General features: G+C 46.3%; 1 protein-coding gene across 2 annotated transcripts; it reads right to left on the minus strand.

The window, feature by feature from the left end:
• Positions 1-20573: 20573 nt before the first annotated feature.
• On the minus strand, positions 20574-44600 carry LOC135909743 (keratin-associated protein 19-1-like). 2 transcript variants are annotated; one of them, XM_065441805.2, is made up of 5 exons: positions 43921-44600; positions 36628-36768; positions 33107-33292; positions 23389-23725; positions 20574-20755 (listed from the first exon to the last, which is right to left on the minus strand). In XM_065441805.2, the coding sequence occupies exons 2-4, from the start codon at positions 36662-36664 to the stop codon at positions 23454-23456; spliced, it is 495 nt and encodes a 164-aa protein (XP_065297877.1). In that variant the 5' UTR covers positions 36665-36768; positions 43921-44600; the 3' UTR covers positions 20574-20755; positions 23389-23453. The 2 variants fall into 2 exon arrangements, with proteins under 2 accessions (XP_065297877.1, XP_065297878.1); XM_065441806.2 differs by lacking the exon at positions 43921-44600 and adding an exon at positions 42987-43099.
• Positions 44601-72089: the final 27489 nt, after the last annotated feature.

Here is a 72089-nt window from a genome sequence, read left to right on the forward strand (position 1 = left end):
GTGTTGGTCAGTTGGTCAGGTCAGGTCAGTTGTGTTGCTTTTCCTACAGCATATTGTAGTGCGATTAGCACTCTTGACGTACTTCACAGAGTTTCCGAGGGCTATCTATCTATCTATCTATCTATCTATCTATCTATCTATCTATCTATCTATCTATCTATCTATCTATATATATATATATATATATATATATATATATATATATATATATATATATATATATATATATATATATATATATATATATATATATATATATATATATACCTGGGTCACTGTGTAGTGCATCGTTCATGGTCGAATATTTAGAGAGAGCATAAGGCTGCTGTGCTGAGGGAACCTGGTTCGAAATCAACTGCCTTCCTGAACAGCTTGGATCACATGGCATGTGACACTGGGTATGTGTCACTCATCAGTTAACTCCTTTCATGCCAATTTGTGTTACTGGTTAAGTGCCACAGCTTAAGTGCCACTCCGCAGTAAACATACTTGACGCCAACTTGGGTAACTGGGCATGTACCAGAGGGTGTACAGCTCTCTTCAATGACGCCCTTCTGTGCAAACTTGCGTGACTGGGTACTATGTGACGCTGGGTACAAGCAACTCATGAATGGCAAAAAATATCAGTGAACATTTATCGGGTGTTTTGGTACCATCAAAGCCGCGTCGCATATATTCGGACAAGCTTTCCTGTATGTATATTCCCACAAGCGCCACGTGTGGACTTCGTGGCGGCGCCGCTGAATTACCCAACATGTCCAGAGAAAAGTGCGAGGAGCCCTGCTGCACACACGCTTAACATACGAAGCATCCTGTGGTGGCAATTCGTTGCGTCACGATTCACTGCATTGATAATAACATTAACGTTTGCATTCCTCGTGAGATAGATTCTGTCACCATTCCTTCCTTCTTTTGTCATCCTTACTGTTTTTAAAACAACAGCGGGATTGGCTTGGAGGACATGGCGTTCTTTTTTTCTCGTATTGGAATCGTCTTGCGTTTTTGATTAGCATTGGAGTATTTTGTTCAAATACAATATTTTATTCGCATGTTTACAGTCCCCCCCTCCCCCCTCTCCGGTTTAGAATATCTTTTTATTTATTCTCGCTGCATAGAATTACCTCGCATTTTTTATTCTTCAGCAGAGCAAATTGTCCTGGTCGGCGAAATTCCCTCATTTGCCACGGACACAATGCACAGTTTTATCACACCTCTGTGCGAGGTGCAGATGTGCCATATTTGTTCGTGCTCACTATTACATACTCACATGTAATGTTGTTGGCTGCACTGACGATGCATTATATTTTTTTTATCAACAGATGTGTACATATTAAGATGGATCTTTTATACAGAATGAGGCCACATACGTGTAGTCAAGGACTGCATGGGGACTTTGTTTCAAGTTAAATGTAGCAGAGAGAATAAATTACAAAGCCGGCAAAACAAGGTGGCAAGCAAAGCGGGCTGCTTTTGTTTCTATGATCACGACGGTGGGAAGTTGACACTACGTGGCATGGACTGGTCCTCGTTTACAAATATAATGCAATAAAATTTATTAAATGGTTGATTAACGAGGCGATGTGAAAGGTAGAAGTAATTTTCTAAAAGAAAAGCCTATTTAATGATGTTACACTGTTGTGGCGAAAGTATTCTGACAAAATTAAATGGACGACACCACTATGGAAACATAAAAGCCTCCTAATAACCATTGCTTGCATCGGGCTAAATATGGCTGACGCTTGTCCAATTTTGTACGGACATAGTGTAGGATAGGCGTTCAGTTGACTTTGTCTAAAGTTTAAAGTTTATTCATGTTGATTCATATTGTACGTGGGGTTATTTTCTTTTTCTGACCAGGCGTTGCTAATCCGTATGGGATACTCGTCGCAAAACATTTCGAATAGGATGGTTAACAATGATAATCATCACCTTTTGAGATTAACAACTTAATCTTAATGTCTGTGGCTCCACAAATTGGAGATTCTCATGTTTGACTTTTATAAAGTCTGAGCAGTGCCCTTTTATACACGATGTGAAATCCTTGCAGATATTAAAAGGGCCCCCATCGCGCGAAACCAGGAAAATTCAATATTGCGAAATACTTTATTTACTTTCTCATGAAGCTTAGTTTTTCAGAGGCTATGAAAATTATGCGGGCATAAATATAAATAATGAAAGCTTTCGAGAAAAATCCTTTATTGGATTCCTATCATTGGTGTCTTTTATCGTGCTGTAATACGGAGCTTTTGTGAGTAGGCTTGCAGGTTACCTGTAAGAAACAGCGAGAGAGTAATGAGGACGGGTGCTTATTATCACCACTATGCACTACATGGCAATATATATGCTAAAAAAGTAGATGTTGAAAATAAGTGTGTTCTTCGAGCGCACATTTTCTGTCGACAAATTATTATTTTGACAAGGTTCACTGAAGATGCTCAAAAACGGGTGTATTGTGGATTCTTTCTCATTATAAATAGTGGAGCTTCTGAACGAACCTCCCTTGGAATTCGACATTAGCGTAGAAGTATTCGAACATGCGAAACCTCAAGACCATCTTCAACAGAAATTGCTCCTCCATTTCTTTAGACGCTGTATCGCGCACACTTATACACTCAGTTATTCCTCTCGTAGGTGCCGAAGTATCCGAGCTACAAGTGGAGGCATTCTGCGGCCTAATTATTTTCACATTCGCAAGAACCAAAACGTGGAAACGTTTTCTTCATATCATTATGGCCTCACACACTCGGCACCACTTCGAAAATACGGCTTACATTAACATTTTCAAGGTAGCAGCAGTAAACTGTCCACCAGCATTCAATCAATCGTTCGCAAGCGTGTCACCTTTTGAAATCCCGTGCAATGTTGAGAGTTTTTGACGCTATGCGTTCATGCAGATAGCGAAACAGCATTTTTGCAGCGCAGCGCAGTCTCTTCTTCGGCAAACGCCCTTTGTGGTAATTGCAATTCGCAACTTGATCGACTCTCTGTCAGAGACGCAGTTGCGGCCAATTTTGCGCGCAATTACATGTCAGCCAGTAACTGCATGGCGACGGTGTTACAGATTTGCATTATCCGTGTGTTTTATTCATAGCACTGTCTCATGGTATCTGCCGTCAGAGCGCACAGGCATTCAGATGAAAACGAGCAATTAGATGCCTTTTGCAGCGTGGTGGCCCGAGCTAGCCGTATTTTCTTTCTTATTTAAGTAAATGGTCCCAGCTCACATCGCTCGTTCATAATTGCCGTGGTAATGCTTACATGGACCGAGAAGGGCTAGTTGTTAGCGCACAGAAAGGAACCAGCAGCTGCCTGAATCGGTTCGTATTTCGCATGAACCTCTTCTCATATGGTGTGCGATCCACATAATCGCGTTTTCAGTCTAAACTCGAGCTTTACGCTATGCGTACTTTATTAGGAAAGGTTGATTTATTGGCTCCGTTCTTTGGCTAAACTTGTTTCAGCTAGAATATCAGCTAGATTACTGTGCAGAGTTCTATCAATTGCCCCGAGCATCAAGAACAAAAACGCAATACATTTAGTAACAGTTCTCTCCATTCTTTTTCTACTACCTTGTTATGAGCTGGAAATAAAAAAAATTGCACTGCAATGTTTTAATTGTTCGAGTGGTAGAAACGAGAAAATCACCTATAAATATGGGCAGAAGTGGCAGGAGCCGCAGCAGCTGACGCCGTGGCGCCGTCCGGTTGTAATTACTGGTGGCGATTATTCGAGCGGTGGTTGGAGCCATAGAACCCATGACCGTATCCGCCGTTGTAACCGTTGCCGTATCCGTAGTAGCCATAGGGACTGTAGTTGTAGCCGTAAGGATTGTAGCCGTAAGAATTGTAGCCGTAAGGATTGTAGCCGTACGGATTGTAGCCGTAATGACCGTAACCTTGTGGGTAGTATCCGTAGCTGGAGAGGAATCCATAACCTGGATTGAAGCCATGAGTTGGCTGGAAGTTGGAACTCGAGACTGAAGGAGATCCTCCTCCTGCACCAGCAAAAACATATGCGTTAAATATAAGAAACATGTTGCATTGTAAAACAAAGGAGTTTGTGAAGATTAGCAGCGGCAGCAGATAAACGAGCTACAGCAATGCGTTTTCTAATGTAAGTTCGAGCTAAAGTCCCTAAAGATTACCGCACTCGTCATAGAGTCTGCTACGCACGCATATCGACGTTATAGTGACGTTGTATTGGTATTAATATTGTCCTTCTATTTCTGTTCGGCAATTTCGTCTGAAATGAATAATTCTGTGCCGCGCACAGCCCCTTTGGTAGAGCGTCAACCTTAAAACTATGGAATAAATGACGTCGCCAGAAGCTTCCCGGATTCTTGAAGGCATGTACTGTAACGTGGCTCTATACCGAAATCAAGCATGACAAAGTAAATGCCTGGTAATAAATTTTATTCAAATACGTTTTCATGGTCTTCGTTTTCTATTTCTCATACATTCAGCAGCATAATGAAATCTATCAGAAGTGGTTACTACAAGTATTTTCCACACAGAAGCATGATTCTGAATAATGCTGAGTGTATATTCGCACTTTCTCTAGGTCTATGATATGTGCCAGCTAAAGTAGCACAAAGGGTGCGCCAGGACATAGATGACCGATGTACTTGAACGTGAATTGTTTAAAATGATTTACGCGTATTGAGGTTTCAGTAGCTTATGTTTAAAAGAGTGTGAGGGAGTTTAAATATAGCGCAGATTTACAAGAAGTTATAAAAATAATGAAAGTGCCTGCTCTCATAATTACACGCAGATATGTTCAGACCTGCTCGAACGGCGAATGCGTGGAAGCGTGCGGACGATTTGTCACATCTTCGCGTGAGTGTGTAATCAGCATGTGAAAACTATAGCATAAATAGTTCAGCATGTTCTTCGCGATTCGGTGAAACGCGGATCTTTCCCTATGGTGGAAATACAAGCGCGGATTTGCAAAATACGCGTGTCATCACTTCAACGTTATTTATTGCTCATACTAGGCGTCCGAGTTTTCTAATATAATTCCAACAAAGCAACCTTGAGCTACATCTGCGGTTAACCTCACAGAGTTGACATGAAATAGTCTTGTCCTACCTCACCAATACGAAACAATATTGAAGGCAATGGTCGTGATTGCGTGTTTTTAGCTTAGGTTCGAAGCTGTCTTAAGCTTGGATAAAACAATAGTACATTTAACGTAATGTGACAAAAAATGGCAGCTTCTTCTTTGGCTGCTCCTCCTGCTATTGCTGCTAATTATGATGATTGTATGCTATTTTTATGTACACTGCAGAACGAAACTCTTGCAGTTTACCCAGCGATCCAACTAGCGGTCTCCAAACCAGCGGTCGCCATTTTCCCCTCTATTGAGGTCGTTGATTCCAAATTGCGCCTGCAAACTTTCCTGATGTCATCAACCCACCTAATTTTCTGCCGTCGTCGATTGCGCTTCCCTTCACCGGTTACCTGCCCTACACATTACGTGGCCTACACAGCTCCATTTCCTTCTCTGATTGTCAACTAGAATATCAGCCATCCCCGTTTTATCTCTGGTCCACACTGCTCTGCATCTCAACGTTAGGCCTAACATTCTTCGTCTCGCTTGCTGTGTGTTGTGTTTTTTCGGCGCTACAACCCTGTTCTGGATTCTTCGTTCCATCGCTCTTTGTGCGGTCCTTAACTTGTTCTCGAGCTTCTTTGTCAGTCTCCAAGTTTCTGCCCCATATGTGAGCACCGGTAAAATGCAGTGATTGTGCATTCTTCTTTTGAACGACTGAGGTAAGCTCCCAGTCGGGATTTGGCAATGCCTGCCGTACACGCTCCAACTCATTTTTCTTCTTCTCTACATTTCTTTCTCATTGTCAGGGTCTGCTGTGAGTAATTGATCTAGATGAACGTACTCCTGCACATACTCCAGCGACTGAATGGCGCTGATGAATTCTTGTTCCCTTGCCAAGCTATTGAACATTACGTTTTGTCTTCTGCATAATAATCTCCAACTCTACTCTTAGGCTTTCTGGGTTAAGGTCCTCAAACATTTGTTACAGTTCATCCCGAGTGTTGCTGACTTATCGACAATACATGTCTATAAAACTCATGAATGGGAAGTAACCGAATGCCCCAGGCAAATTCAAGTTATAGTAGTCTAGTGAAACTCCCGACAAACTTCGAACTATGAAAGTGACCTCTCTTAGGCTGCTTTCATAGCTAGCATAAAATACATCGAGTACGCAGCCGCGAAAAGACACAGAAGAAAAAAATAGAAGACCAAGATGTAAGTCGTATGTCCGTGTTGGTATTTAAATAAAGCTTTTTTAACGTTGAGAGTGCACGTGAAGTATTAAGTGTACTCGGCGCTTTGCTCTACAAGAGCTCCAAGCTGAAGTCTCTAACCACTTCTTTACATTTATAAGTTCTCTACAAAAGCTGTCAAGCGCAGTCATGGCCCTCTGGTTTTATCGGCATATACCTGGGAGCTTACTTCGAATATTACGACAGCAGATATCCCAAGTGTAAAATGTTCCATCTGTTAATAAAACCCACAATCACGTTTCTTGGGACATTATTTTGTTTTTCCTTCCAGCATCCGTGCCGCATTGCATGAGCTATACCTGACTCCTGAAAGTCATTTCGCATGTGTCTCTTTCGGACTGCCCTCGGCTCTAAGTATACACACCACAACCAGTTGTCGTTACAAACAGCAACACTTGGGCACTTACCCTGGCCTCCAAGACCACCGCCGACATTGCCTCCAAGAGTGATGGTGACACCCGGAGCTCCACTGGGACCAACGGATTCAACTCCACCACGCAGAACCCCTGTCAGCTCACCTCTTGTTGCTGCACCACTTGAGGCAGCTCCACTGGCTGTGTTTACTGCCCGATTTTGGGCATTTCCAAGGGCAACTGGAACATATACATTAATGTTGTGTGGAGTAGCGTTACAAGTAGCGTAACGTCTCGTTACGGCGACCACAGAAAATGATGAGAGATCTCTCTGTGAAAAATATCTTTTTCTACTACATTTCATGAAAAACAACGAAGCTAAAACACCGATGGATTGTATCAATCATTCCATTTCCCTATACACCGTCGAACAATGGAACAACTGATATGCGCAATATCGGAACTGCCTATTGAACAGTGTACCATGGAAATGTCGCACCATGTCTTTTACATTTATATTTGCTTTCTGTTAACTAAACTTCATATTTTGTGCAATATGTAAACCGTTGCCCAAGTATATACGACGTACCCACCCTACAATGTCTTCGGATATCCGGACAGCACTATGCTTAAATTTATTGATAACAAATAATAAACTAGTAAATAAATAAACAAGCATATTAGAATAATTGTGGCTCAAGAAATAAAAACATCGATGCAGCAACACAGTTCATCATCTAGAATATTAATAGAAAGTCATAGGCAGCAGTGCGCTCCTCTAACTAAGCTAGCAGTTGAGCATAGCGTCTAAACATAAAATTTGAGAGTACGTGCCCTCAACCTGTTTACAAACTAGCGGTATCGCCTAGGATAGCCTGTAACAGCGTGCAGATATTCGTACATTTACCTCCAAGGTTTCTCACTGGGATTAAATGGTAACTTATTTGCAAAGTTCTTTTTTGCGCGCGTTACGTAGGTCCATGTGTGCTCAAGCCTTCACCACAACCGTACAAGACCGACGTTCTTTAAAATGGTTTGGTTGGTTACACTGATCTCCACTAGGGGGTATCAGTGGTTGGTTACGTCGGCCGTCCATTTCGAAGCAGCTTAAAGGAAACAAAGCATCGGCTCGGATGCATGCGAGAACGATTACTAGTAAGAAATCGGCGTATGTTCTGGCCGTCACGAGAACGAAAAAAAAAAGAACGTTTACTTGGTACACTTTTCCTTAGAGATAGGCTTAGTGGCATTCCGTTTTCAACTTTTAGGCTTCAGATAAATCTTTCTCAATTGACAATGCACAACACCACCTTTGCACAACGCCTCGAATGCGAGGGCTGATTGTGTCATTCCATATCGTTTACAAGAAAGACGAGTTCAGCGCTCACACCTTCGTTTCGCACCTCGACAGTTGTTACCACACCTAGGGACGGCGAAAGCTACAAATGAGACGTTCAGCTTCCTTTAGCAGCTAGTGCGCTCGTTTGGAGCGGGTCGAAGAAACGTTAATGTGTGTCGTTATGTGTGTGTCTATATCTGCTTTCGTTTTACCTCGTACCCTTCTCAAAACAGGGTCATTGTGTCTTAATTATATCTGATAATGAAAATCAAGGAAAAATTACGCTATAACCGCAACTGACGTTCGTAGCGGAAAAGAATCGCGTTAAAATGTGCCAATTTCAAAAAAAAGAAAAAATATATATAATCGACGCCTTTTAGGCATATCGCTAGAAGAAATAATGTAACATCGAAAACCACCATAAACGTTATTATTTGCGGGTGCGATTGTGTAAAGCGAGCGGACAGAGTAACTGAAGAGCCTTAGCAATGTGGCCAACCGGGTAGAAAAGCATGTATAAGCACAGTGCGTACAAACGAGGCCGAACAGAAAGGCTGACATCAAATAGGTGCTGTATCGGAAGTGCTGTCAATAGGATCGACGATCAATGCAACAAAGCAATATATATATATATATATATATATATATATATATATATATATATATATATATATATATATATATATATATATATATATATATATATATATATATATATATATATATATATATATATATATATATATATATATATATATATATATATATATATGCACTTCATCCATTGATTTAGCAATCGACCGTGCAATCTCCTCTGGCCAGGTAGTTCATTATGCAGAGAGTGTTTCTTTTTTTCTGTGAAGGGCGTTTTCACTCTTGCTGGTTTGCATATGCCTGTGTGTTTCTATTCATATGTGACACGCTAGCGATAAACTTTCAGTTATGAGCACCGCTCACATAGTATCGTTCCTACTTTGCGCTCAGCATGATTCGTTCGCGCTGTCGGCAAACATGAAAGTGCAACTACCAGCTCAAGTGCAATGAAATTAGCCGCATACATCTTCCAAAAGAGGGAGGATAATCTTACCTGCGGAGAGAAGGCAAGCGATGACGAACGCTCTCATGATCGCGGTGGTGTTCGGGATGATGCGTCCGCAAACAGTCGGCTAATCCCCCTGACGAGAGTGAGGAAAACCGAAGGGCTCATTTCCTTATATAACGGAAACCAGCATATCCCTAAATCATATTTAATTCTTATTTTTTCACTTGTTCATAGCACGCCTAATGATTGAGCACTTTTTTTCTTTGCGCACAAGCAGTTTTACATCGATCTTGTGTAAGCCGATGGCGTCAGTGCAGATATTTTGCACATTAGCACGGGCAGCCTTTGTCTTGTCGCATTGTGGGTTTATCATAAAGCAAAATGTTACGGCGTATCGCGCCACGTATGCTACCTTCAAGACCATTTCGCTTAGGCTATACGACTGTTAATAATGATCACTTTGTGGCGACAGCCATCGGTGTCGACGCAGCCAGTGCTGATGACGTTTCTCCTGGGTGTGTGGACATTGTTCAGAGCTTCTGTTACGCTGAAATAATTTCACATTTGCTTTTTATTTATAAAATACTCTCCTTTGTTGTGCCTTCTGTAGGTCACGTATTTGTGCTTAAGGACACTGGCAACAGCGAAGAGACACGTGTTTCTTTTTCGTAACAAAGGAAAGCTCGCAATTTTCCCTCGCCTTGCGCAATAGACTGTACCGGATTGCCTGGTAGCTATGTAGTATACTTGCGTTTGTTCCTGTAAACTTATTTTAGTTCATTACCTTGGCCTCGATGGCACTTCTGATACATGTCGCGCTAATGCTCTGATAACTTTACAACGACGTTTACCTAGATTTATTAAACGCGATCAGCTGCAATTTTACCTCACCTTATTCACTCTGTTGTTTAACTGGTTCAAAGATGTGCAAATTATTCTCATGGTCAGCATAACAGAGCGAGAAATCGATTGGAAAATTGGTTTTCATGGCTGAATGAGAGTTCTATCCAGAGATTCCAAGGATGTAAAAGGGTCGCAAAGAGGGATAAATAACTCGTAGTATAGAATCGTAACATATATATGTACCAAAACTGAACAACAACAAGCGAGCTGAGCTGTAGATATAAAATATATTTTACGAAGTGATCAAGAGATGGAGAACTGCGAAGATCGAGTACACATCTTGGACTCTATGTGAAACAAAGCTTTTGTGAAGTTGTTAATAAAGTACTGTAATTTCACTTACTTTATTCCTGCATCTTTGGTACACAGGAAATTAGCGTGCGCATGTAGCCTCGCGTTTTCTTACTGCATAAATGTGACAAATCTTAGATACTCTTGCGTTACCTTAATTCGTCTTATTTAGTTCCAAGTCGACAACCGACCCATTTCCCTCACTGCCGACACAAGAACGAAATTCGAGATACGAGGAAACCATCTCCTCCCTCAGAAGGCAAAACGCCGACCTGATGAAGCGGAATGAAGTGCTCATGAAGCGTCTAGAAGAGCAAGAGGTACGTCAGGAGGAACGGGACAGAAGAGCTCAGGCCAGGGAACAAGCCCTGGAAAGGAAGCTCCAACATGTCACTGACCAATTGCAAGAACAGCAGATACCGGCCACAATACCAACGCCGCCGAGGGAACATACTCCCCCGATAGAGGACCTAGAATAGGGAATAGAGTACAAGATGAACAAGGCCCGAACCGAAGAAATGAGTTCCGAGCCGAACTGGCTCAGGCCGTCGACACCATAAGCAAATCTGTGGCAGCTACCGTCCAAGCAGCCGTACAAACGCTCCGCCAGGAGATCACCCAGATGGGCAACGAGCTCAGCCAACGCATCTCCATCCTAGAAAGAGAAAAAGAGCAGGCAAGGAAACAGCCAAAATACCCCATCAGAGAAGTCCAGATGAACGAGACTCTGGGAAGCCAAGATGGCGAATAAGATAGCAAAGAAGAAAGAAGCGACCGAAACCCTCAAAATTTGGCAGTGGAATTGCAGAGGAATAAATCGGAAAAGGCAAAATTTACTTCACCTATGCACCCTACACCAACCTGACGTCATCGCGTTACAGGAAACAGAAACAAATAATATTACGATGCGCAGCTACAAAACGCACATTGCCCAAGGAAGGACCCGGACCGCCGTCCTCATCAAGAAGCACTACACGACGCAGCAGCACCAAATCAACCATAGAATCGAACACACTCTGACTGAACTGGTTCCTCCCAAGAAAACCCTGCAGAGCCTCTACATCCTGAATGTATACAGTCCTCCACGCGATACACTAAAGGAATTGGACAAGTTCCTGAGAGAAGTCAAGAAAGTCACTAACGGTCAAAAACTTCTCGTGGTGGGTGACTTTAACGCTCCACACGTGGCTTGGGGCTACCGATCAACCAACAAGAAGGGTATGGACGAGCACAACGCGGCACAACACCACCAGCTGACGTTGTGGACCGATCCTCTAATACCAACTAGAATCGGCAACAGTGTCTCCAGAGACACCACCCCAGACCTGACCTTCTCCACTGGCTTAAGGCAAGTCGAGTGGTCGAGACTGGACGAGACTCTGGGCAGCGACCATCATATCATCCAGACCGAAATCATGCACCACAAAACTCCCGTGAGATTAGGTCAGGCCAAAAGTACGGACTGGCCTGCTTTTCGGAAAGATGAACACCCCAGAAGCCTAGAGGACATCGAGGAGTGGACCAAGAACGTGATGGACTTGGTTACCAAGTACACAAAAACCACCCAACTCATTGCGGACAATGCCGAAGTCGACCCACACCTACTTCACCTCTGGGAGGCCAGACGAGTACTTTTGAAGAGATGGAAGAAGCAGAAGAGAATCCGCAAACTCAAGATCCGCATTGCCACAGTCTCGCGACAGGCGGAGGAGTATGCTGAAAAACTCGGACGTCCGAACTGGAATCAAGTGTGCGACCAGTTACAGGGAACCCTCAGCAACCGAAAGACCTGGGCCATTCTAAAGACCCTTCTGGCGAAGACGGAAACAAAAACTGCCACGAGGCAACACATACAAAGACTTATACACAACTTCCAGGGAACCGAAGAAGAAGCGCTCGAAGCCATCACCGGGAAACACATCGGAGACGAGCAACAACGGAAGACGCAGCCAGTCATTCACCCGGAGTACGAGGGGGAACTCAATCCGGATTTAGACCAACCTTTCACCAAGTCGGAGATCGTGGCAGCCTTAGGAAATCTCACAAGAAACACGATGCCCTGCAGGGATAAAATTAACAACAAGACCCTCCGTAACCTGGACGACGGGGCGACGGAGAGTTTACTAAAGTATATCAATGAAAGCTGGGACACCGGCAGTATACCGGCTTCCCGGAAGCACGCGGACGTAATGATGATCCCGAAACCCGGCAAGCCCATCAATCTACAGAACCTGCGTCCGATCTCTCTCACGTCATGCGCGGGAAAACTCTTCGAGCACATGGTCCACAATCGTCTCTCGCCCTACCTGGAAGAAGGTGGGCACCTGCCGAACACTATGTTCGGTTTCCGGCCTAACCTCTGCACGCAGGACATTCTACTTCAGCTTAAAGAAGAAGTCATCGATGGTCTCAGCACATTCCACAAGAGTGCCATCCTGGCACTCGACGTGAAGGGAGCCTTCGACAACGTCTCACACGAAGCAGTGCTAAACAGCCTACAACATACCAACTGCGGACGGCGGACATACAACTACATCCGGGACTTCCTGACGGGTAGAACGGCGACCATAGGCCTGGGGCATCTCAGGACCGAGAAGCTCCAAATACCGCAGAAAGGAACCCCCCAGGGGTCGGTGATCTCCCCGTTGCTGTTCAATATAGCGATGAGGGGATTTCCGAACCTCTTGGAGAACATCAGGGGTATCCGTCACGCAATGTATGCAGACGACCCAACCATGTGGACGTGCACGGGATCGGCAGGCGAACAACAAGACGCCCTGCAGGAAGCTATCGACAGGACGGAGCAGTATCTACACCGCTGCGGTCTTTCATGCGCGCCGGAAAAGTCGGAGCTCCTGATCCTCAAAAAGAGGACAAGAGGGCGGCCTCCGCAGGAGACACCTGACCCAACGTTGACACTAAATGGAGTCAACATACCCAAGGTGGACACACTCCGTATTCTGGGCCTCACTCTCCAGAAGGACGGTGCCGGTCTCGCCGCCATTTAAAAACTACAAGCGACAGTTACCCAAGTCGCGCACTTAGTGCGAAGAGTGACAAACAAAAATCACGACCTGAAAGAGCAGGACACAATCAGATTAATACAAGCCCTGATAATCAGTAGAGTCACTTACGGCACCCCGTACCTGGTTCTCAAGAACAGCGAGAGAGACAAATTGAACACCCTGATACGAAAGACCTACAAGCTGGCACTGGGGCTTCCACCGACGACGTCGACGGAGAAGCTACTCAGCCTGGGCATCCACAATATTTGGGAGGAACTAGTATAGGCCCACAAGTCGAGCCAGATAGAGCGACTCAAGCTTACCAGCACGGATAGGGACACGTTAATAAGACTGGGCTACCCAGTTGAATCTGAATCCACAAAACAGTGGGTTCTTCTACCCCTGAGGGAGAAGATCACGGTGGCCAACATCCCGAGAAACATGCACCCTGAACACCACAGAGAAAGGAGGCGAGCGAGAGTGAAAGCTCTACGTAAGGCCTACGAAGGACCAAAACAAGGAGAAGTCCGATACACCGACGCGGCAAAGTACCAGAACAGAGCGGCCCACGCTATCAGCGTGATCAACGGCCAAGGACAAGAGGTAGCAGCGGCCTCGGTAAGCACTCCAGACATCGACTGCGCGGAAGAAACGGCGATAGCCCTGGCGGCCACTACGGGACAGCGAGAGGAAGATCTACTCACAATTATCACCGACTCACAAACAGCATGTAGAAATTATCAAAAGGGCCGCATTTCCAAACAAGCCCTAAGCATCCTCGAAAAACGAGACAATTTTCCAGAAGTGTACATTGTTTGGGCTCCGGGACACGAGTCCCTGGCGGGTAATGTAGCGGCTAATGCCGCTGCCCGAGATCACACTCTCCGGACTATCCCACCAGGTTCACGAGCACCGATAGACCAACAAAATAGCGTCCCGAAAAGATACGCCGATATCCTGAGCCACTACAGACTGGGTAGAAGGATCTATCCACCCCCGCATCCCCAGCTGTCAGGAGAAGAGGCCGTGATCTTCCGAAGACTACAGACCGGCACATTCCCGCACGGCACCCTGCTACACGCCATGTATCCCACGAGCTATACTCACAAATACGCCTTCTGCTCCACGCCCAATACCCTCTACCACATGGTATGGGAATGTCAAAAAAACCTATCGACACCGCCCATCACCGGACCAACCCTCGAGCAGTAAGAGGCACAGCTGACAAGCTCGACCCCTGAAGACCAGCATCGCCTGGTGAGCAGGGCCAAGCTATCAGCTCAGGCCCACGGCATCCTGGACTAGGGACGCCGCCCACCTCGGACGATTTTACCGTCGGCTCATTTCGACTAATAAAGTTTATTCCCCCTCCTTTATTCCTGCATCTTTGGTACACAGGAAATTAGCGTGCGCATGTGGCCTCGCGTTTTCTTACTGCATAAATGTGACAAACCTTAGATACTCTTGCGTTACCTTAATTCGTCTTATTTAGTTTAAGTGTACCGGTCATTTCTTTCTCCGTTGTCGTTATGTGTCATAATACTGGAATCACAATCTTCAACACGCCGCAATCATTTCAAAGCTAAATGGGGGTGTAACGATATGTAGCTTCCGTTCTTCTGGCGAACTCCTGTAGTGGTTATGAGACATTGCACAGAAATCCTCATCATAGTCTACACTCGGGCAGATTTCTTGGTTGACCGCCCATCGTATGTGCCATAATATGCAAATCATGACCATCATCAACGACGGCGATCGTCTCAAAGGGCATGTTGATGTTGTGACATGTACCGCCCGCTCCTTCGCCAATACCACTTTGCCGAAATGTGCCCATAGCAAAAAAAAATCATCATTCTAATGAACGCTTGACCACCATCTGGAAGTGCTATTCGCTGTTGCTACGAGAGGAGTGTACCGCCAGGGACAAAACCGGATCTGCCCATACGGTCCGAACTGCATTTTTGGGTCGTCTGACGAAGCCGGCGCCTGGTGTCGGTACATGATATTGTGCATGTGTGTCCTTTTATGCTCGGAGTGTTATCTACTACAGTCACCGTGATTCCGACAACGAGCTGTCAAGAAGTTGTCGCATTGCGAGGCGAACGATTCTGAAAGGACAGGCATGCGCAATGCTGTGTCTGGACACCAGGCTCCTGCTTCGTCAGAGGGCACCAGAATAGAGTTTCGCTCCAGCCAAGGTGCTCAGATTCCAAACTCAGCTCGTTCCCTTAGCCTAATCTCTAATCGGACACAATGATATCTACTCTACCAATACATTGGCATAGGGCGGAAGCTGAAGTTCGTGCATTGGAACTTCAGCAGTGTTTGTTATTCGTTTTGAGTAACGATCAAATAAGCAGGAGCGTAGACATTGTCGAAGCTGCGTTTACGCTAGGATAAACTTGATCTCCCAGCGATCTCCCAGGCGTAAACTTGATCTCCCAGTGGCCGTGCACCTGGGGTCTAATCGAACAATTTTACAGCGAAGCTGTTTATGGCTAGGTTCTGGCGGATCTAGTCTCCGTGGGCATAGACCAACTATGTTTTATACGTGGGCCGATTCTGAACATAGTGCAAAACCGAGCTGACCCACGGCGGAAGTGAAGCAGGCGTTAAGCACTCGCCATACGTGGGCCGATATTGAGGTTAGTACAATTCCAGACCGACCCGCGATGGAGGTGAAACAGGCATTAAGCAATCCCCGTACGTGGACCGATCCCGAAGACAGTGAATACCGGGCCGACTCACGGTGGAGGTGAAGCAGGCATTAAGCACTCTCCATACGTGGGCCGATCGCGACGATTGTGCAATACCGGGCCAACCCATGGCTGAGGTGCAGTTCGCCAGTAAGTGGCCCACATTGACAGCTTCCCTGGTCATCCTTCTTCACAGAGTGGAAGGGCACTGATTTGTTTTATTTTCGCTGTTTCCTAACTAAAAAATATGCCATTTCAAAGCCCATGCAATAATTACTTAGCGAAACCATGGTAAGCAGGGCCATTTTACGTGCTATATTTATTTACAAAATAAAATACAATATGAGTCAATTACCACTGACAATATGCGATGACACCTCATGAAGCTCTTAAAAATTTATCATAGTTCATCCAACAAACAAACCATGCCTGTATTCTAAAGTGGATGACTGATAGAAATCTATTGCCGAAACATGCCATGACAATCCTAAGAAAGCAGCGCATATAAATTCAACTTAATTTTCCACCGAGCAAAGCTTGTGTGTATGTTTTCTTAAAGCCTGTCGGGAAGCTAACGCATATACATGCTTGAATTCACTCATAAGTGATGACACCTAAAATCTATTTTCTTCTCAAACAACGAAAACAAGCCTGTGTTCGAAAGTGAAAAACTCATTAGAAGGTAACTCTAGAATATGTTTATTTATTCGTAAGATATCACACATAAGCTTTTGGTTTCCCATTAAGAAAACATTGTACATATTCTCAAGTGACAGCTGTTTGTGTAGAAAATGCAGAAATACGAATGATTTTTCTGTATCGCACCCCACAATAAATTCAGTGCGTTTGAATCCATTGCCGTGCGTAAAACGCTGTACGCACATAAATCGAAGGCGAGGTTCGACTAGTCAATCCTCCACGATGTTGAGCCTCGGGAGATGATGATGCACCGGGGAGTATACATACCCATGCATCGTTGCAAAACGCGGCACGATATGATTTACTAATAAATCCCGGCACGTAGAACAGACACGCGCCTCACCGCACTCCGAAGGAAAAAGAAGGAAAAAAGCTGCTACGTAACTAGCACGTAGGACCATTGCATGTACCGCAGTCTCTATAATACGCGCTCAAGGTCTCTGGCACTTTGTGAAACCAGCGCATAGTACTAAACAGCGCCTGGTGGCGTTCCTTTGCATAATGCGCAAGTTCCCATGGTTCGCTGGAATGCCACGCAGAGCTGACTATATATAGCTAGTTGTGCCTTCTCTGAACGCAAGACACGCTGCTATACCATGTTTAGCTGGTAAGCAACAAAGGCATGCGTTGCCTAAAGACAAAAACCCCTTTGTAAAGACGGTTCTGAAGTATGGTTGGCAAAATTTCACGTACAAGGAGGGCAGAGGCACTAACTCACGCGTGTTGCGAATTTTGTTAGAGACAGTATTTTATCTAAGGAGATCAGGCGCATTACTTTTATTACACGTATTATTTAGATTATAAGTTGACTCAAGGTGCCCTTGTTGCTGAGGTAATAGAGTTTCAGACAGCAATATTTTCACTGAGGTCACCATCATCACCAACAGGCTATTCGTATGTGCGCTACAGCAAGAAGGCTTCTCCCAGCGATCTCCAATTACCCCTGTGTTGTGCTGGTAGATTCCAACCTGCACCTGGAAATTCCCTAATTTCATCTGTAACTCCAATGGCCCACCAGTTATCTGCCCTACGTATTAAATGGCCTGCGTAAATCCATTTCTTTCCCTTAATGTCAACTAGTAGATCTACTTTCGTGGTTTTCTCTCTGATCCCCACCGCTCTCTTTCTGTCTCTCGAATTCAATCCAAACATTTTTCGACTCATGGTCCTCTGCGAAGTCCAGAACTTGTTCTAGAACTTCTTTCTTAACCTACCAGTTTCCGTCCCATATGTTAGCACCGGAAGAATGCAGAAACTGTACATTCATCTTTTCATCGACAATTGTAAGCTTCCAGTCAGGATTTGATAATGCTTGGCGTGTGCACTCCAATCCATTATTATTCTTCTGTGAATTTCGTTCTCGTGATCAGGGTCCACTGTAAATAATTTACCAAGATAAACGCGCTCTTTTACAGATTCTTGCGGTTGAGTATTATTAATTCTCCTTGCCCTGCTAGGCTATTGAGCATTAACTTTTCTTCTGCATACAAGTCTCCAACCCTACCCACTCTTACACTTCCTCGGAGAAGGTCCTCAGTAATTCGTTGCAATTCGTCTCCAACGTTACTGAAAAGAACGATTTTATCGGGACAGGGCGTGTGACGCCCTGTCCTGCTGCCGGTTTTGCAACATGTACCAACTAGGCCAACACAATGTTATACCTAGCCGAACGTTGAGTTATTCGCCGTTCATCCTCAATCTTAAGCTTTCCCAGTCTCAGGGCTTGAATACTTACCTTTCTTTCCCTCTTCCAGGGTGTCTACCAAGTTGTCATGTCCAAATTCCCTGAGTTTTCCAGGTTTTCCCTGAGTGCTTTTGCAAAATTCCCTGAGTGATGCAGCACTATGTTTTATGTCAAGTCGCGCTGAAACCATATCGCCCTATGCTGTCACTCTCTAGTAAGCATATGAAAATTTTTTTAAAGAAAACCGACTTAATCCAATTTGAATACTAAGGAGTAGTGTTTATGTTATTCAAAAAAAGGATATAAGGGAGGGGTATTAAAATGCGCAGCAAATAAAATGTCTTCGAAAAAATTTTCAAGTCGAGTTGGACATTCTCTAGTACAAATAAAAAGGAGATGCATGCAGAAGCAAATATTTTCGAATATGAGCTATTTCTATCAACTAATAGCATGCTCAGTGTCATGCAACTGTCCTGACATACTCTCAGCTCGCGCAAGACGCCTCAGTTTTGTGTTTCACTGCTTTAAAGAGTTTATTTTGGTTTGGATGACGGACACCTGCATCTCAGCATCAGCCAACAATTTGTTTTTTGAGCGCAGGCTCCTTCAAAGAAGCGGTCGCATACTTAATTCCCCGTTTATTCCTCAGTGCGTCGATTCTTTCTGTTCTCGTCCTTCTTTCGCCACGCGTTCGGACCACGGACCATTTGAAAAATACTCTTGGTCAATTTACAGTCAACGTCCAATTTTTCGGACCCCCTAGAGGCCGCGAAAACTTCCGAAAAATCAGGCAGTTCGAAAAAATAAATTCATGTTTTAACTGCCCTTAAGGGCTCAAATCGACACATGTACGTCTGAAAAAGCTCTGAATGCCTGTCAGTGCACTTATTAGGCATATCGGTGCTCCTACTGTGACAGGTGAGGGCGGGTGCACACGTGTAAAATTAAGGAATACATACAGTGCCCCGCGACAATTGCCCCTTCCTACGCTTGTTACGCTTCACCGCGTTAGAAGACTGTAATGAGGCGAAGCAAACTTTTGGAAAAGAGCATTATGCAATGCGTCGTGCTTTCCGAGCTTCGAAGACAAAATTATTGCTGTCAGCGGAGAAATGAAGAAACACGGCACCGAACGACAAGAAGCTTAACAGAGAGCGTCGAAGCAGCTAGGCCTAGCGTTGCCGCAGTGGTGGCTACGGCTGCCAGCGGATCTGCGTGCGAGAGCACCGGTTCAAGGCGGCGAGGTCATCAAAATAGCGGTGGTTTTCATTAATGCCGTCTCGGACCTGCGATCACGCAAAACGTTTAGAAAATCGGACGGCGAAGAGTTCTTGCGTCTGAAATTTCAGACATTATGACATATTGACTCTTGGCGGTACGTGGTGGTGCCGCGAAGCCGTCAGAGTTATCTGGAATGCGGAAAGTCGGTCGTTGACTGTACGCTGGCAACTCCTCCAGCCGACGACGATTCGTTACGAGTCCTGTCTGTTTCTCGAGCCAGCATTACCGCGACTTTTGACCCTTTAAAAAAATTACAGCTAATTTTCCCTGATAGAAGCACAAATTCCCTGAGTTTTCCCTGAGTTTTTCCAGACTACTCAAAATCCCTGAGAATTCCCGGTTTTCCCGGTTGGTAGACACCCTGCTCTTCCCTTCCCCCAAAGCAGAGCGGCTGGCTAGAGGAATTACCTCAAGCCGACCTCTCTCCATTTAGTATCATTAAACTTTTCTCCTTCATTTCTGCGCATGCACTGAATAGCACTGGAGAAACTGTCTCCTTACCTGACCCTTTTGTAGACAGCTCATTTTCTACTTTTCTTGTGCAGAAACAAGGCAGCTGTGGAATCCTTGTATATATTTAGCAAGATGTTCGCCTATGTCTCCTGTAAGCCTTGATTACGCAGTGCCTCTGTGACCACTGAACTAAATGCCTTTTTTCATAATCTATGAAAGTCATACAGAGATGTTGATTGTACTCCGCTTATTTTTCGATTGCTTGATTGGTGGCATGGCGTGTATGAGGCAATGAGAAATGAATATTCAGAAAACGACTTTTCCGAAATACAATGAACAATCCACAATTTCATGTAAATGCACAAGTTCAAGGTGTCAACGTTCGTGAAACACCTTCTTGCATTTGCTTGAAGGGTTTAGTGTGCTTTTAAACACGCTGTGAATGTTCTTGCAAGCGATGAAAAAGCACAATGTGAGAGAATGAAAAATTCTGAAACATAAAAAGGCACAATACTTGCAACCTTAAAAACTGAAAATCTTTATTGATTATATTGTGAAGTCCCTGTTTGTCAGTGGCTCGTAAATCTGCAATGATATGCGTAAATATTGAAGTACCAGGTGCAAAATACGTTATTTCTTTCCCGAATTTGATGTCTGTTATCTTGTTGTGACACAGCACTTTTGGTAGTAAAGTCGCAGGTTAACTGAAAGAAACAGTGAGAAAGTAATCAGCACAGGCACTTAACATTAGGGTGGCTACGCAAGTGCGGAGCAATGTAGTAGGTAAAGCACTGAACGATGAAATTTTTTTTAACATTTCTGGGGCACGAACTTTGTTTGAAACATTTCTTTTTCTAGAATCTTCATCGAAGACGCGGACAAACGTCATGTTTAGCCGAGTCTTTGTCTATGAAAGTCCTGCTCTTCAATTTGTGGCGTCAACCGCCAAACTGAACTTGCGAAACTCCAGCTGTGTTATATTGTTACGTTGCAGAAGTCACACATAAAGATCTAGTTACAATGTGTGCAAGAAAGACAACGATGCCTAAACAGGGTGGCTGCCGAGACCGATTCCATCTCTACACGTCAAATCGTCTTCATCTGACTAGTGCCCCTCTTGGTTGCGCCGTAACATAACGCGACCCGGTACGCGACCTTCGCGCACAAGGTTTGCAACTGAGGTGGCAGATTTCCTTTTACATGATATCATCCTCCATCACGGCGCACCTTCGCAGCTACTCACTGATCGCGGCCACACCTTCTTCTCCCGAATAGTTGAAGGCCTACTTCGCTCCTGTTCTGCCGATCACAAGCTTTCTACCGCCTACTACCCGCAGACAAACGGAGTGACGGAGTGGTTCAATCGCACGTTGACAGAAATACGTTATGCTTACGACCACAGCGATTGGGACAGCACGTTACCCTTCGAGACTTTCGCCTATAATTCATCCCGTTACGAGATCGCTGGCTTTTCACCATTTTACCTTCTGCTCAGCCGCCACCCTTCTTTGCCTTTTGACAAAGTGCTTCATTCCGCGATAAACACTCCCACTGAATATGCTCAAGACGTCTTCGCCCGGGCTCACACGGCAAGCCATATTGCCGGCTCCAGGCTCAATGAGTCTCAGGCCGCACGGAAGATCTGATACGACAGCTCAACTCGAGGCGTTTAATTTGCTCCGGGTTCTGTTGTCCTCCTATGTCACCGCGTCGGCTTCACTGAAAACAGGATAGTGCGTCAGCTTGGCGATGTCCATTACGAGATCGCTCCGCAGAATTCGCGTGTCCCCACGGATCTTGTGCATGTGTCCCGGCTGAAGCCTTACTTTGCCGCCAGTTGACCTCCTTTATAGTTAGCGCCAAAACGGCGCCTCTACAGGCCGGGGGTTACGTTACGGCACAATGGAGAGTGGCGCCAGTCAGAAGAAGACGATTTCAGGTGTAGAGGTTGAATCGGTCTGGACAGCCATCTCGTTTATGCATCGTTATGTCTCATGTAAATATTGTACATACATATTTACACATGACTTCGGCAACGTAATAATATTATGAGAATGGGAATCCAGCGAAGACCAAGATCGCCGTTTAGCTTGTGCCTTTCTGCAAGATATATTCATTATGCTTTCCATCATACACTCCTGTACTCCCTGTTCGATATGAAACATTGAGAGGCATTTCAGCTTCAAGTAAGTATGTTTTACTAGCATATATTCTTGGGAGATCCGAACAGTGAAATAGATGTTTTAAAGGTTTAGCTGAGGTTTGAAATTCTTTTTAGAAGTTTGAAATTTCCGGCCCAATTATTCTAGTTGCAAAGACGACTTAGCGACTAATCCCTGCCTTTGACACACCTGGCTCAGTACAGCATTTGCTACAGCATAGTGCTTAGGTTGGACAGGAAATGAAAACCTATGTACCAAATGAACATGAATAAAAATTTTGATTTGATTTGATTTAATTAGAATCCAGAACGTTCTCCGAAATCTGCATTAGTAGATTGCCATACCATCGCTCACATCAATATTCTTTCGACATCGTGTCTTTCGGTATAACGTGCAATACGTAGAGTGCTAGTGACAGAAGGCAGTTACGTTAATGTGTATAGGTATTTTACACAGCAACAGAGTTTCCTAGTCGGCAAAGTTTTATCCCTTGGTCGCAATATGTAGTTTGATCAAGGCTCAAATCAGGACTCACACACCCCTTAACAGTCTTTTTTGTTCATGGCCAACTACTATCATATAACATTATTACGTAGATTAAATGAGGGGGATACATTTTGAATAGGGTACGTTCTTATTGCCTTCCAATTTTTTAAACACTCGCGTGTGGATACAATAGGATTTTTTGTGCGCAAATGTATCGAAAAGGCTAATATTTTGCTTATCTAAATATAGTTTCTGTAACAAAATCATTGGTCGGTAAAGGCAGCCATAAAGAACTGCTTGGCCTAGACAGGAATTTACATTTATCACATTATCATTAACTTGCAGAAAACTAGAAGTAAGTACTGGCACATTCTGGTGTATGACACTTTCAATTTCCTTTGGAAGCTTTACAACTCGCCTGATTGCAGTTTTTTCTTAAGACTCAAGAGGTATAAATAAACTCAAGAGGTATACGCAGCGCGTATTGCATTCAAACAGGTTTAATTTGTATGTACCTGTCTTCCCCCAATTGGGAACCTGATTTGACTTGAAATAAAGCTGGAATTACGCTCAGTGTTGCTGTTAAGTTGCTCATGTCGCGAACGACTAGATTATAAAGATTTGAAACTGGAGAAGTATTGGAAGTTCGCTAATGTACTAGAAGTAGAAAAGAAAACAAAGAATCTCACCTAGAAGCACGGAGAGAACTGATAATACGCGCAGCAGCTGAAGCTGCGACACCGGTGGGTTGCACTCACAGGTGGCGGTTGTTGTTGTTGTGATAATGGCCGCCATAACCGTAACCGTTGCTGTAACCGTTGTTTCCATAGTTGTAGCCGTAAGGATTGTAGCCGTAGGAACCGTGGCCGTAAGGATTGTAGCCGTAGGAACCGTAGCCGTAAGGATTGTATCCATAAGAACCGTAGCCGTAAGGGTTGTAGCCATAGCCACTAGCATGTCCAAAACCTTGATTCCAGCCATGAGTTGGTGCATAACTTCCACTCCAGACCGAAGGAAAGCCTCCTCCTGCAGCCATGATTCAACTCCAGTTTATTTACAAACTACGGTACAAAGGAAGATAAATGAGCTTACGGGGAAGAGAGGATGAATCAATACAATTACTGTACTGCGCCTTGAACTGGCACTCTTAACTGAAATGCTTGAACGGCAAACTAAACAGAACTGATAGGCCATCTTAGACCGATAAAAGTTTTCTTTGAGAACTCTGTTTTCAATAACACTTTTACGACGCCACATATAGATACCCGAAAACCAGTTAGTGCGTATTTTCTAACAAAATGTGCATAAAAAAGCAACCGTAAGCCTAATGAACGAAAAGAAAGAAATCTGTTGTGGTAACGTTTTCAGCACTAGCAGGAAAGCAGCTGGCAGGAAACTGGAAGTGGGCGTAAACCCAAGCTTTTCTTGGCTTCGTTTGAAATTTGTAAAGAGAGCCCTCGTCATCTGCACGTCATGGGTGTACATTTCACGTGCTTTACATCAAATATGTGACATCACTGCAACCACAGACCTTGCATCGATCTGGCTCGTCTGAACGTGCTTTCAAAGGAAAGCGAGTCGCGTGCCAAACTATTCTTCCTTATTCTGTCTTTCTACTCCTAACCATGAAATGTCGCTTGTTGCATGCCTGTTATTTAGTGTTGGCCAAAGACATTTAGCAAGGAACTCCGTACTCAATACCAAAAGGCAGCGAGGTAAAACAAACTTTTTTCTGTATGTTGCGGGTAGGCAACATTCGTCAATAAATGGGTTAATTCGCGATGATAGTTTGTTTATTAAAATAGAAAATAATGGTCAAAGCTCAATATTTCGAATTCTTCACCGTAACCTCAGCGGTGGTATGTCAGTTTTACGTCACGGATTTCAAAGTATTCTTTTCTTATTTGCACCTTGTTGGGCTGAATAAACGTTTGCGAAGCTAGCCAAGTGAAATCTTTATCTCTTTGGGACAACAAGACCATGTTTGCCAAGAAAGTAGTAACTAGGCCTAAGGAGACGCCGTCAAGTTCTATGACTCCAACGTGAGCTGGTGCGGAAACTTTATGGTGGCGACGCTGGTGGTCTTTAGTTTGCATGACTTTTCTGACTTATCGAACCTCTTCTAATGGTAACGATGACTGGCACAGAATAGGGGACAAAGCACTGCAAAGAACGACGGAGACAAGTGTTGATTTCCAATTGAGCTTGCTAATGTAAACACACATGCATAGCCTTAGTACATGTGATCTGAACCTAAACTGCCGGCGCATGATGTCAAACCTAAAATGCGTCTCAAGTCTGTGACGCGCAACACTGCAAATTAAGGAGGCGCACTATGTACGATTTCACATTGTAGGCAAGGAGGAGGAGGAATAAACTTTATTAGCAGAAATGAGCCGACGGTAAAATCGTCCGAGGTGGGCGGCTTCCCTAGTCCAGGATGCCGTGGGCCTGAGCTGATAACTTGGCCCTGCTCACCAGGCGATGCTGGTCTTCAGGGCTCGAGCTTGTCAGCTGGGCCTCCCACTGCTCGACGGTTGGTCCGGTGATGGGCGGTGTCGATGGGTTTTGCTGACATTCCCATACCATGTGGTAGAGGGTATTGGGCCTAGAGCAGAAAGCGCATTTGTGGGCATAGCTCGTAGGGTACATCGCGTGTAGCAGGGTGCCGTGCGGGAATGTGCCGGTCTGTAGTTTTCGGAACATCACCGCCTCTTCTCTTGTCAGCTGGGGATGCGGGGGTGGATAGATCCTCCTACTCAGCCTGTAGTGGCTCAGGATATCGGCGTATCTTTTCGGGACGCTATCTTGTTGGTCTACCGGTGCTCGTGAACCTGGTGGGATAGCCCGGAGAATGTGATCTCGGGCAGCGGCATTAGCCGCTACATTACCCGCCAGGGACTCGTGTCCCGGGGCCCAGACAATGTACAGTTCAGGAAAATTGTCTCGTTTTTCGAGGATGCTCAGGGATTGTTTGGAAATGCGGCCTTTTTGGTAATTTCTACATGCTGTTTGCGAGTCGGTGATGATTGTGATTAGATCTTCCTCTCGCTGGCCCGTAGTGGCCGCCAGGGCTATCGCCGTTTCTTCCGCGCGGTCGATGTCTGTAGTGTTTACCGAGGCCGCAGCTACCTCTTGTCCTTGGCCGTTCATCACGCTGATAGCGTGGGCCGCTCTGTTCTTGTACTTTGCCGCGTCGGTGTATCGGACTTCTCCTTGTTTTGGTCCTTCGTAGGCCTTACGTAGAGCTTTCACTCTCGCTCGCCTCCTTTCTCTGTGGTATTCAGGGTGCATGTTTCTCGGGATGCTGGCCACCGTGATCTTCTCCCTCAGGGGTAGAGGAACCCGCTGTTTTGTAGACTTATATTCGACTGGGTAGCCCAGTCTTATTAGCATGTCCCTACCCGTGCTGGTGAGCTTGAGTCGCTCTATCTGGCTGGTCTTGTGGGCCTCTACAAGTTCCTCCCAAGTATTGTGTATGCCCAGGCTGAGCAGCTTCTCCGTCGACGTCGTCGGTGGAAGCCCCAGTGCCAGCTTGTAGGTTTTTCGTATTAGGGTGTTCAATTTGTCTCTCTCGCTGTTCTTGAGACCCAGGTACGGGGTGCCGTAAGTGACTCTGCTGATTATCAGGGCTTGTATTAATCTGATTGTGTCCTGCTCTTTCAGGCCGTGCTTTTTGTTTGTCACTCTTCGCACCAAGTGCGCGACTTGGATAACTGTCGCTTGCAGTTTTTTAATGGCGGCGAGACCGGCACCGTCCTTCTGGAAAGTGAGGCCCAGAATACGAAGTGTGTCCACCTTGGGTATGTTGACTCCATTTAGTGTCAACGTTGGGTCAGGTGTGTCCTGCGGAGGCCGCCCTCTTGTCCTCTTTTTGAGGATCAGGAGCTCCGACTTTTCCGGCGCGCATGAAAGACCGCAGTGGTGTAGATAATGCTCGGTCCTGTCGATGGCTTCCTGCAGGGCGTCTTGTTGTTCGCCCGCCGATCCCGTGCACGTCCACATGGTCAGGTCGTCTGCATACATTGCGTGACGGATACCCCTGATGTTCTCCAAGAGGTTCGGCAATCCCCTCATCGCTATATTGAACAGCAACGGGGAGATCACCGACCCCTGGGGGGTTCCTTTCTGCGGTACTGGGAACTTCTTGGTCCTGAGATTCCCCAGGCCTATGGTCGCCGTTCTACCCGTCAGGAAGTCCCGGACGTAGTTGTATGTCCGCCGTCCGCAGTTGGTATGTTGTAGGCTGTTTAGCACTGCTTCGTGTGAGACGTTGTCGAAGGCTCCCTTCACGTCGAGTGCCAGGATGGCACTCTTGTGGCATGTGCTGAGGCCGTCGATGATTTCTTCTTTAAGCTGAAGTAGAATGTCCTGGGTGGAGAGGTTAGGCCGGAAACCGAACATAGTGTTCGGCAGGTGCCCACCTTCTTCCAGGTAGGGCGAGAGACGATTGTGGACCATGTGCTCGAAGAGTTTTCCCGCGAATGACGTAAGAGAGATCGGACGCAGGTTCTGTAGGTTGATGGGCTTGCCGGGTTTCGGGATCATCGTTACGTCCGCGTGCTTCCAGGAAGCCGGTATACTGCCCGTCTCCCAGCTTTCATTGATATACTTTAGCAAACTCTCCGTCGCCCCGTCGTCCAGGTTACGGAGGGTCTTGTTGTTAATTTTATCCCTGCCGGGCGTCGTGTTTCTTGTGAGATTTCTTATGGCTGCCACGATCTCCGACTTGGTGAAAGGTTGGTCTAAATCCGGATTGGGTTCCCCCTCGTACTCCGGGTGAATGACTGGCTGCGTCTTCCGTTGTTGCTCGTCACCGATGTATTTCGCAGTGATGGCTTCGAGCGCTTTTTCTTCGGTTCCCTGGAAGTTGTGTATAAGTCTTTGTATGTGTTGCCCCGTGACAGTTTTTGATTCCGTCTTCGCCAGAACGGTCTTTAAAATGGCCCAGGTCTTTCGGTTGCTGAGGGTTCCCTGTAACTGGTCGCACACTTGATTCCAGTTCTGACGTCCGAGTTTTTCAGCATACTCCTCCGCCTGCCGCGAGATTGCGGCAATGCGGATCTTGAGTTTGCGGTTTCTCTTCTGCTTCTTCCATCTCTTCAAAAGTCCTCGCCTGGCCTCCCAGAGGTGAAGTAGGTGTGGGTCGACTTCGGGATTGTCCGCAGTGAGTTGGATGGTCTTTGTGTACTTGGTAACCAAGTCCATCACGTTCTTGGTCCACTCCTCGATGTTCTCTAGGCTGCTGGGGTGTTCATCTTTGCGGAAAGCAGGCCAGTCTGTAATTTTGGCTTGACCTAATCTCACAGGGGTTTTGTGGTGCATGATTTCGGTCTGGATGATATGATGGTCGCTGCCCAGAGTCTCGTCCAGTCTCGACCACTCGACTTGCCTGAAGCCAGTGGAGAAGGTCAGGTCTGGGCTGGTGTCTCTGGAGACACTGTTGCCGATTCTAGTTGGTATTAGAGGATCGGTCCACAACGTCAGCTGGTGGTGTTGTGCCGCGTTGTGCACGTCCATACCCTTCTTGTTGGTTGATCGGTAGCCCCAAGCCACGTGTGGAGCGTTAAAGTCGCCCACCACGAGAAGTTTCTGACCGTCGGTGACTTTCTTCACTTCTCTCAGTAACTTGTCCAAGTCCTTTAACGTGTCGCGCGGAGGACTGTATACATTCAGGATGTAGAGGCTCTGCAAGGTTTTCTTGGGAGGAACCAGCTCAATCAGAGTGTGCTCGATTCTGTGGTTGATTTCGTGCTGCTGCGTCGTGTAGTGCTTCTTGATGAGGACGGCGGTCCTGGTCCTTCCTTGGGCAATGTGCGTTTTGTAGCCACGCATCGTAATATTATTTGTCTCTGTTTCCTGTAACGCGATGACGTCAGGTTGGTGTAGGGTGCATAGGTGAAGTAAATTTTGCCGTTTCCGATTTATTCCTCTGCAATTCCACTGCCAAATTTTGAGGGTTTCGGTCGCTTCTTTCTTCTTTGCTATTTTATTCGCCATCTTGGCTTCCCAGAGTCTCGTTCATCTGGGCTTCTCTGATGGGGTATTTTGGCTTTTTCCTTGCCTGCTCTTTTTCCCTTTCTAGGATGGAGATGCGTTGGTTGAGCTCGTTGCCCATCTGGGTGATCTCCTGGCGGAGCGTTTGTAAGGCTGCTTGGACGGTGGCTGCCACAGACTTGCTTATGGTGTCGACGGCCTGAGCCAGTTCGGCTCGGAATTCATTTCTCAGTTCGGTCTTGTCTTCGGTTCGGGCCTTGTTCACCTTGTACTCTATTCCCGATTCTAGGTCCTCTATCGGGGGAGTATGTTCCCTCGGCGGCGTTGGCGTTATGGTCGGTGTCTGCTGTTTTTGCAATTGCTCAATAAGATGTTGGAGCTTCCTCTCCAGGGCTTGTTCCCTGGCCTGAGCTCTTTTGTCCCGTTCCTCCTGACGTCCTTCTTGCTCTTCTAGACGCTTCATGAGCACTTCATTCCGCTTCATCAGGTCGGCGTTTTGCCTTCTGAGGGAGGCGATGGTTTCCTCGTATCTCGAATTTCGCTCTTGTGTCGGCAGTGAGGGAAATTGGTCGGTTGTCGACTTGGAACTGGCTATCACTTCCGCCCAGCTGATCTTCTGCTGTTCTTGCTGTGGCTTACTTGTTCGATGTTCCGAGGAGCTTGAACTTGTCTCCCTTGTTATAGGTGGTTGTCGGCCTCTTGATTTACTTCTCTCCCTCACGTACAGGGGTGGGGGTCTTGGCTTGAGCCTTTTCTCGCACTCCTTGCTTGCGGTCTCGTGAGGTAGCCCACATAGTTTGCATTGCAACTGGCAATCATGATCTGTTTGTGGGTTCTGCACCCCGCACCTGTTGCAAATGTGTTTGTCTGGGTTGGGGCATACGTCCTGCCGGTGGCCGATTTCTCCGCAGGCCTTGCAATACTGTACCGATCTGCGGTATGGGCGGCAACGTGTGTACGAGCCGGCCACCTTCACATAGAAAGGGATGTGCGGACCTTCGAAGGTGATAACTGCTGAGGTGGATTTGCCGAGCATCCTCGCATGCAGGATGCCACAGTTGTTGGCTGCCAGCAGTTCCGCAAGTCGTTTCTCCGTCGTACACGCAGTGATGCCGTGCACGACTCCACGTACTGTTCCTGGGAGCGGTTTGATGTACGGCGTCATCTCGTATGTGGCCGCCCCAAGTTCGATGCCGTTGATGGAACCGAGTTTCAGTGCGTAGTCCTCGTCTGCGGTGCTGGCAATTATCAGGTTCTGCTTCCACTGCGTTTGGATGGTTACGTTCGCGCAAAATTCTTTGAAAGGGGAACCGCTTGCCCTTGCAAGTCCTTCGGTGATCTTCTCGTCCGGCCAGCTTGACAGTTTCATGCCGGTTCTTGGTCGGTATACCACCTTGTAATCATTCTCTGGCAGCGGCGGCGTCACGCGTCGCGGCGGTGGCTTGCCGTTGGTTCGGCTTCCCTGATCTTGCTGCCGTTGGTAGTTGCTGGTGGCTTGCATGCTTGCTTCTACTCTCGGGTTGCTCCTCGCGCTCAGTCCTCCTTGCTGGTTCTGGGGGTTTCCTTGCTTTCCGCTCTCTTGTATGCGGTCCTCGTTCGGCGCCTTCTTGTTTTTTCTTGCCTTGATTGCTTGGAACCATGGGCCAGCTTGACTCAGCGTCTTGCCGCTGTTCTCATCGAATTCGGTGTTGCTCTGGACCGCTGTGGAGTCTTGGCTATTGTTCTCTATGTCCATTTCGTGAGCACTGCCGTTCGTTTCCCCTGCCATTCTCGGTGCTCGCGAGGCCACGCGGGCCCGCTCCTGGGGCGCGTGCGGCGTTCGTAGAACGGTGTTCGAATATGCCGAGGTGCTCGTTGCTCGGTGCGTCAAGGTAAACAAATCCACTCACCGTGGTAATTCTGGCGACTTTCGATGCCGATTGTCTTGTTGAGTTCAGTGGCACAAAATCGTGAAGGTTGGTTAAGGTTAACCGCAATAACTCACGATAAAAGCAGCAGCCCTAGTAAACCAATGGTTTACTAGTGCCATCCCCTTTGCAATAGTCAAGGCTTCAATATCCATCCTGGCATTGCAACTCACGTGCCTAGTCATCACTACGCTCTGATTAAACAAAACAGCGCAGCCACATTCACTAAATGTAGCAAAGAGCACCCATAGTTCCCTTGCTGCATTTTGAGACTACGTTCCTGTAACCTTACGCTCAGGTATCTGTTGGGCTGCCTTCCGAACCTTCCTCTCAACGTCATAAACCACGCCAAATGAGCAATCGACCGACCTCTTTCTGTGTGTTGCTTTCTACGTGTGCTATTCGTAATCTACAGAACACATTCTGGCGCACTACTGAGAATGTTTATCGCAGCCGAAAAAGAAAGAACACAGAAAACTGCTATTCCATTCTATACTTACACGGTATCTCGCATAGACTGAATATTAGACAGAAAGCGTTGGTTTCTCTTGTTCTAATTGTTTCTGGAAACCTTCGTTCGCCTTGTCCGAAAAGCAACTCCATTATCTAGAATGCGCAGCAGCAGGTGCGACGTCTTAAGTTCCGTTGTAGCTTCTCGAAGATTTTGGAGGCCTCTTAGATTTGACATCATGTATCGAAGTTTAGGTCATTATCAGGTGTGCTAAGATTATACGTGTTTACGATAATGAGGTTCACCTGGAAGTCAGCCCTCTCTGCCTCTTTCAAGTTTTCTCCTTTGCGCTGCGCACATGATCACCAATTACGAACTGCCCGGACTCACACCTTGCTTCCAATGATAAAGTGCTTGTTTTGGTATTATGAAAGGCTAATTTACTGATACAGCTGAACAGTCAGCTGAACTGACGCAGTCATTTTTCTCTTTAGGCTGTCTTTGATACTTTTTCACAGATACATTCACTTGCCAGATGTTTGTATATGCTGACATTAGGTGTCCCTATGTGCTTATATTTTGCACCTTATTCTTGTACTAATATTCTGTGCTAATAGTTTTCACCTTATACTTTGTACCAAATTCATCTTGAAGGAAATAAATCGCTCACCGCGTATTTTGCCACAGCGTCCCCTGCGTCATCTCGAATAAATCACGTGGCCAAAGAAGTGCTGAACGATTTTCTTAGAGGGAAATAGCCGCTTAGTGCTTTGCAGAGATGAACAGTACCATTTGAACAGCATAGTAACACATTTTTATCAAGTACTGATTCAGAGTCATCAACCTATACGTCAGAAAAATTTAACACTCCCACCGCAATATATGTGAGAGCACACGACACTTCTTAATAAAAGTGCAATCGTGAAGAACCTAGGTTTAATATTGAAGATCTTTTCTTGCTCGGCCTTAACCATTCACGTGCTGAAGGCTGCACTAGCGCAATGTGAGCCGAGATTTTGTACTCGTGTGAGGAATCAGTTCATAGTTTTTGTGCGGGGAGGTTTTAGGTATTGATAAGGTAAATGATTTCTTATAGGCGCAAAACCGACGAATAGCTAAGCAAACAATATCAACACCTAGTGAAAATTTATACACGCCCATGTATTCTCCCCTGCGTAAACGGCACATGCGTGTAAGCATGTCACACGAATTATCATTCCTTCGCGGGAGTGTTTGATCATGATCTGAAAACTACAGAACACCGAGAGCTGATTCGCACTCCTAATTAAGAGAAAACAGAGTTGTTCTTTATTTTTCAGAACAACAATCGGCAACCTACAGAAGCTGGTTACATAATGAACGCGGACATTTGACCTTTGAAGAGCGACACCGGGAAGACACGGTACTACACGAACTTTTGTCTGTGCCGACAAGTTACGTTGACGCAGTGTTGACACATAACGAACCCTTAACGAATATCCTTGTCAACAAGGCGAAGTTAGATATTGCGGCATGGTATAATCTCACACAGCGACAGACAGCGACGGCATTTTTTTTTTCGTAGTTACACGATACGTTTAAATGTTACTTGGAGCGAGATGATTAAGACCATTCCAACAACTGTTGCATGAAGAACGGCAGATTGAGCGCGTTGGTAGTTTTCTATTTATGTTTAAGAACAGCGCTACCGACGCAAGACACAGAAAATATAAATAATGCGACAGACAGGGCGCTGTGTGCGTCCCATTCTCCTTTCTGTGTCCTGTGTCGATAGCGCTGTTTTTAAACATTATGGAAAAATGTTGCCTATATTATCACCACTGCGGTGACAGTGCATTCGTAGCGAACATTTTTTGAACAATCATTTTTCTGGTGATCAAACGAAAATTATTATTTTGAAGGCAACATTTTATCCCGACCACAATACTTGAGCTACGGGTGAGTGTCTCACTCCCGAAAGGAAGTACGCCATGGGCTTGTTCGGACGGCTCTCACCTCTACGCACATGCCACGGTGAGTCATTCTCAGAAAGGGCACCATTTGGGCACTTACCCTGGCCTCCAAGACCACCGCCGACGGTGCCTCCGAGCGTTATGGTGGTGCCCGGAGCTCCACTGGGACCAACAGATTCGATTCCACCACGCAGGTTCCCTGTCAACGCACCTCTTGTGTTTGCAGCGCTGGCGGTACGTGCATTTGCTTCACGGGGATCCCGAGTTTGGGCACTACCAAGGGCAACTGCAAACGACGCAGGAGCATTACATTTGCATCACATGGTGGCCACAGAGACAGCATGTCTAGAAGCGTGTACAACTGTGTTATCCGGTTTCTTATGAGAAATCACTATGTTTAAATGCTTGGACGACTCATCAAATATAAGTGCGTTGAACGAAATAAAGAATTCGAGACAGCGAACATGTATTCACAAGAAAAGTATTTAAGTGAAAATGTTATGCAGCAATTTGTCGTTGTGGCGAAGATAGTATTCCGTACAACAAAGAGTAAACAATTTGGTGGGATCGGCCCGCAACGGGTTCGGCAGCTCCATACCCTCTATATCGTTTAGTTAATCTGTCATTAGCCGTAAAAAGATATTCGAACCCCTCATCTACCTCTATACTATCTTTGACAAACAAGTCAGGCAGTCAGTCCCTTCCAAATGCGCTAGGCCGAGTTCATGGTTGAACCTTCAGGAACCAAACGTAGTGACTGCATGGCCTCACTCACCAGTAACTCAGAAAAGCTACGCGATCCTTAGTGACTTTCCCATAGTCGACAAACCTGGGAAGGCGCTTTGTAAATTCTATTCTGTATATCGACTTTCTCTACTTTTGCCCTTTTATTTGTTCATTCAATCACTCACCCCCTTTTTCGGTGCAAGATGGGAAACCGGACATCTGTTTGTTTCACCTCCCTACCTTTACCTGTTTTATCTCTCTTTTCCATAAGCAAATATTTGTTTGTTTTTTCTTTGCGTGTATTTAAACACCTCACAGAAACCTGCTCCGAAAGAAATTGTAAAACAGATTGTTCAAGGCCTGCAGGAGCGAAAATCAGTGGTTCCCCGACAAAGAAATCCTTCAGTGCGCAAAACAAAGAAAATCTGACATCTTTGTTGTAAACAGAGTTCAACTCATTTTATTAGCCTGCATTCAAAGCCGATCTAAAAATAATAATAATTAATTATTATGTTGGGGCTGGCGCATCATGGCTTTAGTCGCTCTTGCGCCATTAAACGCGAATTGCCTAACTATTATACGATTCTTTTATGCCCGTGCAAGTTTTAATAATATACTACTAATACTACGTACTATATACTACGCACAATTATTGTCTCCTTAACCAGCAAGCTTGCATATAGTTATAAGCGTGATGGTAGCATTACGAACGTTTTCGAAGCTTACAACTTCAATAACGGAAGTTCATAGCGCTGTCGGTTAGCCACATCACTTGCGAGTATACATTATTTGTTCTGTGGTGATGTGGGAGACAGAGAGAGAGACTTTCGTACTTCGGAAGGTGGGTAAAGTTCAGGTTTACGGACGTGCTTCTGACTTGTTACTTCATATTAGTATTGCCAATGAACTTTACTGCATGCCGAGTGAACAATTAGATTTGGTCCATACAAGTAGTCCAGCAAAAACAAATTGATGTGTAAAACATGCCGGAACAATTCTTCCTATGAATTTATTATTGCACAATGTCGCACATCAAGGTGTTGTGTCACCTAGAAAAGCAAAGTTTGTAAACGCAATTTCGACAAAAAGAAATAATTACCTGAAGACTATAACGGCTTTAAAGGAAACTTTCTCGGGAAAAAAAATTTTCAAGAACTCGGTGTATTCTTTGCACGTACGCTTTGATGGCATGACGAGTGCTGGCGAGTTGTTAAACAACATGTCACAAATAAAGCCCCAAATCTTCTGGATATCACTTGGTACTGCTGCCGCGCGTACTGCGATAATGTCAGTGGATTTTGAACTCTAAAGATAAGCACGCCAGTGCTTCTTCCCATCGTAATCCGTCAGATGTGTGTTCTGATATAGAATGGAAAATACATTTGTGAAGAAATAATTTACATGCTCTGGATGTCTATATTTGCCACCCTGTGACGCCGCTGTTCTATAGGATGAGTCATTCTTCCCTGCCGCCTGTTTCGAGCCAGCATGAAGACGACGAAGTGTTGGTTTAAATACACGCTACAACAATTACAGTGGCAGTAAAGTGGCTCTTGTCCAAATATGTCAAGAGAGCTCACAAAGAGATCTCTTTTACAGCGAAGCTGTATATGGCTAGCTGATTCATCCGTCCGTCCGTCCGTCCGCGTGTCGCCTGTACGCCGAAAACTCCTCCACTGCTACTCCATGCGCATGCACAAAAAAAGAAAAAGAAAGGCGCGCGATTTGCTGCGCCAGTAGTGACGTCGCTACTCTGTGTCATAGCCGAGCGCGCGCGCCGCAGTTTCTCCGGCTCTGAAATGGGTACACCCCGCGTCAAACGTATTCCTGAGGAGCAGGCAGCTTTCGATCAACAACGCCGCGAGCAGATCCGGGAAGGAGCTCGTCTACGCCGTGCCGGTGCTGCAGCCCGGGCACAAGATCAGGCTCGTGCAGCCGAGCGCAAGCACCAACTGCGTACTGAGGATCTGGAAGCCGACCAAGCCGTCACTTAATAAAGCGTCGGGATTAAGCTAGTGATAAACACCGGGGTTGCATGTTTCAGCTTCGCTGTTAACCATCTGTACGGAGTGCTTGGGCGGTGATTTTTCTTCATATTAAACTTAGAGCTTCTGCGTTTAGCACTGCTGTCCATACATGTTTCTTTTTTTCAAGATTTGTGACGCTCAAAAGCGATGTCAGAACACCCGCGAATCGTCTTTACGGCAGCCTTCCACACGCATATTTTTTTTTCGGTAGCCGCCTATATACTCAGCACTTGTGAAGGAAATCGCGCTCAAGCAGAATCACTTGTGAAAAAGCAACATGACCTAACGTCTAAATGTTCGCAGCATTCCCCTTAAAGAAACTTTAGGAAAACTTAAGCTTACCTCAAGGTTATCATTAGTACCTTCGTATACGTTGCTACGCAATGTGTAACTGCTACAAACTAAATATTTGAATACTTTTATGACCATAAAAAGGGTATTGCTTTGTACAGCAAACGAATAAGTTAGCACCTTCATTCATGCACGTTAAGACTGAATTGTTGAAGGGAAAAAAAGAGGTTTTAATTTTCAGTGACTTTCTGCCGCAAGTAAACATGATATCACGACAGGGGCCACAAAAATGCATGGAATAAACCTAAATATCTATCGCCGTCAAACTCTCGGGGTGATAGTTTCGGTAAGTAGCAAGCGGTCAGAATTATTCGGGGTTTTAAGTTATATTACTTATCGTAGGTGTGGTTTTGAACGCGCCGTGGTGTAGACCAAACGCATTTGCAACCCTAAGGTTAAGGATGTTTGCCATTAGACATACCAGCACCCTTAAGAGTGTAAACATTCTCAGCGTTGGAATCGTAGAATAACACTGCCTGGATGTTCCCAGAAAAAAAAAATGGCAAGCTCATTTTACCTGCTGACAGAAGGCAAACGACGACGAACGCTCTCATGGTGGCGGTGTTGTTCGGAAGGCAGAGGTCGCAAACCTTTGGCTGATCGGTCTGACGAGGGTGACAAGGCCTGCAGCGCTGGCTCGCTTATATAGGGAACACGCCTGCGTCGAAGTGGGTTTCAATTTTTTATTTCTTCGCACCGGGCCTATTGATTTAGCACTTTCGTTACATTGTGCTGAAATATTTTTGCTTTGCTCTTTCGTTGCTCCACAGAGCGAGCGCAACCATTTCGAGCATTGGTACAAGCAACGTTTGTCTTGTCACATCGTGGACTCACCACAAAGCAGAAACACGGGGGAGGGGCTACCACGTAAGCATCCCGCTTTCTTGCCAACATCGCTCATGCTACGCGCTGTACAGAATGTTTGTTTTATGTTGGCAGCCATTCCATTCGGCACAGCAGATGCAATACCGATTTATGAATAGCTTTCTTTTTTTTTTCTCGGTGCGTCACATTTCAGAAAAATTGGGAACTTTCCATTTTTTTCTGTTGGCATTTGAATGCAGTCTTACGACATCGCGTTTCTACGTTGTTTCTAAGGAAATGTTCATAGCTTATGGACAGTTGTGTTACCAATTTCAGATGTGCGTGCTTCTGTTACTAACTTTCTACCGCAATAAAGCGTATCTCTGCAAGCAACATCCCGAAAAGGCAACTTAAGTGCACTCCCTGAACTTCTTTGCTTCTTTGTAGAGGTACCGCACTAACGCATTACAGCAACTCCAGTGAATATTCGCTTGCTGAATGGACAACTAAACACATAAAGCCAAAATTTTTGGCGCGACATGATAGCCAAGGCTACCAAGTCGCGAAGGCGATGGCGGTAAACCATCATTATCATCCACATCATCAAGAGCAACTTAACGGACCACGGATCAAGGGACGTGACATGTACGCCACGTAGTCTGGGTCGCGGCAGCTGGATAAAAAAAAAAAAGAAAGTCCGACGTGCCGTGCCAGGCGGGCTGCAACGGGAGCGAATACCTCAGACGCAGTTGCATTCTCGGCAGCTTGGCTGTGCCGAACGGTGCTAGCGGTTTGGGACGGGACGCGCCGGTTTCCACTGGCTATGGCGTTCCATGTGCGTTCCTAACGCCTTTTCTATGTCTATCCTAGACAATAGTCCCGGACTGGTGACAGCGTTTGCAATGCACACGGCAGGCTGCATTTTTTTTTTCTTTTTTGAGCAGCCGTTTCTCGATACCTGTGTTTATTCTTCGGTACAGGTTGTGGAGCCTCCTCGCTATGTACGAACCGCTGCTGAAGAAGCGGATCGTATAACTATGCGCGCGGCTGCAACCAGGCACCATCTGGCTCAGCAGACCGCTGTGCAGACAGCACGACAAGGCGCTGCTCGCCCTCGACACCGGGCGGAGGTTTCAGATCGTTCTCCTGAAAATGACGCGAAAGAACTTCGCCGCGAACACCCTGTAGTGCGTGGAGTCAAAATGGAGCTGGCGTGGAACCGCTTCTCCAGCTTCCGCTGCGACTGTGCTGCGTGTGCCGCGCTGGCCTGACATTTCTTTCGTCCACATTTATTTCAATGTTCTTTTCATTACAATCGCCGTCCACGGACAAGTTACAAAAATGACTGAAAGTTTAGACACTCCGTGACAAACCTTTCATAAAACATAATACTTGGAACAGAAGCATCAGGATTTTTTTTGCCTCCTGCTTTTGTGCTGGCAACAAAGCCGGGCTTCGCGTGCGTGCGTGTGTGTATGTTTCTAAAGTGGTCTGATTGAACTTCAAGTACAATCTCTTCCCTTCGATAAAACGGGTTTTGGGGTCCTGCATCCGCCAGGCTCTCGTAAAAATGTTACCGCGGGGAAACAAAACACCGGCGCTGCTTAGAAAAAGAAGTCCAATTCAAATTGCGCTGACTCTGTTTTTCTTTTAAAAGCAAACTACAAAAACTTCGACATGTTGTTCGGCCGACTTTACGGACTGCGTTGTTGAAAATATAGCGCAATATTTTCTATTTTTTTCTACACAACATCATTCTGGGCTGTGCAGACCACACAAAGTTACTCCGTTGCATTTTCTGCTTGAAAGACGCGCACGCTGCAATAGGATGCTCTATATACCGTCTATCATCACACCCTCATGCTTCCGCCTGGCCCTCACGTTCGCAGGCAGTTTGCTTAAGCTTTGTCTGGCGCAGCTTTTAGTGGGTGCCGGTATTACCGTACAATCTTTGTGTCCTTACCATACCAGTCTTCTCATTTAAGTTTTGTCGATCACTTTACACCCTTAAATTTTCGGTTGACATACGCAGTGTTTCATCTTTTCGCTATTTACTGTCATGAAGACGACAATGGACAATTCAAAAAAGACCAATTAAGGTGTAACTACTGCAAGTGTTGAATGGCAACTACATTTTATTGAATGCATAATAAACCAACAAAAAAGTCAGTCCCTTTAGCATACGCTAAACAGTGCAAAGGTCAAGCCTATGCGTTCACGATACGTTCAATAAAGTAGTTGACAGTTTCATTCTAATGCGTTGTTACTTCAAGTTGATTTCTCCTACCAAATACCATGTGTTCGAGTGCGCCTAATTAAGTGTGTCTTAATTAGCTGCACTTTAATTAACTTTGTCTTAATTTGCCCTAAAGGTAGTGGGCTCGACTTTCGACATTCACTATTTCAATTGTAATGCAACGTGGAGTTATGGTCGGTTCACCCATATCTCCAGGTTGGATTGTGGGTTCGAGTGCTTTAATTAACTTCACCTTAACATCACAGGTCGTACGTCTGACTCCCATCACAGGTCGTGGGTTAACCCCACAAAGCCTGGACACCATTCCGTACGTCAAAGGAGATAAAAAAGGCGTCAGCTTGCTCACGGCCGCAAAAGAACGCTGTGTCCTTCTTGAGAAGGTCAGTCAGTGGCTGGGCGATATCCGCAAAATTTTTAGCAAACCGGCGAAATTAAAGGCGTAAGCCCACGACGTTGCGCGCATCTTTTGCTGAGCAGGGCACAGGAATGTTCTTGACTGCGTGAATCTTATCAGGTTGTATACCGGTAGCACTAACACGATGGCCAAGAACATTGACTTCGCTGTGTCGAAAATGGCACTTAGAAGAGTTAAGTGGAAGGCCAGCCTTCCTGAAGACTTCAAGAAGAGCCGCCAAGAGACTGAGGTGGCTGTCAAACGTAGGGGAAAATACGATGACATCATCCAGATAACATAAGCAGGTGGACCACTTATAGCCCCTAAGGAGAGAGCCCATCCTTCTTTCGAAAGTTGCTGAGTGATTACAAAGTCCGAACGGCACCACCTTAATAAAGTAAAGGCCTTTCGGTGTAACGAAAGCGGTCTTGTCACGGTCGATTTCATCAACCGCAATCTGCCAATAACCGGATCGGAGGTCGATTCAAGAGTATTTTGATCTGTGAAGGCAGTCAAAAGCGTCATCAATCCGTGGCAGATGGTAGACATCTTTTTTCGTGATCTTGTTTAGTTGACGGTACTCAAACAATATCGCCAGCTGCCGTCCTTCTTCCTTACCGACAACTGGCGATGCCCATGTACTCGAAGAGGGCTCAATTACAATGTTGGTTAGCATCTTGTCTACTTAAGCTTGGATAACGTGGCGTTCTGCATGGGACACGCGATAGCGACGTCGACATATGACTAGCATCACCGGCGTTAATCGTATGGGTCACAATGGAAGTCTGTCTCAGCGGGCGATCCTCAAAATCAAAGGCGTCGCGATAAGACACGAGGACGGGAAAGAGATCCGCCTCCTGTTCGGGAAGCAGGTAATGAGCGATCATTTTTGAAAATATGCCATGATCGGACGCTGCAGAACTGATGAGACAGCAGGTGACTGGAGAGAAGGACGGAACATCCTATAAAGAGAGGGCGGTATCGTCGATCGCAGCCGGGATGTACATGAACCAACGTTTAAGATAGGAAGGAATACGCAGTTGTCGGCAATAATCCCAATTGTATGACTCATGGCAACTATGCGTAGCAGAACATTGACATTAGGAGTCATCACATTGTCATCGTCAGTAGCAGTTGGGAAGCACGTCAAAGGTATATACATGGAGGCTTGAGGCGGCAACCGTACAAAGTCTGCAGAACATTCTCGAGGCTCAGCTGATTTTGGACGACAGCAGTGATTAGGCAGCTCGAGTTGGAGGAGGCCAGCACTGCAGTGAATCAGTGCTCAACGGTACGATAAGAAGTCGAGGCCGAAGATAAGTCATGGGAACACCGCTCAAGAACAGCAAATAAAACGGAAGCGTTGAAACCAGTAGCAGTTATGCGGGCAGTACACATGCAAAGGATAATGAGCGTTGTTCCGTCGGCGACCTAAGACGGGATGCGGCAGGTGTAACGACTTTCTTCAGGCGGCTGCGAACATGGTTGCTCATTACCGAGATATGGGCTCCGGTATGAACAACCGCTGGGAGATGTACACTGTCAACTTTTACATCGACTATATTCGGTCTGAGCGGCAGGGTGTGAGGCTTTGGCGGAGACGTCGACGAATGCAGCGTCAACTCCGGGAGCTCCATCTTTTAGTTTTGCTGAGGTACGTGCCCCGGTCGGAAAGATGGTGACAGGTCACGGGACGGGTAACTTGGACGACGGGCGACGACTTTGGGCGAACGCGACTGGTGACTGCTCGGCGACGGTGAACGACGTCGCCACATGTTCGTACCATCCGTGGCGTGTAGGTTCGGCTTGCCTTGCCGATGGAAATGGCGAGAACTGCCGTTTGGAGAAGGGCTGTTCGAGAACGGCATCGAGGACTAGCGGTTGCGACAGTATCGGAAGGCGTGACCAACGCGGTGACAACTGAAGCGAATAGGTCGGTCATCTTGCGTTCGCCATTCTGCCATGTTGCGAGAAACTCGACGGACCCATTGATTTTGGGTATGCACGAGCGAAAGACGTTCGGTCGGCCGGGAACTGGCCACGGCGGGACTGATTGCAAGCCGTCATTTCTGAGTTCTTGGCGCACAACAGCCTGAACAAGGGGGACCATAGGAGCGCATGTATCGTTGGCAGGTGGGTACAGAGTCACAGGACACATGGCTCACGGCGCACAATCTTCGTCAGCTGCTCTGAAGGCTGCTGCTGTTGCCGCGCAGAAGATCGGTCTTCACAAGACGATATTACAGCCGTATTGGGGAGCCGTGCAAGCTACTGGTAGATACGACGGCTTTTCACCTGCTACAAACGCTTGCACTCCATGATAAAGTCATTAATCGAAGTAAAGTTCATTCGAATCAGTACATTGAAGGCATCATCGGCGATGCCTTTTAAGACATGGCCGACTTTTTCAGGCTCAGGCATTTCAGTGTCGGCCTTGCGGCACAGTGCCAGCACGTCGTGCATATAGGCGACGTAAGCCTCGGTGGACGTTTGAACTCGTAATGCCAACACTTTCCTGGCGATGACCTTCCGACCCAACGGTTTTCCGAAGGGAAAACCATCTCGCAATTTCTGCTTGCGCGTCTCCCAGTCACAGAGTTCTGTTTCGTGATTTTCAAACAACAGTTGAGCTGTTCCTGCCAAGCAAAAAATTATGTTCGTCAGCATCACTGTGGGATCCCTCTTGTTGTGACTGCTCACCCACTCATACATCTGCAGCCAGTCATCGACGACGGCGCCATCAGTGCCACATAAGATTTTCGGATCACGCGGATGCGTTGGTATAGGAGGCAACGCAGTCAACGCTGGCATTGCCGAACCAGGCACCATCTCCTGCGACATCGGTGAAGAACCGAAGCGGCGGCCACTGCTAAGCTCCATTCTGCGACGTTACCCCGCAACTTCACCAAATATTACGAAGACGAAGCCCGACGCGCAAACATATTGTTACGGTTAAAGTTAAACAGGCTTTATTTAAGGACCGAGGTTGATGGTGAAGTAAAGATGGCGTCCCGAGGCTGCACACTCATGCACACGCTAACGTCTTCTTCTTCTCCTCGCCCGGCTCATGCCGTACCCATGGGCCCCAGTACACGGGCTCATTCGTCATTGTAGATCGCTTGAGTGACTTGACGTATGTGGTGGCACGCTTGACGTCGGCTGGTCGTCGGTCTAGCCGGACCCAGTTAGTACATGTTGCCCGTCTTAAGCGGTTTCACCCTACGCTTTCCGAGTGAATTGGACTTGCCCAGCGGGCTTCGTCCGGCAACCGGGGATTGCTACGGCATGAGCCGGGCGAGGAGAAGAATAAGAAGACGTTAGCGTATGCATGAGTGTGCAGCCTCGGGACGCCATCTTTACTTCACCATCATAATAGGCAGAGGAGTATTTCGCAGAGACGCAGACTGTCCGGCGACCTTACCTCCATCGGCCGCGCCGGCTAGTTTCCCGACGGCTGCGGTGACGCAGCACGTCGCCGTGGTGACGGTGAACGGCGTTGGCGACTGGTTGGGGGCGTCAGGCTGCGGTCTGAAGCTGGCGAGCCACTCCTTCTACTATATTGATGGAAGGTATTCCGGGGTGGCGCGCCTGTGGCGTTTGCACTATCAGGGTCTGTCGGCCAACGGTCGTCATAACTGTCACGTTCAAAATTAGGCCAAGTTGGTGGTGGCCATATCTTGTTGTCTGTCGGCGCAGGCGAGAAAAACGAGCAATGTGTCCTGAGGCGCCACAGCTGTAACACACAGGCGATGCACGACCGACGTTGTAAACCTCGGGGTCAAACCTGGGACGCTGAGAATAATAAACGCGATCTTCCGAATTCCGATTCGTGGTGGTAGCTCGACGAGTTCGTTGATCGTGCATCGCGTCGTCGGGAAAGGTACGTCGGTGCTGTCGCAGTTGATCGACTCGACACTCTGCGACGCCTGGCATGGCAGACAATGCCGACACAGCAGATGCATGTTCTTGAGGTTGGTTGGGAGCCCAGCCAAGCAGTTCGACATCCGCCCCTTTGGTGTGTCTTTCAAGTTCTTCGCGGACAATTTGCCTTATAGTTGCCGCAAGGTCACATTGAAAACTGTAGTTGTCATTGTCTTCAACGCTTGCCACCGTTGTGACATTTGTCAACCTGCCGAACTTAGGCGTGATACGGCGCAGCTTCAAGGCCTCAAATGTGCGGCAATGCTTGATGAGGTCGGCGACCGAGGCGAGACTCTCCTTTCCGATTAAATAATTGTACACATCCTCGGCTATGCCTTTGAGAAGGTGTCCAACCTTGTCCTCTTCGGACATTCGAGGATTGACCGTTCTGCAAAGCTTCAGGATTGTTTTAATGTACGTAGTACAGGTCTCACCTGGGACTTGAGCACGCTGAAGCAATGTCTGCTCCGCCCGCTTCCTTTTCGTGGTGGAATCGCCGAAGCACTCGGTAAGGTGAGTAACGAAGCTGTCCCACGTTGTGCAGATATCTTCATGGTTCTCGAACCACACGAGCGCAGTGTCTATGAGGAACAGAACCACATTGTCGAGCTGAGCCGTGGCGTTCCAGCCGTTGTACTTGCTCACACGCTTGTAGTGGGTGAGCCATTCCTCCACGTCCTCGCCGAATTTTCCTGACAAAGGACGGGGCTCCATCTGATGCATCTAGGCGCCGGTTGTTCACACTGGAGCTGCCAGAGAAGGTTGTTGGTCACCGCTGTGGAACATCGGGATCTCAAGTGGTGTTGGGGGCAGTCGAGCGAGGCGTCGGCTCCGGCGTGGTACTTGCTGCAGCAGCTCCGTCGTCTTGGTCGAAGTACCCCGCACCTCCACCACAAAACTGTTACGGTTAAAGTTAAACAGGCTTTATTTAAGGACCGAGATTGATGGCGAAGTAAAGATGGCGTCCCGAGGCTGCACACTCATGCACACGCTAACATCTTCTTCTTCTCCTCGCCCGGCTCATGCCGTAGCAATATGTATAATGATTTACATGGGAAAAAGTTAGTGGTAAACGCGCAGGCTGGAAAGGTCAAAGCTCCAGTAGACACTCTACCACTTCCTCTTCGTCTCCCTCCTGCGCGCACGGTCCTGTACAAGGAAGAAAGGAAAGACATTATTATTGTATTTACAGCTTTCAGCGGCTAACATTCACTTACACCATATCAATATAATCAACATTTATTCATCTATTCATTTGAACAACCATTTACATCGGCCTTGTCTTCTTTAGCGTCGACACGTGGTTGACCCTCCTTTCTCTGGAAGTGGTTACAATATACTGAAATCCCAGATACGCCAACCGTGTAGGGAGCTAAAAGGACCTTGTCTTCAAAAAGTACCGGCTCTGAAAGCATACTTACTGCACTGCCTTTGTTCTAGCTGCTGTCATTCGATGGTAGTAAGCCATCTCTGGTGCAGCCGCTGAACATGTCACTCGCTTCAGTCATACAACATGCGCAGTGTCAATAAAAGCGCGGAGACACGTTTTACTATACAATCTATAATTGCAGAAATTTCATTTGTGCGGCATTGACTTTGATGAAGAGTGAATAATGTGTTCTCTGGGGCCTACCACTTTTACTACGAATAATGTCGTCGGAACGCTTGTTCCTCAATTGGAACTGCAGCCCATCGCAAAAGAAAGGCCACTTAAGTGTTGTAGCAACGGCAAAGTCCTTTGTCTCTTGTTTTTGGAACATGAGTTTGTATGCCCCTGTAATATTCAACGTATCATAAAAGCGTACTGCGTTTTATGCATCAAATACTGCTTTAAGCGCGAAAAGCATAACGCCAAACCCGTAGTTTTCTTATGGATATACGGGAGTGATCTTCCACATGTGTGCGGTTGAATGAACAGACTACTAAACACATGTAGTTCACTAATAACTTCTACTTTTAATTTATTTTGACTTTTAGTGCAAATGCACACTCCATGGCAAAAGATAAAGGAGATCAATCTGTTCCATTTTTTTTTTATTTGAAACGTTGTCTGACACAGTATGATGCAAGTTGACGCAAGAACCAATCGTCTCATCTGTTGCGAAAGGTCTTCTGACGGAAGATCTCTTGTGTGCTACATACAAAAGGACAGGGTGAATGCGTTGCTTTCGTCGCCTCTGAAAATGCCACTCTGGGACATGCTCATAATTAAAATAACAAATATTACGTCTTTTTATCTTATAGCCCCTTTATTGATGCTTAGGAATACGTTCGACAAAATTGGAGCCAACGTAAAGTCGCTCAGTCTGAGATATGGACAGCGGAGAGACACGTCGCCACAGAAAGGCAACTTGGGCAGCTGTAGGATATCGACCGTATGATAAGCAGTAGAGCTGTTTCACCGCCAATGTAGATGGTCGGTGCTGGGAATATAGAATTATTTGTACGCTTCATTGTGTAGGAACGGTGATTAATATTTCACTTGCTGCTTGTGGCTTCCTTAGAGTTTCCCGAAAGATCATTGTGCAGCCCCCACGCCACTTCATTTTTTTTTAGAGAAGGTCATCCAAGGTGGCAGCCATTACAATCGTGCTGGAGTGTTTCCTGTCGAACAATTGCGTACAATTCACAGTAAATCTCTCCGCAACAAGCATCTCAGAAAGTGCAAAGAACAAACGCTTCAGTGCATTCGCCTGTTTGAGGGAGCAACTGCGATCTCGGGCTCTACGATGTGAAACCATAATTCACAACCCCAATTTCTCAGAAGACTACCTTGATAACGCTTGGTTGGCGGTGGAAAAAAAAACACGCGCATGCTGTCGCACATTCATAAAGGTTCATTTTGTTAACGTTGTGGCACGCTGAGGCGTCTTGAACGAACAAAAGGAGTTGTTTTTTGCGCAAAAGTGGGTGAACCTAAAAACATGCGCACTTTTCGCGATAGCAACAGCTGCAGGCATATGGAAAGGTGCAGCACTTGAAAAGACTTTGAAATTGTCCAACAGGCCACAGGAACATATCTAAAGAAAAAACAATCAAAACACGCCTTCTGCCTCATAGCGTTTTTTTTTACTCGTGTTTTCACGGTGTTCTTTTTTTTTACCAGCATGAAGTTCGTGACAGAACATGCGCAATATAATGTACGCTGCTTGACTTCTTTCTGAGCAAATACGTCACAGCTTACAGCGTAAATTCGGAACTTGCTGTACACCACGTCCATGGTCCCTATAACGTAAAACTATTCGAATATGTTTTTATTCTAATCTGCTCACGTCAAATTTGCGTAACTGCTGACGCAAGCATCGGGCGGTCACCCGCAGGGTTGTCTGAACCGACCATTCAAACGTTCTCCTAATTCATAGGAGATCACTTTTGTTTGCTTGAAAAACTAATAGCATTACCTACGCTGAGCGGCTTGTCTTACCTAATTGGCTGACAAGAGGCGAGGAGCACGCTCAAGTGGAGAGGCATTCGATGGGGCCGAGCCACTGCACTAAATATTGATAACCGGATGAAGAGGGTGGTGCCGGCGTCTGCAATTGGTCCGCCTTCACTTAGCTTGCGATGGATGGTTGAAAATCGCGGCGGCATGGAACAAAAGCTTAAGAATGACGCTAAAATGGATCCTCAGCAAAGAAGAGTTGGCAGAACGAGGTCGTAAACGTGCCGAAAGTGCTCGAAAACGTTGTGCGGTGGCGCAATGAGTTTTAGAGAATAAACACATGCTCTCCGGCAGGTGCAAGTAGCCAGCGCGTGAGCCATCGGCGGCAGCCATCTTTTATTCCTTTCAGAACGGGGCAGCCTGCGGCTATTCAGAAGAAAATTCAGTTTTGTTCGGCTTATTAATGCACCCTTAACGCGTACACGTCACTTTGACGCGGCGAATTTTTGCGGTTTTGTTACGTCGCGTGACAGGCAAGGTGAGGCGAGTGCAGCCCGAAAACATTTCACCAATAGCCGAGAGCTAACGCAGAAAAGGCATCGAATCATAAATAACTATTTTTCTTTTGTTCAGTCAAATCATGCATAATCATGTGTACACGTCATATCAGATGGGGAGGTATCGCGGTTTTTGTGACGTCGCGTGACAAACAGGTGAAGTAGGGGGTGGTCCAAAAACGTTTCTGACCAATCGCGTAGGGCTAATTGCAGATTTTGAATAGAAAAGGTCGGAATAGTTTTACGTTATAGCGCTCCATATTTGTAAAAGTATAATGAAATCTGCTACGAAGATATTGTGCGCAGTTTCCGCCTTAATGCAAAAACGAAGCATGCTAAAAAAGTCAGAAGGCAATATTTACCAGTAGGAAATGCATGAAATATCAGGTGTATTTCCATGGAGTTGGAATTCGCTATACTGTGAAAATAATATACTGAAAGCAATAATCACGTCATTCGTATTCGTGAAAATGAAGGGAGCAAGGTTACGCATTCCCGGTGCTCCTAAAACACGGCAGTGCGTAAATCACTGAAGATTCCTCGCTTCGATCGGGTTTTTGGAGCTGCCGCAATCACGGGAAATAAATGGCCTAGATACAACAAAACGTCTTTCATTCGAGAAACCTTGAAATCACAAAATTTAAATTACGTGAACCACGCTCAGACAAAAGCACAAGCACACAGGCAGAGATCCTTCTCCTATGCCTAGCACGTGTCTTGCGCCCGCTCTCCAGCTGCGCTGCATGGCTGCATGGCTGCGCATGCGCGATAATGTGCCGAATCTTGAATGGGGAATTGGCCGTCCTCGTAGCTGTTTCACAATCACGTGATGGAAGCCATCGACGCGTGCAGTTCACGAGATGTGAACGTGCTACGGTAGATTCCTGGTGGCAAAAGAAATAGAAAAGAACACGCGGCACGTTTACACGGACGACGGCGAAGATGCGCACAAGTGCATAGCTCTCAACGGGATTTTTATTGAAGGTGTAGCAACTTGTGTATTTCAGAAATCACACCTAACAGAGAATAAACATCGCATATTCCGACTGCATGTAGCTAGCTATAATAGTCGTCACTCCTATCATTGGAACGAGATTCTGGAGTGTTACGTGTCAGAACTTCGATCCTATTATGAGGCTCGCAATAGCGTGGTGCTTCACATTTATTTCGACTCCCTCGAATTCACTAAAGTGCACCCAATAACGGTATACAAGCGCTTTTGCATTCCGCACCCATCGGAATGCAAAAAACTTAATAGCCATAGAAACTTAATTTTGGCAAGATATTCACATTTCATGGGTGGAAAATACATTTCTAGTTCAGTAAATGTGAGAAATTTTTTACGGTATGTGTAATATATGCTGTAAATTGTAGTACTAAAATCGCCTGTAACAGCTTTTCCAATAAGTACTTCAAGATAATGTCGTAGCCGTGTTGCCTCTGTAATCTTTGAGGGAAACTGGCACATTAACGGCCACAACGACAAGGCGACATCAACGACATGAAGGAGGATGTCCACCATGCGACGAAGGCGCAATGGCGATTCCATGACTGCGAAACTTCGCCGACATCTAAGAGAGTCATGAACTGACTTTTGCCAAGGAACACTGAGAATGACTGCCGAATGCCTCCTGCAAACGACAATGCTGGCTTAGCCCTGGGTTCGCCCCTTTTAACATTCACTCAATACTGTGTAAATCTTTCGTTAGTGTTGAACTTGCGCTGAAGCTTTGACATAGAGACATCGAAGCTCATCTTCGATGTCTCTATGTCAAAGCTAATATTTGTGCGTGTGTGCCTGCTCATGATAACAAAGACTGCGCTTCACATTACAACTTTATATTAATGGCGCTCAAAGGGGGCTTAACAAGAAACTACCGCTTTTCGCAGTGAAATAATTTCGCAGCGCGTTCGACAATTGATGTAGCGGCGAGGTGCATGCAATTTTTATTGCCTGAAATATGAATATAGAGTAGCTCAATCTTGCGGAAATGTCACGTATTTTCAATGCACTAACTGTTTTTTTTTTTGTAAGCGCAGCCGAACGCCTGCTTTCATATCTTTTAGAGCAATGTGCATACTTCATCGTGACATACGTTGGCAGTAAGTTCTTCCTATTTCGCAGTCTTCATGACATGCACTTGTGAAAGTTTTCACGTTGTTACAGTAAAATAGGCAATGTGTTAGACAACCAGTGCCTGTTACAAAAGACCTGGATGTGCAAATGACAACGCGTGCATTGTAGACCCCTTTTTTGTTCTTTTGCTACTCTAATTCTTCGCGTCTATTGTAATCACTTTGTTTGCTGCATGTAAGCAGTGCTAGATGAACAATACAGAGGAACAGACATCGTAGATGCTCACGGGCGACATGAAGGAGATTGAGGGCAGCTACAAATATGCACCTAGATAGCACTATATTCAATATGTGACACAAACACATGGCACCCCTCGCAACTGCACGTCTAAAATAGGAGAAGGGCAACACGCTCAGTAACTTTTAAGGCTAAGAAGCACTGCAATTTTTAGGCAAAGAAATTGAAATGTGGCTTATACACATGAACCCCGCGATACAGTTGTGCAACATGTTCCTCTTCTGTGGAAAAAAGGCTGCATAAATGTTCTTTGCGCACAAAAGGAATTGGTATCAGTTAATAATGGCAATTTTCTCATATATGTTTTTCGTTAGTGTGTGTATTAACGATCACCGTTTTCCTCGTCTGTGCGAAGATATGTTTAGAAATCTTGAATGTTGATAGAACATGTTGCTCTTGGTTGTGGGTCTTTTCTTCCTAACAATGCTTTTATTGCACTGTGCACCCATGTTTTGGGCAGCTAGCTGTTTAAAGGTCAGTCAGTATGCTATCAATGGGTCAAATGATCATATCTAGTACTCTCTCATTTGCATGTAGCAATACTGAAATAGGTGTACGGTAGCACGATTGAAAGACAGGACAAAAGAAGACCCACAGGGACACATACAGCGCTAACTTCCAACAATGTTTATTATCGAAAACCAGGTCGTACTTATACACTCAACCAACATGAGTGACAGCCACGTGAAGAGATAAATATTCAAAGCAGAACATTTTTATCAGTGATATCTTAAGCAATGCGCAATAATTTCAGTTCTTCTTTAGAGAGAGCCAACGACGGTTGGCTGATACAAGAATCCCCCAGGGCAGCGTTACCAACAAGCCCACATTGCAACCTTTCTTGCAATACATAAATTAGATTTTTTATATTGTGTTACTTCTTTGCTTTTACTCTATTTTAGTTTGACTACATCTTCAATATTGTCTTGCTTCTTTGTTTTCACTGTACTTTAGCTTCACTACATCTCGAATCCGTTGTGATAACTTTTCTTTCGCAGTGATATATATGGTGGGCATCCGCCGGTGCTAATGTGACAGTACAATACTTCACATCATTGTTTGATTTCGTCTGGGGTAGTAATGGCCGTTAGCAGCAGACGCCATTAGGCCCTAAGTGCAATATTTTCATGCTGCATGGTTTGTTCATAAGGATGCGTTGAATGCACTGCACAATCTTGTTCTCGACAACTGCCTGTTTGAAGGAATGATCTCCATGATATTTAGTTGGTCTAATATGAACATCTCTATTACAGACTGTATCTAGGAGTTAGATTTTCTGTTGTGTGTTACTTGCTTGTTTTCAGTGTATCTTAGCGGGATTGCACATTGAACTTGTTGTGATATAACCTGTTTTGCTATAAAAGATCTAATGGACAGTTAGCCTCAGTCTGTACCAGTACAAATATTTACTATGCTTATCACATCACTTTAAGGCCGTATTTTTGCAATGCTTAACTCATGCCTGACTTTCTCGTGAGAAACATGTCAGAAATAATAAACATTCCCTCATGCTTGAAATACTTGACATCTTTTAGTTATCTTCGAATTTTTCATTGAATATTTTGTACAAACTGAATTCCCTGCTAAAAATATAATATAGTATTTATAGTATTTTTTATAGTATTTTTTATAGTATAGTATATAGTAGTAAAAATATGCACAAACTTTTCTCAATAACCTCTCAAAACGAAGTAAATATTCACCCAGAGAGCGCCACAAAAAGTGCCTGGTGGCTGTAAAATAAAATACTTCCACATTAGCCCCAAGAAACTCCAGAATGGGCTTGAAAAATTCCTCGCTGAAAGAGCTGAGAAAACTTGGTAACGACGTAAAAAATACTCCAACATCATTACCAAGAAACTTGCGAATTTGTTTGAAATAGAACTGTCAGGAATAGCGTAGACAACTGGATAAAGGACGTAAAAAATAATGCCACATCCCCTCCAACAAAATCCAGAATGGGCTTGAAAAATTACTCAAAGGGCCGAGAAACCTTTATGAATGAGGCAAAAAAATACTCCCACTAAATACTCCCAAGAAACTCGCCAATGAGCTTGAGAAATAACTCTCGGGAATGTCCGCAAGAACTTCGTAAACGAAGTGAAAAATTAGTACTACTGTCGACCCTCAAACCCTTCACACAAATTCAAAAAGTACTCCTGTTTCTACATACATAAATTCAGTCAGCATGGGAGTAAATTTTTACCTCGACAGGTACGTAGTAAGGAAAAACCTAGAAACGGGAATGAGATAGAAGACGCACGGTTTATTCCCATATTACGTTATTTTTTTACACTGTAGTCGCTAACAGGTATGCGTAGCCTTACACACAGTGAGTTCCATCTCACTTAGTTTACTGGAAATACTACTATAGCACACCTATCTTCGCATAACAATCCAGCAAGAAATATATCCAGTCGGCTAAAAATATATGATGATAAATTTTCCAACGGTTATCTCATGAACAGCTTTGATGTAGCAGGTGGCGCATTTCGGTATTGAAGAGAAAGGTTTTTTTTGCGTGTTCGCTTTCTAGAGCACTCCAACGCAAAGCTATTCCAGATTGTTTCTATTTCATTTCTGCCAAAAGTCCTCCACGATTGTTCAAAAATGCTTCTGGCCACCCCCACTTCGCTTTTCTGTTACTCTACGTTCAGAAAATTACAAGAACTCACCATCTGCTATGACATTTACACACTGATTACACGTGATTATACCGAACCCAAGAAGGTTTTACGCCTTTCTCACCATTAGCCTTCCGCGATAGGTCAAATGTTTTCAGGCTGCGCCCACTTTGCCTGCCTGTCATGCGACTTCACAATATCGTTAGAACTCACCATGTCCATCTGACAAATACGCATTAACGATGCATTAAAGTGTGAAACAAAAGTGAATGTTTTCCGAATAGCTGCAAATTACCCGTTCCAAAAGGAATAGATGATGTCTACCCATCAATCGCTCTGGCATTGGCTACAGGGAGTTGCCGAGGACAATTAATTTATTTCCATTTAATTAAAAGCATGCGTGACACTAAAACGTTGTCGAGCCCTTTCGGCATGTACGACATCCCTCTGCCAGCTCTTCTTCGCTAAGTATCCGTATACCGACATTTTATTTACGCTTCCCTTCCACACAGCCGCGATTATTCACCAGCCATATTAACTAAACAAGGCCAATCGCAGACGCCGGCACCACCCACATTTTCAGGTTATATGCTTTCATTGCGCCCACTCGGCCCCACCTAAAGCTTCTCCACTACTCTGTCATGCTCGCCTCTCTAGAGCCAATTATGTAAGCAAAACCTGTCATGGTAGGCAAACCTACTCGCTTAAAAGCGAAAAGTGACCTCCCATAAATGAGCAGAGCCTTTGATTGTGCGGTGCAAACTACAAAGAAAATAAGGACTCCTTGCGTCAGCGGTTACGTAAATTTGACGTCAGGAGATTGAAATAAAAACATATCGGAATACTTTTACGTTATTTGGCCCCTATAACGCGACGCCGCACATCTCAGAGCACTTTGATGAAGAGACTTTTCTACGGCATCTACACTTACGCAAAGTGCATGTCACCAATATAATTTTACAGCGAAGCTGTATATGGCTCACATCCGGGGGTTCATGGTATCTGTGTGCAGAAGCTATCATCATGTGGGCTGATGCTGGTGGTAATGCAGAAAGGGTCCAAGATAAATGGCACATACCACTGTGGTCTCGGGACCTATAACGCGCCCTTGAACTACCCTTGCCACACCTGGGACACAAAGAGCTCCCAGGCACAACGGATCTCTTTGTAAGTCTTCTTCCACAGTTGCCTCCCTTGTGCAAAAAGCGATAATCATCAGCAAAGGCTCGATCATTGTCGTCTTCTACAGCTGGCTCTTTGGTGACCCTCGGCGCAACCACGCGAACGCGCTCGTGCCACTGCTCACTAATCCGCCGTCACTGTATTCTTTAACAGCTGCCTCCGTTGTGCAAAACACGATAATAATCAGCAATGGCTCCAGCGTCGTCGTCTTCCACAGCTGGCTCGTTGGTGCCCCTGGGCGCAACCACGCCAACGCGCTCGTGCCACTGCTCACGAATCTACCGTCACCGTCTTCTTCAACAGCTGCCTTCGTTATACAAAAAACGATAATCATCAGCAATGGCTCGATCGTTGTCGTTTTCCACAGCTGGCTCTTTCGTGCGCAACCACGCGAACGCGCTCTTGCCACTGCTCACGAATTCACCGTTACCGTCTTCTTCAACAGCTGCATTCGTTACACAAAAAACGATCGTCATCAGCAATGGCTCGATCGTTGTCGTCTTCTACAGCTGGCGCTTTTGTGCCCCTCGCCGCAACCACGCGAACGCGCTCGTGCAACTGCTCACGAATCCACCGTCACCGTCTTCTTCAACAGCTGCCTTCGTTATACAAAAAACGATAATCATCAGCAATGGCTCGATCGTTGTCGTCTTCCACAGCTGGCCCTTTGGTGCCCGTCGGCGCAACCACGCGAACGCGCTCGTGCCACTGCTCACGAATCCACCATCACCGTCTTCTTCAACAGCTGCATTCGTTATACAAAAAACGATAATCATCAGCAATGGCTCCAGCGTCGTCGTCTTCCACAGCTGGCTCGTTGGTGCCCCTGAGCGCAAATACGCCAACGCGCTCGTGCCACTGCTCACGAATCCACCGTCACCGTCTTCTTCAACAGCTGCCTTCGTTATACAAAAAACGATAATCATCAGCAATGGCTCGATCGTTGTCGTCTTCCACAGCTGGCCCTTTGGTGCCCGTCGGCGCAACCACGCGAACGCGCTGATGCCACTGCTGACGTGTTCGTCGTCGCCGTCTTCTTCCACACTGACTCTTTTGCCGCTCATCATTCCAGCGCAGAATTTAACTTCTGTCGTCCTAACGGGGAGGTCACTTTTACGATTTTATGAGCCATTGCTTAAGGGGGCATGAGCTATTCGTTGTCTTACGTGACGGACACATTTAATAACAGAGATGATTCGCGAATTTGCGTGCATACCTGTGTTGTCGCAATGACCACATATCACGACTATAAATAAGTTTGTACCTTTGTTCAAAATTTTGTGTGACCTCGGTAACGTGTGCTAAACAGCTTCGCTGGTCACCCACTTTCACAAAGCGGAATGGATCATGAATTCTTTACTAAAGATAACTCAAGACGGCCACAACCGAAAAAAATGATAAGCAGGCATGTGCCAGAGGCGATACGGGATTGAAGCTCTTTCAGCCGTTTCGTCCGAAAAAAAAATGTTTGAGTACTTTCCAATGCGGAGCGTGGGACGATTCACTGTGTCATCATGTATTTATACATGTCCCTGCTAACTTTAGTCAAGCCAAGCTGTTCAATAAAAAGAAATAATTAAAGAACGTGGCGCAAGACACAAATATAAGGCATTGTGTGTTAGGTCGTCAGAACCTCTGATGGCCGAACGCAATCGGTCTTAAAATCGTGCCATAGACCGTTTTTTCTCAATCATTGTTTTTTTGAACAGCCTGGCTGAGGTTAGCTGGCACATATTACATGTGGACGTATATGCAAACCGTTCGTATCAAAAAAGATGCGGAAAATGCAAGATTCATAAAATACTGCATTTGATGAATCTTAAAGTCTTCATGTATTTCTTGAACGGCAACTCCGGCGATTTGTCCATGTCCACTGACCGTAGTAAAATTTTGAATATATATTCTCTATTGCACTCTGATTACCTGTGCCAAACTACATGGCTGGAAATCATGTAGTTCCTGAAAATGAATTTTAAAGATTGGTTGCATTTCCTACTCATGACTTTTATTGGCCACCTTGTCTTTGCAACGTCAGAGACTACGCCACAACTGTCGCTGAAATCGTTGCTTAAGTCGCCACTGTCTAGTCTGGAAACTGTAAAAGTTGCTTATGTCGTCAGGAGACATCAGCTTCGCTTCTTCGGCGTTAGCGCCACGTGTACTGCGTGTTTAGCACGCAATCTGCGTGTTTGATTGTAGTGCCCGACCTGACGTCATCGACTCATCGTGACGTCACACGAATCATATACCCGTTTTTGTTTCGGTATCTCGTTTATTCGTCATTGAAAATTATTAATCAATTTTTAAGCAAATTGAACCACCATACCGCTGACAGGGCTGTCAATGCCATTTGAATATGACAATATCGTAATACGGTTAAAGAAACACCCCAGTTGACCTTTAAGCATCCTTTAAGACTTATAACTGCTGATATCAATTATAAGGATCAGATTATAATGAATTAGGTAGCTATGCGCTAAAAGAAAATCTGCTGCATCACAAGACGATCGCGAACACATATATTCAATCTAACTCTCTCATAAATATCACAACTTTAGTTTGAATCAAGCTATATGGAATCCACAGAAGATGATTTTAGCGTCAGGCTGCTGGTGTCGCCACCTTGAGACTGAGTACGAATACTAAATTTCTTTCCTCGCTGCAATAGCACAAACCAGCATCTTTACGAAAAGACCACCCTGCCTGCACGTGAACTCTCGTGCTATAAATCAACGCTGACCATTGTTCTTGCGGTACAACGCCTCATCGACATTGTGTTCATTGGCCTGGAAGCATAACACCTGCTCAATCCAAGTATTGTTCGTGGCACAGGTGTGCAAAAAAAGGAACTTATAACATCGCCCCACAAGCCTTCTACTCTTTCCCAAAAAACAGCTGCCGTTTCCGTGTGTGCATGCTTGCCACAAAGAAAGTAGCACATTGTAACTCTTCTTTGTTCTAGCGGGCCTCGCATATAGAGTTACAAGTGAATCTCCCTAAGGCGAGTTGCCGAGCGCCACTATGTCACAGTTTCATAGGCAACCTATTGTCCTCCGGCCTTGAAGGATAACGGCTGCGGGGACCCTTGAAGGGCTGTGTAGCACTCATTTGTTAACATATATCCTGATATTAAAGCGAAACTTTTTAGTGGAGCCCCTCTGGAGTTGGATGACTGTGGCGGCTGCTGGTTCATACTGCCGCTACGGTCTTGCTCACACACAGAACAGCGCTCGTATAACAAACTGCCTCCCGTACTGCCCATAAAGATGTACCGGTGGGCGGCACTGTTCTCTTCGGCGTTGCGCAGGCAAATGACAAACGGTACCTAAGTGTCGCCAGTGCCGCAAATACACACCTTGAAGCGGACAATTACTCTATCAAGGACATACGTTCTATGCCTGCTATGCTAGTGCTTGGCGGATATGCTCAGTCGGTTTGTTACCGAGTAAGGTGTGCCGCTACTGGACTTACAGCAAAAGTAAACATGGATGATCCCGTAAAGATCGCGTAACGAAATCGGCGGTCGCGTGCATCGTGTGGCTAGCGTTGTTGCGCTTTCTGCGCATTACAGATCTGCTTAAGGCCCGTTCACTCTAGGCCGAGCTGACGCCGACATGAGAAAGGCAAGACAACCACACCGGTGACTTGCCGGCTAGTTGGCAGACTGTGTCGCTGAGAAGTATTCTTGTCACATTTCGCCGAGAACGCCGGCGGCCCGAGCTAGAGATAAAGCCGGTGCCGATTTTGTTCAACGGAGAACCTACCTGCAGCGTATGGGTTCTTGCCCGTATACTCATAACTGCGGGCCCGAACTAACTACCCGACCACGCTAGGCCGATGCGGCGCTAATGTTGTCCTCTCGAGTTCGGTCCATGGATGTATGGAAAAACTTTAGTTTCGTCAGGACGCATGAGTGGACGATTCCGTGCTAGATGGCCATCAGCTTATGGCTGACGGTGATCTACGTGGCCCACTCCACGGCCCTGGTCTGGACGACCGGGTCTGAGCTGGCCAACACGGCCTCCCTCTGCTCGAGAGAAGGCTCACGCATAATATCCGCCGGTGGCGGCGCTATGATGGTCATAGGTGGCCAGTTCCTGGCACCATTTGCATTCCGGCTGAACGTACGGGTAGATTTTGTTTAACGCGTATGGGTTATAGAAAGATCTCGTCTACAATCTTCCCCAGACGCTTTTCTGCACCTTCACCAATTGCTTGTCCGGGGGCGGATAAATTCTCTGTTCAAGTTTGGAATGGTTAGTAATGTCGTGAAAGGACACCAGCCCATCTCTCGTGGATCTCCCCGGAATGTCCGGCTCACCTGCTCGGCTGACGAAACCTCGAGCATTCATGTGAGCTGCCTCGTTCCCAGGGTTCCCAGAGTGTGCCGGTACCCAGACAATTTCCACCTCCATAGTTCCTCGCCCGGTGGCCCGATTTAGCAATCCTGCCGCGGTGACAGAGACTCTGCCCCTCGCCAAATTTCGGATGGCTGTTTTAGAGTCGCTGAAAATAAGGTCAGGTTTAGTATTACCTATAGCTAGCGCTACCACCGCCTCCTCTGCAGTTTCTGAGGAGCGGGTTTTGACTGATCCAGGGGTGACTAAGCGTCCCCGCCCGTCCCCCACCGCAACTGCAAATGCGTCCTTGTTCTTATACTAGGCGACATCTACGGAGTACTTTCCGTACTTTCCGTACTTTCCGTACTTAGCATGTAAAGCTCTGGCTCTTGCCTTCCTGCGGTTCTAGTGATGTATCGGATGCATATTTTGGGTCAAAGGGTTTATGTACAAGGCATTGTGTATTTCTCCCTTCACCTGAATTTTCATGTCCCCGGCTGGATGATCAACTCCAATGACGATCCTATCCAATACATCCCTCCCTACTCTCGTTTTGGAAAGCCTACTGGGTTGCATCACCAAGTGTGCCTCCCGCAGTTCTTCCAGGGTGTTTTGCACCCCTAATCCCAGCAGCCTTTCGGTAGCCGTATTGTTAGGCAACCCAAGGGCCGCCTTATACGCCTGCCTAATCATAGCCTCCACCTTGCCTTTCTCCGTCGCGTCCATCTTCATATAAGGCGTCGCATACACTATTCTACTGAGCCCAAACGCCTGTACCAGCTTACACAAGTAGTTTTCCGTGACCCCTCTCTTACGATTGGCGATTCTCCTGATTACTCTCACGGTAGCGTTCACCGTATTTTTAAGCCTTTCCAAGGCCTCCCTATTCTTCTTGTTAGTCTGCAGATACAGACCCAGGATCCTGATCGTTTGGGCCTCAGCTACCTGTGCACCCCCCCCCCCTTCTGCCCATAGCGAAATGAAATGAACCGCTCTTCACTTCCTAAATACCGCACAAAGAATCGGAATTAAGCGTCTGATGTGGCGCGGGAAGGGAGAACCTGCTACGAAACTCCCAGTGAGAGCCGTTTCCGAAGCGGGACCGCTATCATGAGCTCGTCTCTGCGTGATGCGAAGCTGATTGTATGCCCAAACTAGTGTTTTGCCACATTTCATCGGCATTTCAGGTCATCGTTGTATTCGTTTCCACAAGGACGGTGGTTTCCACCTTGTCTGAAAAAAAATCCACGAGCGGCGGCAAGTGGAAAGAAATTCACCTTCTGGCGTCTTCTATCGAGTAAAAAAAACAAAACAAGCAATCATTCATAATGTATGGCCTCTGCGATCTGAAAACACATAATCTCAAACGCTAGGCTCAGCTTATATAGCTGCCTCTGTTAGGAGTAGTGGGCCAAGAAACCGAGAATGGATCTCGGAAAAAGCGCCCAGTCGTCGCTAATTGTTATCTGTCGAAACATCGTTACTCCAATCTAAAAGAAATGCAGGTGCCTGTTGGGAGCGATAGTAGAAAACAGTGGCGGACGGCGACTCGATAGATCCGAGGCGGTCGGCTTTCGTCTCGAAGGCACAGCCGTGCTCACTCGTCTATGGTCGTGTCACCGTAGCGTGAAAAGAAAATCGCCCGATTCCCTAACTACGAGTCCGCTCCCGCCGACGCTCTGCCGACATGGCCGCGACCGATCCGTCAGCAGACTGTGGGCATTGGTGCATTGCGACAGAGACGCCGACAGGACGGTGGACGCTGTGGCTATCATTCGGCAGACCAAGATCAGTGTCGTGTCGGACTAGTGTGGTCGGGCAGGCAGGTAAACGCTAAGCTGCAAAACACACTGCAGAATACTAATACCTTTAAAGCATTTATTTCTGCGCTTCATAAAAGCTTCTGCGCTGTTAGATTACACTATATGTGCCTAATCGGCATAAATCATTCATCACTGCGTTTAGCTCTAAATGTTTTAGTTGTGCAAGCCTAATCATCATTGTTTATCCAGGAAAATGACAACAGAAAAGTGTATGCAAACAACTTGATCCCTAAGCATTGCGTAGGTGAGACGCATTCAGAATCTTCACTACGAAAAAGCACAAACACCACACGAACAGGAATGTTGTTCCAAGAAGTAAATACAGCCATAAAATTTCTTCGCAGGCGTGAATTTCGACTGGTGGGTGTGAAATGTTAACATGTTGGTGGTAACCTCATGTGTTCTACTTCGATGATGCTAAGTATGAAGCATGAAAGGAATGGTTGCGAATAGCACTCCCAGGTATAACAAAAAATTGTAAAATCTGATAATAAATGGAAGGCAAGTACGTAGTACTTGAAGCAGGAAAGAAAATTTCACATGAGGACTGGTAAATTTCATGCACCGATCAGCCCTTTTCTGTAGTTATATGATGCCATTCACCATATGCAGTGACAAATACGAACCAAAGGTAGAACCCAATAAGACAGTTGGGAATGCGAAACGCTGAAATACAACAATCGCAGTGTCGGCGAGTCGAATCACATGCAACATTTGCATAACATATATCATGCTTTGCTTCATTTATTATAGAGTGCTTAAATGTGGCAACTCCACTGAAATTATTCGATCAGCATGATCACAGGTAAAAGCTTTCTGCATGTGCAATAATACAAGAAGTGGGTATGAGGGGCATGTCGTCTTCAGTCAATGGTTACCCTTAAAAAATTGAGAGAAGGTACTTGGTTTCAACAAGCTTTGCTGTTTGGGCACTAATTCCTGATTGGCCAATTTTTATTAGCTATTACAAATGACTCGACTGAACACTAATGTGTGCATGTACACACAGTGTCACATACATTCACCAGAGTTAAAAACCTTTCATTACAGCAGAAATTTATTTATTTAGAGTAAAAGAAAGCTACTGGGCAGGAACAGACAGCTGGGGCGCATTAACGTTCAGCTATTTTAATCTCTTGTTATTTTATGTCGACCACTAGCCATCCACGAGTGCCGAACATTTTTCGACCAATCCCCATTTCGCTTGTCTGTCACGAGAGGTTACGGAAACCGCGAAAACCCTCACTTGATACAACGTGTACACAGTGAATAGGCATATGATTAGGCCGAACAAATGAAAAAATGATCTACACCGATTCCGCGGCCAATGCGAAATTAATGCGGTAGAATTACATCGCACCTCCGTCCAGGTCCCCAATCCATGATTTAAATTCTGAGTTTTTGTGCGCCAAAACCGCGATTTCATTAGGAGGCAGATCATAGGGGCGAAATCTCGAAATTTCGGTCATTTGGGGATCGTTAACGTGCCCCGAATGCACGGGACACAGGCGTTATTGCATCTGCTAGCCGCCTGGTTGGCTAAGCTGGTGGAGTGACTGCGCCGGAAAGGCGATGGTCCCGAATTCGAGTCCCGGACCAAGACAAATTTTTCTTCAACTGCAAGGCTTTTCTTTCCAGGAACAAGTACGGGTTTCCTTTGTGGCAATTAGCTACGTTTGGGTGGATGTCTCATTTTTCCTTTATTAATTATTTCTATCAGTCTTGCGGGTTTCCGCAGAAGTATTGCGTCAAACTCTTGCCTTTGCTTCCAGTTGTTGATAAATTCGACTTCGCCCTGACAGCTGCTAGCCGCTTGGCTAGCTCAGATGGAACCTCAGATGGTAGAGCGGCTGGCCCGGAAAGGCGGTGATCCCGGTTTCGAGTCTTTGACCAGGACGAATTTTTCTTCAACTGCGAGGCTTTTCTTCCGAGATGCTTATACGGGCGTCTCTTGTAGCAATTAGCTTCGTTTGGATGGGTGTCTCATTTTTCCCTTTATTAACTGCTTCTCTCCACCTTGTGGGTTTCCGTATAACTATTACGTCAACGTAAATATTTGTATCCAATAACAGGGTGGAGGTGGTAGGGCAGAAGTGCAGCGGGCATTTTTCTTCATTGGAAAGTGTATAAAGTAATTAAAATACACGAGAGATCCTCCAAATCCTTGGAGAAAGGCATCAACTGGTGCATGGTCATTCGTACGTGCATACCATCGCAAGAAGCACTTGGCTCATGTTAGTGCACGACCTCTCATCACAGGGCCATCGAAAGCCACGGCGGCGTCGAAGCTGCAATCAATTTAAAGTGCAAAAGGAAGCATGTGTGTCCGGCAGTACATGTTCTTAGCAAATGCAGGTCCGCTATGTCGTGATGACTGATCTAAGGCGTAGGAAGGTCTTTTACCGTTGTATGCTATAAAACTGTTCCCTAGTGACGTATACCACCAAATGCACGTAACTACAGACCATCGAGCACGGTCCATCCCAGATAATTCCATGTTCCTTCCTTTATATTCCCTCACGCTTATATTCCCTTATGTTTCTCACACAGCGCCTGGTTCTCCGCAATCCTAGGGGCACGGTGAGCCTTAGAGTATGTTGCTTACTGTCAATACAGTACTGATAGTATCGGCAAAAGTTCACCACTCATAGCGCATGCGCAGTGTGCGCATTTTGAGTAGAATTCCCAGTTATTCCCCTTCACTTCAAATGAAAGCCCAGATTAATGCTTGACGCCTTTTCTAATATAATGGAAAGTGAAAACTGCTTTAATTCTCTTGTAGATCACTGTCTGCACAGAAAAAGAATACTCGCTTGGTGAGTGGGAAATTAATTTGTTTTTATTTCTTCTTTTTTTTCTTTCTCATTTTTATATTCGCCCTCAGTGTCGTTGCTGATAGGTACTGCCTGCGTGTAACAAAAGCCCGTTGATCAGCGCACGTTATGATTTCGTGCTGTGTGCTTCCATTTAGCCGGCGCTGTGAATGTGTCGTCGTTTAAGAACTGCAATATAAATCATATTGACGTCAGGAGCACCTCTTCAACAGGTATATTTAAAAGTGTTCGCGATATTTTGAGTAGACGCACTCCACAAACTAATTCGATTTCATTGTCCTGGTGCCACGTGTAACATGATCATGGTCCTATCGGACGGGCTTGCCATACGGTCTTGTGCAACGGCGAAAGCGTGAGTTCAAGGATTCCCGAGTAGAAAATGAGCCACACAATTGTGTTCTCATAGTGGTCATTTATCCTGCAGTCCAACTATTCCTCGAAGTTTTTATGCAGGACATTCAAACGACGATACCTACGCATTGCTCTTTTCGCATCGCAGAACGCCTTGTGCGTCGAAACGTCGCATTGTTTCTCTTCTCTTTTGTCTGAAATAACGTCACAGCACAGCGCGAGCAGCACTGCACTCGGTTTACCTGTACACACCTGTGTTTGCCCGAGCACCCGGTTGCCGTGGCAGGGGCGACACATTGTTGATTATGCTCCGCGTCGCTTTTCGCGACAATCAAATCTGCCAACGCCATGTAACACGATGTCACGATGTCTTGAGCACAACAGGCTATTCTGCGGTGACCTTGAGCGAGAAACGACGCAGCAAAGTAGCCCTGCATTGGTACGCTTATCTTGCGGCCCCATTTTAACGCGATAGCGTTAAGGAGCTCGTGTCGCAGAAAAGCCGGTGTCGTCGGCGTCGGGTGTCGGCGTCGGCGGCGTTGACCGTGAGCGATAAATCACGGCAGGCGCTTCATAAATAAAAAGCAACTTCCAAGATTGGCCCGGTGGGAATCGAACCCGGGTCTCCGGAGTGTGAGACAGAGACGCTACCACTCAGCCACGAGTTCGATGCTTCCAAGCGGTGCAAACGCGCCTCTAGTGAATGCGGTGTTGCCTTCGAAACCAGCCGTGGAAAGTTATACTGCGGTGTATATCGGTAATTATGAACATGTAACGTACAGAAGTCACAATTACACGAGTTGCGAAGTGCGTTTCCGCCGCATTTCTTTTGCGCTTTCCGCACACGCAGAGCCATCTTGCGGCAAACACAGAAGACCCCCTCCTCTCAATGTACGGCGCTGCCCCGACAGGAGGCGCGCCGCGCGCGCATTGGGACCGCTGCCAGGCGCGTCGCGGGACTCCCTCTCCCCTGACGACGCTTCGCCGTGCTTCCGGTTTAGATTACTATCTATCTCTCTGCCCGTGCCGATCACGACGTTTGGCTGGCGTAGATCGTTTCCCCTCCGAGACACCGAGTTCTTTGGTTCGTTTCGTTCGCTCAGGCGCACGTTTCGTTGTCGCGCCAAACGCTGCGTTGCTCGACGTTCACCGCGTGATAGGTGGGCGCTAAGTCCGATGCGGGGCGCATCGTAAGTGATTGCTGTGCCGTAGCGCATTGTCTTATACCCCTTGGCGGGTCGACGGGAACGCTGTCGCGTCCCACTCTTGAAGGCGAAGCTTAAGCGTCCTCCAATTTTTTAATCCGCGCTCTGTGCAGGTGTCGCGGACTTGAAACCTTGCGGGTTTTTAAGCGGTCAGTGGTTCTTCTGCACCCGGCGTTGTGCAATATTTGACGAAGCAGCCGTTCTATACAAGGTGGATGGGCAGTTTTCGAAGCGACAACCAGCCTTTTAGGCGCATTCCTATACCTGTATAAACAGCGTGGCTGTTAAGCCTACCCGTCAACATTACAATGTGATAGGTGCGCTTCCTTATAATTTCCCCGAAAGTTCGGACGCGCCATAGCAGCACCTAAAACAACTTTTTTATTCATAATTTATTTCCACGCAGCCTTACGTTCACTGCTTGCACACCGCTTGCTGAGTATCAGTTTCACGCAAACTGTCACGAGGAAAACCTCTTGAGACGAAGGCATTAAAGCAGACTGACAGAAAATGCGCTGGAAGCTTTCACCTACTTTTTCATCGTCGCCTCAATATTTGTTGCGCTTTGCAGATCTCCACATGTGTTATCGTTGTACCTCTCAAGCCTGGTGAATGTTTGGTAACATCTACAGATTCGGGCTTCCTTTATGATTTTACGAATGTCGCATCAAGCTTGGGGGAAAGTAAGTTCTGTTCAGAAAAACATTTTGCTCTGCGGTTTTCAAACTTTCTCTTGGAAGTCTTCTGATGGTGAAAAGACGCCGGGGCGTACTTGGTTAGATCAAGATTATACAGACAAGTTCCTGAAGCAAGCGAAATTAACAACATCAGCTTCACCGAACAAGTCAGCGATTTAAAAACAATGTCGTCCTTATCAGCCCCTCTTATTCCAAGTTTGCTGCTGCTCCTGTTTTGCGTCTAAAGGTAAACTATACTTAACAAAGTGCTTAAGTACCACTGAAAACGCATGTGTTTATATGACCCCCGCGTCCTTTTCTTATTTTTTTCTTTTTTTTTTGTCAGTAAGACGGGATTTTACAAGCTTTGAAATGCACAGGTTGGGTAACATGTGCAACATCAAGACAGGCACTCTACAGCTTCTTTACCGGCCGCGATAGTTACGTGGCTAAGGCGTCGCGCTGCTGACCTCCAGGTCACGGCTTCGGTACTGGCGTTGGCGGCTACATTTCGATGGCGGCGAAATGCAAAACACACGTTTAAGAAACCCAGGTGGCCAAAATAATGCGGAAACCCGACTACGGCACGCCTTATAATGAGATTGTGGTTAGGGTGGCACAATTTCCCCAGAATTCTTTAAAAGATGGTTGTTGCATGGTGTGGAACAATATAGTGAATTTATGTTTACCGCGGAAACATTGTTTGAAGCGCATTGGAAGGTGGAAGTGATTTTGAGCAATTATTTTAAAATAGTCGGAGAGATTAAAAAAGAAACCAAAGCTGCGGTTCCAAAGTCTATGTTCCTTGCGATCTACAATGCCGGTAATTCATGCTGCTATCTTGCGATATGAGCAAAACGAGAACAAGGTGAAAGCCGGAGCCAACGTTTCGATAAGTCCACTTGTCGAAACGTTGGCTCTGGCTTTCACCTTGTTCTCGTTTTGCTCATCGTCTTGAATTTCCATCTCCCGCATTCCCCGTGTTTTCCCTGGATATCTTGGGATATACAAGACAGGGTCGCTGGTGCCTAATGCCAGATAGAAACACGAAATCCTTGTGTCTGGTCAGTGCTCTCTTTTCTCCAGCAATTTTTGTCCGTGTCTTTCATATATTACTAATGCCTCTTATTATCACCTCATTTAGACGGTGTTACGAGGAAAATAATACGATGCTTTTACATTGCAAAATTTCAAGAAACCATGGCGGGTTGCATGATTGACTCATGGTGTTTAACGTCCCAAAGCAACACTGTGGTTATGAGAGACGCTATTGTCTTGATCGCTCGGGATTACTGTTGACTACAGGGGATTTCCTAACCTTTTGATGGACAACTGCAGAGAACGGATTGATTCATGTCAAATCGTTACATATATGTTCTTTATCAGCATTCTCCACGAAAAGTGAAATCAGAAAGCTACCGACATTTCTGGGCCGGAGGAGGAAGTCGGCAACTAAACGAGGTGTTTTTTTTTTTTTCTAAGCGGCACCGAAATTAGAAAGAAATTGCTTGTGACAGATAGCACAATTCGAACTCTTAAAATAACGTACTCGATGAGACAGCCTTTGTTTCTAAGAGAAATCAAAATGCTTAATTTTAACGGTGAGTAACATAATTACGCTAATCAACATTTTAATTGCTTAATTTACGGCATATGCATTAACCTACGAATTGCAGCTAGTGACTTCGCAAGACGCATTCATTTGGAACGAATTTTCAGGACCGCACCAGTTTCCAGATATTAATTATCGATGTGTTCGACAAAATGCATTGATGATCCAGTTATGTCTGTACTTCACTGCACGAAACAACGTTTCCTTAAAAAGGTAACTCAAACGTAAACCCATTTCGCAGGAGACTTCGAAAATTAATACCTAGAAAGTGGTGCAGTCCTGGAAGTTCGTTCGAAATTCGTTCTAATAATGCCGTAATTGAAACTAAGTAGGCCCTTATGACTCCTGACTAGGAGCTTACCAATGACGTTGAAAAGAAAAGTGTACAATCATTGCATTCTAATGTTCCTAACATCTTAGGCAGAGACTTGGAGACTGAAAAAGAAGCTCGAGAACCAGTTACGGACCACGCAACTAACGATAGAACGAAAAAACTATGTTAGGCGTAACGTTAGGAGACAGGAAGATGGCGGTGTGGATCAGAGAGCAAACGGTGATAGGCGATATTCTAGTTGACAATCGGAGAAAAAGTGGAACTCGGCAGGTCATGTAAAGCACAGGATAGATAATTGATGTAGCATTAGAGTTTCAGAGTGGGTTGCAAGGGAAGGGAAGCGCACTAGAGGATGATAGAAAATTAGGCGGGGTGATAAAATTAGGAAATTTGCCGGCGCAAATTAGAGTCAGCTAGTGCAAGGCAGAGGACATTTGAGATTGCTGGGAGAGTCTTTCGTCCAGCAGTGGATACAAAAATAGGCTGATCATGAAGGTGATTACGATGATTATGCTTTACGTGCGCAATCAGCCAATAGAATTTCTCGACTCCCTGCGTTAAAGGCTTCTAGCTTTTCAAGCTCAGTTAGCCGTTTCGAAGGCGCCGGTGGAAAATTATCCACCTCGGAAGCCAAAACTTCATCAACGAAGTTAACTAGCGAAGTGACGCAGTAAGATTTGGTGAGAAGAGCGAATTTTTTTCTCGACATTTCCAGGTGTAATATCTTACACCTTTGTAAATCGTGTCAGTATTCATGTTAAAGGAAAATCATGAGTCATACCATCATGTAACGGTGGATGACCAGCGAAGCTGAGTAGCACACGACAATGAGGTGACACAGAATTTGGAACAAAAGTATGAATAGATTTATTGTCTTGATTGGTGGTCATCGTGACGAAAGGTACGCGCGCACTTTTATTTCCATACAGACGCGTTCATTCGTGGTTGATATTAGCTATATACAGTTGCGTTGTCATTCCGCGACTTACTGAGGCAAAGACCGAAATCACTGCACCGACTGGCAGCGGGCCAGTCCTTCTCAGAGGGAGAGAGAGACTGGGAACGGTGGCACGATGAGCGGCAACGGAACCAGCTGTGGAAGGAGACGACGACGGCGACGAACGCGCGAGCAGTGGCACGAGCCATTGCTGATGGTGATATTTTTTGCTCACACAGATTTGATGACGGCGACAAAAAATGCACGGAGCCCTTGCCATAATCAGCTTCGCTGTAAAATTGGGGTGCTGCTCTTGAGAACAGCATTGTTGGTAGGGATGCAGTCGAAGCTTTCTGCAAGAGTTTACTGGAATCGGGGAGCGGGTCCAGCGGACGGCGCGGCACGCATCGAAAGTGGTGCGAAAAACGCTGAAAAAGTGACGGTGTTACCATCGTCTTATGCTGAAGGTGCGGCTGTTTCGGCTGCATGCATTGGGCACGCCAAGCTCGCGGGCCGATTCGCTGTCGCCTGGTCCACATGCCATCGTCTTCTCTACGAACCGCTGTTCTCGCGCTATATTCAACGTTCTTTCTCTGCTTTCTTTGCAACCCGGCGGCAGGAATTAAAATCCAAACGCACTGCGTAGCTTTTAGGAGAGTGCATATTGCACACATTGCATGCAGGTTGTTAGTCACGTTCGTTCAACGGCTTAGTCTGCGAAACTTGTACGCGTTGTTATTTTCTGGTTACACGGAAGGACGAGGAAACCTCGGCGAAGGAAACTGCTGTTTCGCACAGAGTATCGAAACTCGATACAGCAGACTGAAATGATTCTTCGAGCTCGATGCAGCTGCGGTAGTGTCTTTGACGCGACACGCGTCAAGCCGGTGCGTGGGGAAATTTAGGGGAAGGCGACAGTGGCGCCATCATCATGCCTATAAAGAACGCTTCAGCCTAGAGCCCGCTCTGGACCCGCTGCCCCTATCTAGCTCCTTCTACGTTCTGCGTTCTATTCCACCATCAGCCGCATTCTTGGCTCATTCTAAATTTTTTGCACGTACCACATTGGAAGTTCACCGTCATAACTGATATGTACATTTTATTTAGGCCGTCAACGCTACTTTAACTACGATGGCGATGAAAAATTGCGCACCAACAAACCACCACGTTCTATGTGTCGGGCGTGCCCAGACACTACTCATCTCGAGCCTTAGACATCGCTGGCTGGCTGCGGAGCGCCCCGGTGGCCGCCGTTCCCGCGCTCTACGCAAGGGTGACGCCGACTGTATATGTTCGCTCTGAGTGCCACTACGCGATGCTTGCTCGACCTGACACTATCTTCAGGCTCTCAAACATGCCTTATAATCGGTAGCAGCGAGCTATTAACAGTGTCATCAATGTTTACTTTCAATAACAAAATTAAGCGCGAAAACACCAGCAGCACAGTGCACGCATTCGTTGCTCTTTTTGAGCGATCGCACATTCTCAGTGTGCTATATATAGCCTTCACACAGAATGGCGTTTCGCCTTTATTTCGCAACTTCGTCACTATTGCAGCGCTTAATCTATACTGTTCCGGCTCAAGCGGCCGTCCTGCCGGTCTGTGTTTTGTCAGGCCGCAAGTGAATGAAGGCAGAAGAAGCATGTGCTTCCTGCGGTAAAGCTAGGGAAACGATGGAGCATGTTTTATTATAATGTGAAGACATCTGCTCAGCAGTCGATTTAGGCACCACTGGCCTCCTTGAATCCCTTGGGTTCAGCGAGAGCAGGGGAAAAGTAAACATGTCCGCAAAAGCGATTAGCAAGAAGCGATTCTAAGATTGGTGGAAGTAGGGAAACGACAAAAAAACGGAGGCATACAAAAGCAAAGTTCAAAGTAGGGGGTCAGGAAATTTTATTGTGAGAGTTAAGTGTGTTCTCTTTTTCTTCTTTTTAACCTAGTTAGGAGATTAGGCAGTATAACGGCAAGAGTTTGGTGGCGCAACCCACCACCCCCTTCCAAAGGGGACGCTCATAACATCCATCCCTCCATCCATCTGGGGGCACCGGGCCAGACGTTGGAACTTCCCGACTGAAGCGTGTGCGTGAGGCCCTTCACCGTCATGACGTAATTATCAACTCGTAATAAACCTTGTTAAGTTGAGCATACAACATCTGGCAACGAGGATGGGATTTCTAGGTACCCGGAGGCAAGCGCAGATAAAACATCAGACTGTGATAAACAGAAGCAAATGAATTTACGCCGGCGGAGTGAAGCACATTCTTTTTGCTTCACTCCGCCGGCGTAAATTCACTTCACGCCATGTTTGCGTGAATAAATTCACGCAAACATGGCGCCGTTTGGCCGAGTAGAGGAGTATGACAACAAAGAGCCGTGGTCGTCATACACGGAACGGCTAGGCGCGTTCTTCAATGCCAACGGCATCGAGGACGACGAAAAGAAGAAATGGAGATTTCTCTCGACAGGCGGCACAAGTACGTACGCGACGCTTCGCACACCTTCAAACACGCCCAGTCCTCAACCTTAGCAAGCTTCGCAGCCTGTTGGCGCCCGCAAAACCAAAGGAGAAAGAGTTTAAAGAACTCATGTCAACTTTCAACAGTCACTTCAGCCTCGCTCTTTGGGCGGGGGCAGATGCTGAGAGACAGACTTATGCATGGGATTCGTGACAGAGCCGTGTAACAGCGGTTGTTAGTCGAGAAAAACCTCACTCTGGATAAAGCCTTCGAGATTGCAAGAACGGCAGAGGCCGCAGAACTCAATGCAAGCGAGCTGCATAAGGGCCACTCGGACATACCCACTTCCCCAGTTCATGAAGGCTCGGTAAATTATGTCAAGTTCAAGAAGCGGCACTTACAAGCGTCCAAGTGTCAGAAAGCACGTGAACCGAATCCAAGAGGCGAAATCACGGCTGTACATCAAAAGTCAAGACGTGTGTGCGCTGTGAATCCCGTGATCACAGACCTCCGGACTGCAAGCATATCAACATGAGGTGTTACGAGTGCGGAAAAGTAGGTCATTTAGTGAGCTGCTGTTTGGCTACTGACAAAGAAAAGCAGCAGCGCGTATCGCAGGTGAACAAAGTGTAGTCGAGTGACAAGCTGCCACAGTATTACTTGCATTCTCTGCGCACGCAGTCGCCCCTGAAACCAATTACAATAACATTCATAGTCAACAGAATGCCATTGGAAATGGAGTTGGATTCAGGTTCTCCAGTTTTGATAATGTCAAACGACACCCACCTGCAGTACCAAGGTGCTCTGCCAGTGCTGTCAGAGACAGACATCAAACTTAACTGCATACGCGGAACAATACTCGTGCAGGGAACGCTCGCTGTTGATGTACGCCTGGGCAGGACTGCAAGTCAGCAAGCACTGCCTGCAAGAGCCCATCTATGCGGTGTTACGAATGGCGAGCTGCAAGGCAAAATTGCCACCCAATTACGACAAGGGGGCAAGACGCGCATTCCGCACCCTCTCCGTCACTGCAGCTAGGAGGCGTTCGAAGAAGCGGCCTTTGTGCTGAAAACCGCCTCCTTCCACCAGCCCCATCGACATTGTGACGGGACGAGTTCGGTGTGTGAACAATGGTTCCGGAGTTCCCCAACGTGGACCTGATCCGACACGCAGGGACAAGCTGCCGTGGGGAAGCCGTATTTTGGTGCTTCTCATGCTCGTCCAGACGCAAGACAACGAGCTACCCACGATGGGCGCCGTTACTTCCCGGAACGGCACCCCTCCAACGCCGGCGTCGGGCAGCAGAAAGCGGTTGCCTTTGTGTACGTAAACTGATCTGCGGAGCAGCGGCGAGTTGGTGATGAGTAAACGAACAGTCGCCGCCTCGTATGGCCGGCGGACCGAGTGTATAAAAACTGTTGTTGTGCGAATGCTGGAGACACTTCTCTTGTGCAGTCATGTTAGACTGAGACACTTCTCTCAAGCAGTCATGTTAGACTGATTTAATTTCTGTAAATAAACCCATTTTCCTCGTTCTCGATGAGAAACAGTTCTTCACTTCATCAACGACCTCAGCGTAAATAAGTTGGACGACGGCATGGGCCAGCTACCTTCGAATTCATGCCATACTCCAATCTTGGCAAAGGACCACGAGCGATGGGATTGAGTCCCCAATCCTGACAGCGGTACGGATTGGTTTACCATTTTTGATTTACTGCCACGCCAAGTAATCACAACGCAGCTGCAGTCTGCCACTGATGAGAAGGTACCAGAGATGCTTCTGGAGTTTGAAGGGATCTTCAAGCCGGGTTGGGGCACATTGAAAAGACTACCTGTGCATGTCAAAGTTTGACCTAATGCAGAGCCACGCTACTACAGGCCTCGGGCAGTACCATACGCCCTAAGGGTCAAGGT

The sequence above is a fragment of the Dermacentor albipictus genome, chromosome 8 (assembly GCF_038994185.2).
Source record: "Dermacentor albipictus isolate Rhodes 1998 colony chromosome 8, USDA_Dalb.pri_finalv2, whole genome shotgun sequence".
NCBI lineage: Eukaryota > Metazoa > Arthropoda > Arachnida > Ixodida > Ixodidae > Dermacentor > Dermacentor albipictus.

Coding starts and splice junctions, on each gene's coding strand:
- LOC135909743 (XM_065441805.2), bottom strand. CDS start 36,664: ATGAGAGCGTTCGTCGTCGTTTGCCTTCTGTCAGCAG. Junction 33,293..36,627: donor CGTTTGCCTTCTGTCAGCAG/GTAAAATGAGCT, acceptor CGTCGTTTGCAG/TTGCCCTTGGTAGTGCCCAA. Junction 23,726..33,106: donor CGGTGGTCTTGGAGGCCAGG/GTAAGTGCCCAA, acceptor TCATGGCTGCAG/GAGGAGGCTTTCCTTCGGTC.